The 52,194-nt window shown below is 64.5% G+C and overlaps 1 protein-coding gene across 1 annotated transcript; it reads left to right on the forward strand.

The window, feature by feature from the left end:
- The first annotated feature begins 1,221 nt into the window (after window positions 1–1,221).
- On the forward strand, window positions 1,222–48,477 carry NOTCH1 (notch receptor 1). Its single transcript, XM_064366024.1, is given in 35 exon segments — window positions 1,222–1,357; window positions 1,417–1,495; window positions 19,983–20,245; window positions 20,799–21,137; window positions 24,156–24,278; window positions 24,865–25,098; window positions 25,381–25,536; window positions 25,730–25,915; window positions 26,264–26,377; window positions 27,228–27,341; window positions 27,622–27,855; window positions 27,949–28,059; window positions 28,647–28,839; window positions 29,795–29,940; window positions 30,187–30,300; window positions 32,045–32,164; window positions 32,496–32,648; window positions 33,365–33,593; window positions 34,225–34,426; window positions 35,378–35,531; window positions 35,624–35,808; window positions 36,324–36,456; window positions 36,785–36,819; window positions 36,821–37,043; window positions 37,119–37,231; window positions 37,815–38,386; window positions 38,595–39,029; window positions 40,364–40,512; window positions 41,221–41,437; window positions 41,617–41,704; window positions 41,784–41,949; window positions 42,838–43,133; window positions 44,340–44,487; window positions 44,602–44,699; window positions 46,009–48,477. Coding segments are annotated over 35 exon segments (7,743 nt in total). The 3' UTR covers window positions 47,494–48,477.
- The last annotated feature ends 3,717 nt before the right edge of the window (window positions 48,478–52,194 follow it).

Here is a 52,194-nt window from a genome sequence, read left to right on the forward strand (position 1 = left end):
TCGTCCCCGCGTTGGGGCGGACGCGCGCCGCCCGTGCCTGGAGCCGGGTGGGGAGGCCAGCGTGGGGTGCGGGGCCCCGGAGGCCCGACCCTGGGCCGCCCTGCACCCGCCGCTCGCGGGGCTTGCCGCCGGGCGGCCGGGCGGGCGCGCTGCCTACTACTTTTCGATTTGAATCGAGTCGGCTTTGGTTTCCTGTTGCTTCTCCGGGCCATTTATCTTCTTTCTTCCTCGCCTCTGGCCCACGCCGGGCGGATGTTGGGGCGCGGAATGTGGGCTCTGCGGCGCCGCGTTCGCCTCTGCTGACCCGCGCGGCCCGCTCGTCCCCGGCTCGCGGCCGCTGCCCCCGCCGGGGCCCCCCAGCGCCCCTCAGCCCGGCTCTAGGTTTGGGGGAGGGGTTGCGCCCGGCGCCGCTGCGCCCGGTGGGACTTCACTTTCCTTCTGCTTTGCGGAGTTGAAGTTTGGAAATCTTGGGGGCGGAGAGCGGGACGTGGGTGGGGGGCGCTCACAACTCTCCCCGCCGCACGTCGAGGGGGGTCTCTGGGGAATCGAGTGATTAATCCGCTCTTTCTCGGAGAGTTGGAGGTGAGAATATTCCGTCCTCTTCCAGAAAGTGCGGCTCTGTCACACCCCCTCCCCGTTTCTCAGCCCCCGTGAGAGGGGAGGGAGGGGCTGGAGTTACTGACCCCTTCTCGAGATGGGGTCGGATTCCTTCCGAACGGGGCGTCTTCATCCGCCTCCCGTGGGCACAGGGGGCGGCCCCTGGAGGTGCGGCCCGCGGGAGCAGGTATTGGGTGTCGTCGGCGGCGGCGGGGCCGGGTCCCAGGGGTGCAGTCCCCGTGCCCCTGGAGGCGGCCCCGACTCCACAATGGGCCGCTCTGATTCCGAGGCCGCGGCCGGCGCTTTGTTGGCGGGCGGGGCGGCGGGCGAGCAGCTGTCGCATTTTCCCACGGGCGGGCGGGAGCTGAGTGTAGCCACCCCCCCCCCGCCCCGTCCAGCTCTGCCCCTTGCAGAACGGGTTTAAACAGAGGCAATCCCCGCGGCTGGATAGGGGCCCCTGCCCTGCCGGACCCTCCGGGGTGGGGGGCAACGCTTAGGAGAGGAGCCTGCCCTGTCTCCGCTTCTCCCCCACTGCACCTCAGGCCACCCCACCCCGCTTCAAGCAGGACGTGTTCCCCGCTGCTCCCCTTCCCCCCAGTTCTGACTTACAGAACTCCGGGCAGAATGTTGATGCCCCTTTGGTTTCATGGAGGGTCCTTACTGCGGACCCCGGCCCCAGCAACCCATGACACTGAGCAGAGTGCTTCTGGGGTGGAGGGCGGGCGGCGCCCCTTGGCTGGGTGCAGGTCCCACCCCCAGGGTAACAAGGGCCTTCGGTGGGGGTGCGGGCGAGACTGACCTCTCTTCTGCCCTGCCTAGGCCTGCGATGCTCCCAGCCCGGTGAGACCTGCCTGAATGGCGGGAAGTGTGAAGCGGCCAATGGCACGGAGGCCTGCGTGTGAGTACCACCCCTGCGGGACCTGTTGCTTTGTGGAGGGCAGAGCCCCTGCTTTCTGCAGCGGCGCAGGGGACAGAACACTAGGCCATTGTCTTCTGGAGATGGCCCAGAGTCTGGGCGCGGTCACGTGCTGACTTTTATTGGACAAAGTCTGGCAATTACTTAATCACCAGCAATGATGCTGCGTGTGGAGCTGGTCTGGCTGCTGGGGGCTTGGGCAGTCTTCCGTGGGCCACTTCAGGCTCCTGGGGCACTAAGTGGGAGTCCCAGTACCCCAATTCTTCAAGTCCCCCAGAAACAGTTGATCTGCCAGGGGGAGCTCTGGACCATTTACAGAGAGGCCAGCCCCCACCATGCTGCCAACTTGGGGCACCTTCTCTGGCCGGGTGATGCCTCCTGGGCTGGTGGTGATGCCTGGGTGGGTGATGCCTCCTCTGGGCACAGCTGATGGCTCTTGAGCTGGTGGTAATATCTCCTCTGCATGGGTGATGCCTCCTCTGGGTGGCTGATGCCCCCTCTGGGTGGGTGATGCCCCCTCTGGGTGGGTGATGCCCTCTCTGGGTGGCTGATGCCCTCTCTGGGTGGCTGATGCCCCCTCTGGGTGGGTGATGCCCTCTCTGGGTGGCTGATGCCCCCTCTGGGTGGCTGCTGCCTCCTCTGGGTGGGTGATGCCCTCTCTGGGTGGCTGATGCCCCCTCTGGGTGGCTGCTGCCTCCTCTGAGTGGGTGATGCCCTCTCTGGATGGCTGATGCCCTCTCTGGGTGTCTGATGCCTCCTCTGGGTGTCTGATGCCCCCTCTGGGTGGGTGATGCCCTCTCTGAGTGGGTGATGCCCTCTCTGGGTGGCTCATGCCCCCTCTGGGTGGGTGATGCCCTCTCTGGGTGGCTGATGCCCCCTCTGGGTGGCTGATGCCCTCTCTGAGTGGGTGATGCCTCTTTGAAGGAAATTGACTCTCCAAAATCGGACCGACCTTTGGACTCTCTGTTTGCTCCAGCTGTCTCCTCTCGGCCTCAGGCTGGGGCTGGGGAAGAGGAGGTGGAACTCATGTTTTGGCGCAGGATGTGGGGAAATTCTTGAGTCTGGTTTCTGTCCTGGCATCTGCAAACTCTGTCCTCAAAATCCTGTGGCCCTTCTGGTCTCCCAGCCTCAGATGTAAAATGGGCAGGAGTGGCTGGGATGTCCTGGGGAGGCAGCTGCCTCCAGCCTGCCTGTGAGTGCCAGCGGGCTGCAGGGAGCTGTGCTGCTGTGGCCGACGCCCTTCAACTTGAGTCCATCCCTGATGAGAATAACGAGGAGGTGTTTGCCCGCTGGAAAAAGAGTCCTCCCCGCCCCACCAGGAGCTGCAGATGAAGAAGTGGCTCCCCAGCCAGTCTGCGCGCCCTCATTCCAACTGCAGAAGGGCCCATTCCCTTGACAACCCCAGCCCGGCTCCTGCCTGCGCGAACTGCCCAGTCTGTGGGCAGCGGCCCCCTCCCTCCCGGCCCCCGCCCTCCCCGCACTGAAGCCAATTAAGCAGGCCTGTGAGCAGTTTAATGGACAAAGCCGATTGTGTCTTTGTCAGACGCTAATGAATGCGCACTACTTTTTTTTTGCTTTTTGGGGCCCCTTCTCCCCCTGCAGAAGCCGCACGGACGCTCGCTGCCCTAAATCTTGTTTCCTTTCATTCAGAGCCCGACAGCTGGGATCCAGGGAAGTGCAGCCGCTATTGTTGGGGGAGGCGGATTAATGCCGTGTGATTAATTATGCGTGGCTTCCCAGAATGTATAACCCCCTGCCCCGCCACGGCGCGCCCGGCTCGGACTCTGCCTCCCATCCATGCGGGGCCCTGGGAGAAGCTTCTTGCTCCCACAGGGGACTTTGGGAGGGTGGGAGGAGTGCCATGCTGCGGAAACTGGGGGCCCGTTGCTGCTTCTCAGCGGCCCCAGGGAGGAGGCACGGCCTAGCCCCCTGGGGTCTGGGATTGAGGTCTCCCCCGGCCAGAGGGCTGTGCTTTGAGGTACAGATTGCTGTAGCTCCCTAGGGTCTGGGCTGAGACCCCGCCACAGAGCCACAGACACCACTGTCGTGGGCTCACTCTCCCATTCCGCAAATGTGGGATGCTGGTGAGCTGTTTCCAGCCCAAGCCAGGCCACTGACCAGGGCTTTGGTGCCTGGCCTTGTCACCGCCGTGGGGGCCTGGCGCCCCCTCCTTCTTGGCGGGAAGCCTGCTTCAGTTTGGCCTGACAGGCAGCCGGGCTCAGCCCACAGAGGCCCCATTGTGCACACCCCACTAGTCCAGTGAGAAGACGGGGCGGAAGCGTGTCTTCAGGCTCTTACCTCTGGGCTGCAGCGTTGGAGGCCACGGCCACAGCCAGGGCCAGGCCCAGCATGCGGAGGCTCAGGTCGGGGCCCACGCTGCAGTTTGGGGGCCTTGCAGCCGCTCCGGGGAAGGCCCTGGGCTCCTTCCCTGGGCTTCAGCCCCACCCAGCACACTCCCCTCAGGCGCCCTGGCTTCCTGTTCCTGCCCGTCCTTCTCAGAAGGCCCTAGGCGGTCTGTCCAGGAGTTGGCCTGGGCACCTGCGGGAGGCCTGGCTCTCCCAGCAAGGGGAGAAGCCCACGCTGTTTCTCGAAAGCATCTGGGGTGCAGGCTCCTGGAGCCCCGCCAGCCTGTGTGCGAATCCCGGCCCCGTGGCGTCCAGCTGTGACCCCAGAAACAGCTTTGACTTTTGGTGCCAGCCACTGCCTCCTCTGTGGAAGGGGCCTAGTAGTGGTGGGGTCACGGCGCCGGCCACGTTAGTACTGAGTGAATCATTTCTTTCCGCCCCAAAGAGAAGGAACCTCCATGGGAAGTTGCCAGTCAGGCGGTTACAGGGCTCGGGGTTGGAAAAAGTGGTTTTGTCCGTGCAAAATGCCTTCCCAGAAGGTCGGAGTGCCACTGTGGCATCGTCAGCTGGTGGCCAGGTAGAAAGCGCCCGGCAGCACATGCTGGTGGGTGGAGGATGGCCACTCTCTGGGCAGCTGCTGTGTGTAGTGTGGCCGTGGTGGCTGTGGTCGGAGATGGTGGCCTTTTGAGCAGGCCTCTTGTCAGCTCCGTTGGTGCGAGCAGGCGATACTGAAGAGGGCTCCCCCTGTTTTCCCTCTGTTTTGAGGATTGGGTGGGAAGAGCTGGACCCTGTCCGTCTGGGTGAGCCTGCGTCCGTGGTCTGAAAGGCTCTCCCAGGGCTGCCTGGGTCTGGGCTGGGCGGCGAGGCAGAGGGTGGCCAAGATGTTGCCCGCTGATGGCAGAGTCAGAATTGCACAGGGCGTCTTCCAGGTGGGGAGAAACTGCGGAGGGGGCGTCAGACCCAGCACCTCCTGGAGGACGTCCAGCCCCCTGCTGGGTGGTGGGCTGTAGCGCTGGACAGCTTTGTGTCTGAGGCCTGGCCCGGTCCCCTGCTAGCTCCAGGACCTTGGGTCATCAGGTCATGCAAGCCTCAGTTTCCCCAGGGTGTCAGCCAGGCTGATACACACTGAATCTCTTGGTGGTACATGAGGATGGCATGAGAACCTCGTGGGAGGCCCCTGGTCAGAGTGCCTTCCCTCCCCGCCTTCTGCCGTCGGCTGACGGTGCTGGTCTCCAGAGCCTCTTCCCCAAGTGTTTCAGCGACTGATGAATGAATTCAGAGAGTTCTGAATGTGCTGCCTGGTGGGCCGGGCCTGGCACTGCCTGGAGAGGGGCTGGCAGGCTCGGGGGAAGTCCGTCTCCCAGGATGGCTCCGGTTCGCAGACACGTTTGAGCACCTGCTGTGTGCTGCCTTCTGCTCCAGGCAAGGCCCCTGTGGGGACAGGGCAGACACGGCCCCAGCCCCATGGGGTTCACTTCCCAGCAAGGGGTGAGAGAGGCACCTGGCTCACGTATGGACATGTTGGAGGTGGGCTGGCCCGCAGAGGCCCGGCATAGCTCCCGGCAGCCCCGTAAAGCTGTCCGGACCAGGCACAGGGAAGTAAGAGGAGATCCAGAGCAGTCGCCGTCGGCCCCAGGGTCACGCAGCGGTGACAGAGCTCCTACCAGCCCTGCCCCTCTCCTTCTCCTGAGTGAACGTCCCTAACCGTGGCCCCAGCCTGCCTGGCCCGTCACTTCCCGACCTCTAGCGGGACTGGGGGGCGTGGCTTCCCTTTAAAAGAGGAGGAAGGAGGCTGGGGCGGGAAGTGACTGGGCCTGGGAGGCTGGGGAGGGGCGGGCTGTCTTCTGTCACCCGGTCTGGCTGTTTCCATTGACTCACTTGTCTTGGGCGTGGCCAGGAGAGGAACAGGTTAACCCTCCTCTCGCTCGGGAGGCACCTGCTTATGCAGCACCTGGTCTTCAAGGGCACCAGGGTTAGAAACACATGTTTAAAAACATGCAGTGTCCCAGGCGGGCGGATCACTTGAGGTCAGGAGTTCAAGACCAGCCTGGCCAACATGGCAAAACCCCGTCTCTACTAAAAAGACACGAATTAGCCAGGCACAGTGGCCCATGCCTGTAATCCCAGCCACTTAGGAGGCTGAGGTAGGAGGCTCGTTTGCACCAAGGAGACGGAGGCTGCAGTGAGTCAAGATCACGCCACTGCACTCCAGCCTGGGTGACAGAACGAGACTCTTGTCTCGAAAAAACAAAAATCAGAAAACAAAAGCACACAGTGTCAAATAGAAAGTGTCACCTCCTGAGACTGGGGAGACGTCAGGAGCAGGAAGGCCTGGGGCGGAGACCTGGGTGGGAGCCTGGAGCGAGTGCTCTGGAGGAAGCGGCCTCCCTGGGGCAGCGCCTGCCCCTGAACAGCAGCCAGCACGTTTTCCATTGAAGAAAACAATCGTAGAAAAGAGAGAGAGAGAAAGCAGCGCCCCTGCAGGAAGAGGGCAGGGCAGGGCAGACAGCGCACGCCGGGAGGGCTTCCACGAGGCAGAGCTGGGTGCGGGGACCCCCAGACACGGGCAGACTGGAGACCGCACGGGAGCTGGGACTGGCCTCATTCCCCATTCCCTGCACCTGTGATGGGCAGCGGCGGTCACCAGGGTCCACTGGGCAGTGCCAGGCCGGGCCAAGGGACTGCAGCCTTTGCTGTGGGGAGGGGACCTTTCCTGTTTCATGTTTCATCTATAAATAGTGCAAGGATGTGGGTTTGCAGTCGATGGGGCGTCTAGCTTGCCTTCCTCAGTAATGCAGTGATGACAGCTCCATGCTCAGGACGGCCGCTGTTACCCAGCCTCGTAAACCCCTGGCAGACAGCCGCCCACCCTCAGGTGTGGCCAGCACCGTTTTCATCCCCGGCACGCAGGTGGGAAAGCTGCTGCTGCAAGGGCGTGGGGATCTGAGGCAGGCTGGCGTCAGCTTTCACCTTCATGTGCAGGTGTATCCAGAACTTGCCAGATGTTTCCTGGGGCTGAGGAGGAAATACCAGTAGCTTTAACGAGCTTGGGGCATCAACCTGTGGGCCGGGATGCGTTTGATGGCCGTGAGTTTCCCAGGCAGTGCCGGGGCTTTCTCCCGTGGGGCCCAGAGCTCCGAGGGGAGGCGGAGTGGGGCTGGCTCTGATGTGCTGTGCTCCCCACACTGTCGCCTCCCTGGGCCTCAGTTTCCCTGTCTGTATGTGAGCCCTCTTCCAACTACAGCCGGCAGGAGCCTGGGTCGGGCTGAAGGCGTGGTGGTGGCTGCGGGCCCTGCGGCGTGGGCTCAGTGGTCTTCCTGGCTGGGGAAGGAGCAGTAGCTGCAGGGATAGGAGGGTGGAGAGAAGCCCTTTCCCAAAGTCGCCTGGTTCTGTTCTCCTTGAGGCCCTGCTCCTCCCCACCCTGCTCCCTGGGAGCAAAGGGAGCTAAAGCCTAGATTTGGGGGCTGGATATACATATAGGGGTATCCTGGTTGATGAGTTACTCATACTACAAAAAAACTTTGTTTTTGAGACGGAGTCTCACTCTGTCAGCCAGATTGGAGTGCAGTGGCACGATCTCAGCTCACTGCAGCCTCCGCCTCCTGGGTTCAAGCGATTCTCCTGCCTCAGCCTCCTGAGTAGCTGGGACTACAGGCGCATGCCACCACGCCCAGCTAATTTTTGTGTTTTTAGTAGGGACAGGGTTTCACCATATTGGTCAGGCTGGTCTCGAACTCCTGACCTCAGGTTATCCACCTGCCTCGGTCTCTCAAAGTGCTGGGATTACAAGCATGAGCCACCGTGCCTGGTCACTTTTTTGTTTTTTTGAGCTAGGATCTCATTCTGTCACACAAGGCTAGAGCGAAGTGGTGGGATCACGGCTGACTGCAGCCTCAAACTCCTGGGCTCAAGCGATCCTCCTGCCTCAGCCTCCAGAGTAGCTGGGACCACAGGTGTGCACCACCATGCCTAGCTAATTTTTTTTTTTTTTTTTTTTGAGACAGAGTCTCACTCTGTCACCAGGCTGAAGTGCAATGGCGCGATCTCAGCTCACTGCAACCTCCGCCTCCAGGTTCAAGCGATTCTCCTGCCTCAGCCTCATGAGTAGCTGGGATTACAGGCACGTGCCACCACACCCAGTTAATGTTTGTATTTTTAGTAGAGATGGGGTTTTACCATGTTGGCCAGAATGGTCTCTATCTCCTGACCTCGTGGTCCACCCGCCTCAGCCTCCCAAAGTGCTGGGATTACAGGCGTGAACCACCACACCCAGCCTGCCTAGCTAATTTTTAAATTTTTGCAGAGATGGGGTCTTGCCCAGGCTAAAGATGTGACTTTGGAACTGAAGCGTGCTATTCAGTGGCATCGAGTACATTCACGGGTTCGTTCAACCACCACCCAGTTCCAGGCCTTTTTCGCTGCACAAAACAGAAATGGCACCCAAATACAGTCACTCTTCCCCGCTGCCCCAGCCCCTGGCACCCACCCGTCCGCTTTCTGTCTCTGTGAATTTGCCTGTTTTTGGACATTGCGTATGAATGGTATTGTACAGCAGGGGGTCTTTGGCCTCTGGCTTCTTTCACTGAGCAGAATATGTTTAAGGTTCATCCGTGTCACGGAGTGGACTAGACTTCAGCCGCTGAGAACCATCGGGGACTGGCTGGAGTGAGACACTAGCATCCCAGTTCTCACACAGTCCAGAGGAGACAGGTGTTGGGAGGGCATCCGGGGTGGTTTCCTGGAAGAGGCGGTATTCACTCTGGGCCAGTGTGGCCACCCAACTGCCACAGAGCCCCTAGAGTGGGTCCTGGCACGGTCCCAGGTGAATTTATAGGACAGCCTGGCGTGCCCACAGCTTTTGCCCCACTCAGGACTCCAAGACAGGTTCACAACCTGTCCCTGAGCCTCACTCACGCCAGCCGCCAAGCCCTTCAGCGTCCGTCAGCCCACAGGAGGACCTGCGGGGCCGCGGTCACTAAGCGCCCACACGCCTGGTGTTGTAAGGATGCAGGGAAGAGGGTCTTTCTTGAGCATCTACTAGATGCTGGACCCTGGGGAGTGGGTGGGCATGGCGGATGCAGGTCCCCCTGGCAGGGGAAGAGCACGCTGCTTAAGAACCAGGCTGTAGGGCGGCTGGGCTTGGCCACAAACCAGAGGCGGGGTGGGTGCTGTGGGGCCTTCAAGTAAGGCCCACCATGGAGTACCTTCCACGCTGGCGCAGACGGGGTCAGCAGCTGGGAGCCCAAGACCAAGGGAGCGGCAGGGGCAGGGCAGCGTTGGGCAGTGAGGCTTTGGACACGTCCAGGGGCATGCCAGGCGTCTCAGCCCCACCCACTCGGTCTGCCTGCTCCTTGGCCTTCCCTTTCCTGGACAGAGCTCTGTGTGGTTGGCTCCCTGCTGTCTCCGGGGTCACCTTGGAGTGACTGACACAGGTAAGGGCTAGAAGCCTGGCTTCTCGCTCTGAGACACAGATGGTGTCCTCTCCGAGTTGCCCTCGGGTCAGGGAAGCGCCATATCCCCTGCAGGGCACCAGGCCAGCCTTCACAGCGAGGCCCCGAGGCCCCGTATGCAGGCAGCTGGGTGCCTCCTCCCCGTTGGGCGGACGCGTGAGTGTTAGTGTCGGGGTGCCTGATCTCCCCCAGTGGTGGCGGTGCACGGTGGTTAGGCGGTCCCAGTGTCTCTGAGGCCTGTGGAATTCTCGGAGGAGAACTTCTGCCCGCGGTGTCTTGAGTGCTCCCCTGTACCTACTGATCCTGGGAGGGGAACTTCTGGAAAGGCCTCACCTCCGAACCCCCACTCACAGGCTCAGGGGCCCAGGCTTGGGGGGGGTCCTGCCATCTGCATTCTGAATTGAGCCAGTGCGGGTAGACAGGGCCCTCTCCACATGCCCTCCCTAATACAAAGAGGTGGCTTCGAGTGGGTCCCCAAGGGGCCTTGTGAACCCGCCCAGGTGGGAGACCCCATCCTCCAAGTCCCCAGCCCCTCAGCCTCAGCTGCATTTCAGAGGCCTGGGCTCTCTGGGGTGGGGCTATGACCGTGGTTACCTGAGGTCTGGCCTGTGTGGGCACCCTGCTGTGCTCCCTACAATTTCCTGGAAGGACATCTGAGGTCCTGGGGTCCAGTGGGCCTGTGGGGAAGGGACTGGGGCAGCCCTGATGTGCTGGGGTACACAGGGGAGGCTTTGCCTCCGACACCCACACAGCTGCCAGGCCCCACCGGGATCTTGGCAATCAGTCTGCGAGCGGCCAAAACCGAGGCCGTCTCGGGATCAGGCCAGGCCCAAATGCTGCCCGGACCCTCCCCACAGAGCCCACCGCCGCAGTGGGGACCAGGGGACACTCACAGCAGCCTCGGCCAGCTCGCCTGGCCTCACCTGCGCAGGGCTGTTCCGGCCAGTGGGCGCCAGGTGGGCGCTGTTCTCACCTGGGGGGGAGGCCTGCCAACTCCTAGGTTGCTTGTTGAGATTTTCCCCCAGGAAAGAGTCGTGTTGCTCCTTCTGCTCCGCCTGGCACTGAGGTTGGCGACACGCCCCGGCCTTGCTCTCACGGGCAGGTGGGCGCATTCTCATCAAACTGTCATCCCTGTTTACGCAGTTCCCTGGCCTGGTGTCCGTGGTGCGTCTCTGAAGTGCTTGAATTGGTTGTTTAAAGCTCAGGAAATGCCCCTTGAATTGTGTTGACATCGTTGATTTGTGGAGCGCAGGAGGCCAGCCTCGCCCAGCCTGAGCCGGGCCCGGGAGGCAGGTCCTGTGTGTTGAGTCAGCCTCTCTGTGAGGGCAGCGGCCCTGCTGCATGGGCTGGGCTGGAGAAGTGGACTCCCCCGCTCCCCGCCACATCCCGAGAGCTCAGACACGGACAGGCCTGCGGCCGGAGGGCAGGACGAAGCTGACGGTCGCCCTTGCGCCGAGATACCCGGACACAGAGGCGGTGGCTCCCAGCCGCCTGCCCCGTCCCCATCCTGGGCCACCCAGTCTGACTCATGGCCTGAGCCACCGGCGCCTGCCTGGGGAGCCACGGCGGGAGATCTGGCTTTATTAGAGACGCGTTCGTGCCCCATCAAGTCCAAGGGAGGGAACCGGCACATCCTTCACTTTCCCTGAAACAGGCTCCCCCGCAGCCCACACGGTCAGGTTCAGGTGCGTTTGCAGACAGGCGCCTTTGCAGGAGGCTGGAGCTTTTGGCCTGGAATTTTTCCTGCTGGAGGCCCGTGATCAACGAGCCTGCCCAGGGACCGAGGCCCCGAGGAGGTGCCATTGCCCGATCCACGCCTCAGACGGGTGTCCCGCCCTGGACCCTGCCGAGGCAGCAGCTCGGGCCCCGACGCTGGCCTGCCCTCTCTGAGGCCGCTGTGCCCGTGGCAGGGCAGGGGCCGGGCTTGCCGAGCCGTCGAGTGGGCACAGAGGCTGCCTGGGAAGGAGGTGGGCGGTGAGTGCTGACTGCCCGCACCCGGGGGACAGATGAGCCCCAGGCGCACAGCAGGGCCTCGTGGCGGGGCCCGGGTACCTGCCCCCACCAGTTCCGCCCGGTTTCAGCTGTTGACGAGCGGAAACACACAGTTACTGGAAATGAGAGGTCTCGGGGAGCAGCCGGGGCGAACATGTGTGGTTTCCCTGACGCTTTTCAGTAAGATGCTGAGCTCAGGCCGGGGCTGGCTGGTGGGCGGAGGGGGGGCTGGGCCAGGGCCTGCCCCTTGGGCCTCTGTTCTCCATCCTTACACAGAGGGGCCTGGGTTGGTCCTCGCTTCCGGGCGCGGCCCCCTGCGTCCCCCTCAGTGGTCAGAAGGAGGCCAGGCAGGGCTGAGTGTCCAGGCTCCACGTGGTGGCAGGGCTTAGGCCGTGGCAGGGTCCCGCCCAGCGCAGGGCTCTGCAGCTCCCCAGTGGCTGGGCCTGGCTGGGCTGTGGGCGGCCCTGGGGCCAGGTGGGCACTGGGAGCAGAGGTGGAGGCAGGTGGGTGACTGGGGTGGCTGGAAGACCTGGCCACCCCAGCAGACCTTCCCCTCCCAGGTTTGGGTGGCACTGGGTCAACAGCCCAGTTCATCGGCTTCTTCCCCTATGTGGGCTGTGTGACCCTGGGCCACCGCCGCCTCTCTGAGGTCCCTCCTCCTCAGGAGATGGGAAGTGGCCTCCCCAAGGGCTCCTGACGGCCCCAGGTGCCGTCCTCAAGGCTCGGCTGCTCCACTGAATCGTGTCTTCTTTTGAGATGCTGTAGGGTCGTGGCAGCTGTGGGAAGCGTGGCCGGGTCTCGGGGGCTGCACGCCCGGCTCCCCCGGGGACGTGCCGTCCGTGCCATCCACGCTGGAGCCCCTCGTCGTGCTGCAGGGGCTCCTCCAGGAAGGCCTCTCCCAGAGGCCGGCCCCAGCCACAAGCCCTGGGAGGCTGTGGGATTTGCATGCGGTTGTTCGCTATTTCATCCAGGTCGTGTGGGATTTGGGCGAGGTCCTGCGGGATTGGGTGAGGTCATTCGAGATATTTGGGTGAGGCCACGTGGCCCTGGGCGAAGTCGGGCTTATTCAGTGCCTTGGAGCGGCAGACGTTTTAGGACCTGCCAAGTCCACCCCGAAAACCCCCCACTTTCCCCACAGGGAAAAGCACCCCAGACAGTCCCCAGCCTGTGCCAGCTGTCCCGGGACACCCTGGTATCCCCCAAGTTGTGGCACTGCAGGCCCCTCCTCAAGGCGCCCCTCCTCATGGGCCCCTCCCAGGTCTGCGGGCACCTGCCTGGATCCCGATTCCCAAGTGTGCTGTGCCCCAGTGCCCGGCAGCAGCGCTGGGCCTGGGCAGAGTGAGGTTCCAAGGGCCTGTGTGTGAGCCAGGCTGGGTGTTGGGATCCGGCCGGCAGGTGGTGGGGGGGTCCCAAGAGGAGGATTCCTGGGCTCAGAGGCCCCTCTGTGCCTTAAGCCGCCATAGAGCGGGGAGCTGGTGGGTGTGATGGGGATGGGGTGACCTCCAAGGCCACCACTGAAGCCACCATCGTCTGTGGCCGAGTCGGAGGCAGCACAGAGGTGTCCTGGCCTCTGCCACCTCCAGGGCGGTTTCCCGGGAGAGGGGCGGGAGGATGCCGAGGAGGGCGGCGTCTGCCCCCGGGAGGCCAGGAGCGCTCCTCCAGCAACGTGAGCGTCGGCTTCATCCCCGTCCACCAGCGCCGACACCCTGAGGGTGCTGTGGGTGAAGGGGCATCTGTGCCCTGGGCTGGGCCTCTCTCGCCCAGAGCCCCGCCCCCACCACCCTGGGGTTTTGTGTTTCACTGGCGGAGCTGTAAGAACGCATTGTCTGCCCCAGACTTCCCGATGCTGGGAGATCAGGTGGTCAGGAGAAACATCCAGACCGTCTGTCCAGTGGTGCTGGGGGTGCGGGGGACATGCACCTCCCTCCTCTTTCCCAGGGAGCTTCTGCTGCTCCTGCCCTGCCCTGCCCTGCCCCGCCCCGCCCCGCCCCACTCTGGTCCTCAGCAGCAGGAGTGGCTCAGAGCTGCCTTCAGACCCAGGTGGTGTGCTGGGCATACCTGCTGGTTTTCTCACCTGTGAAGTGGGCCCGGTACACGCCCCCAGGGCGGTTGTGGGGTCCCATGAGACAGAGCTCAGAAAGCTGCGTGTAGGTCAGGCCAGGAGGGGCGTGGGCTGTTTCCTCATTCCCGGACTGGTGTGTGCTGGACAGATGTCCAGAGCTCCTTCCCCTCCCTGTGGCGTTCTGAACAAGTCGGCTGGACTGGAGCCTGCACCCCCGGGTGTCTGCCCGGCTGGCTGTGGGGCTCACTCCAGAGAACCGGAGCCCCTCCGGGCAGCCCCTTCCTGCCATCCCGAGACAGGATTTGCTCAGGAGCAGCGGTGGGAAGTTGCCGGAAGCATGCCTGTGGTGCTGCCTTGGTTCAAGGAGTCTGGGTTGAGCCCTCCAGCAGCGTCGCCATGGGCCCGTCCACTGCCTTCCCGGCCTGTGAGCCACTGTGGGGTGCAGGGCTGGGCTGGGCCTGCTTGGGAGCAGAGACCTGGCGCAGAAGTGACCATCTGAGCCTCTCCAGCCCAAGAGGTTTGTCCACATGGGTTCCCAGGGGAGGGCACACGTGCTTTTGAGGGATCCAGGTGGGAAATTCCCCCAGTGGAGCCAGGGGCCATTGGGGTGGCTAGCATCTAGGAAGCCCAGAGAAGGACACACATGCCTGCTTTTGGGGGATCCGGGTGGGAATTTCCCCCAGTGGAGCAAGGGGTGGGGCTCCAGCAGGCATTTTTCACGCCCCACACAGCCTGTAGGGCACTTTGGTGACAGCTGGCTCCTGGTGCCCCAGAGCCTGCCGGCATTTGGGGGAGGGTCTGGCCACATGCCGCCCGGAGTGGCCGCCCCAGCTCTGTGTCTCCACGGGCCTTCCGTCCGTCAGATGCGGGCAGCCCTTCCCACGTTGGGTGAGGGCGCCTCGGTGGGGCATTGTTTTCCTGGCTGTGGGAAAAGTGGCTTCCTGGGAGGACAGGTTCTGTCCCCATCCCACCTCCCACACAAAGGGCTTCCCCGGAGCCAGAGGAGGAAACCCAGCCTTCCTACACTTCCGCCCTTCAGCACATTCTCAGCCATCCGAGGATGCAACTGGGGGGAAAGATTTGCAGGCAAAAGAGCTGAGGGTGCCGGCAACAGCTGTTTGGGCCGGAAAGCCCTGCCCCGCTCAGACCCGGGCCGGCGCGACCCCCGCCCACCCGACGGCCTCCCGCTCTGCCTGCCACTGCCCTCTGTCTCAGGAGCTGCCGCCCCAGCCTCCCTGAAGCCCCCACTGCTCTCGCCTCTTTCCCTGGGGCCCTAGGAACCGGGGCAGGGCCCCTGCGCGGCTTTGAGCAGCTCTAGGCCAACGGCTGCAGGGGCACGGGGAGGCCACAGCTCAGGTGTGACCACAGGTGGTGGCTGGCGGCAGCCGTCCGCACGGCGGCCTCCAGAGTCGTGGTTTTGCACCCCAACGGTGAGCAGGCCTGGTGGTGCCGGGCTTCACGGGGCCCCTCAGCCCCCTTGGCCCCCTCTGAGCCTACGTCCCTCTCTCCTGTCCCAGGTGGGAAGGAAGCTGGGGGCAGAAAGGGAAGAAGGACCTGGCGGCTGCAGGGCGTCTTTCAAAGCCTCCCAGCCCCACAGAGGTGCCAGCCAGCTGTTCAGACGGGTTTGGACGCACGGTCCTGGCAGGTCAGGGGGAGCTGGGGCCTTGCTCTGGCTCTTTGTTTTAGGGGCTTTGGGGAGACTGGGGAAGGGGCTGTGAGCGGTGAGGCTCCGGCCTCTTCCCGAGGCTCCTTGATCCCCCAGGGCTGCGCTTCTCAGCTGTTCCGGCAGGACAGGACCCCAGGGGAGCCCCAAGCCCCTGCCCAGCTCATGTCTTAGCAGCCAGTGCCACCTGGAAGGTGGGTGGTGCTCACTGGGACGTGGGGGACTTGGACCGGCCTCTGCTCAAGTGAGGGGCTGAGGTCTTAGGACTCCCCCCGCCCAGAAGCCTTGGTCCGGGCTAGAGCTGGGCTCCGTGGCCTCATGGGGGCCTGCCTGGGGAAGCATCCACCCCCCTGGGTCTGGCCTTGTCTCCCCCTCTCCAGTAGGGGGTCACAGTGGCCCCCTGCCAGTCCACACATGGTCCCATTTGCCCAGGCGGGTGGATGGGAGGGCCTGCCTGTGCGCCGGGGTTGCCAGGTGTGAGGCCCAGTGTCTGTGGTTTGGGTAGAAGGCAGCCAGCCTCGCTGGGTCTTAGCAGAGCATGGCCCTAGATCCCTGCTGGGCAGAGCCCCTTGAGTCTGGGCAGGTCCTGCTGGTGAGAGGAGGGGTCCCAGGGAAAGCCGAGAGCGGGGCACCCCCGGCCGGGCTGCTCAGCATGGGCTCCTGCAGGATGTGGCCATGGGCTCCCTGGGACAGCAGCTGTTGGGGGTGTCTGGGGAGGAGATCACCCCCCTTTATTGCCCCGTGAGGGGCCACACTGTTACCAAGGAACCCCTGGGCTTCTGTGGCAGGAAGTTGGGCCGAGATTGATGGTCAGGCGGGAGGCCCCCAGCCGGGCAGGTGGAGCTGGGCCTGTGTTCTCGGCTGCACCCAGCGGCTCTGCTGAGGGCAGGGGGGGTGCGTTCAGACACCGATTTCAGCCAGTGGCTCCTCCCCTTCCCTTCCCAGCCAGCCGGGGTGTGCAGGCTGTCCCTTCTGCTCTGGGAAGTGCCGCTCCCGTGCACCGGAGAGGCCCCCCACTGTCCCTGCCCCTCCCCGCCCTGGCAGGTGCTGTCGCCTGGTGGAGCTGTGGGAAGCCCCCCACCCCAGGGTCTCGGGTTCCTCTTGCTGGGGCAGCGCGGGCCACGTCACCGACTCCCAGCTCACTCAGGTCCAGCTGACCCCACACCCCCACCCTCTGCGCAGCCTCCGCCTGTACCGCCATCCCTGGCCCCGCATGACCATAAACTCCTTGAGGGTAGGAGCTGAGTGAGCCCTGCCCCCGAGGAGTCCCTCTGGCCCCTCCTTCTCATTTTGGGGCGGAGGGAACTGTCATCTGTCCCCTGGGGGTGGCAGATGGCCGCTTAGCTTAGAAAGGAAAACAGCACAATTTAGAATCAGTCCCGGGTGAAAGGTCGAGGCAGCATCTGCCTCCCGCAGCATTTCTATGGAGCGGCCCCAGCGGGCAGGGTGGGAGGGGCACTATGGAAATACTGAGGCGGGAACAAAGCCGGGTGGTGGCGGTGGAGGCGGTGGTGCTGGCACAGCGGGCGCTGGGGCACTTGGCACCTTCCCCTCCCACCTTCGCCCACCCCCACAGCCCTCCTGGAGCCCCGCCCGCCACTTACCTGCAGGGGCCCCAGGACAGGTTGCCCCAGCACTGCCAGGACACTGAGAGTCGGGGAAGGGACAGGCAGCTGCCAGGTGATCCTAAGAGGGACGCACAGAAAGGGGAGCCCATCAGGACATACCTGGCATGGGCTGGGTCCCCGCCGTGGGAGCTGGATGGCTTGGTGGACAGGGCAGCTCTCGTCCACCTGGGGAGTCTGGTGTTCCCTATCTCAAAGAAGCCCCACCTTTTCCACCCGGGAGGGTCTCCCCCTGCGCCCGATGGGAGGAGATGCGGAGACGGTGGCGGGTGGGGTGTGAGTCACTCGGGGAAGCTGTGGGGCTCCCCGTGGGTGAGGGGGCTGTTGGATACCACCTCGCTCAGCCAAGCACCGGCGCCTGCCTCTCGCTCACACCCCACCGCCTGCTGGGACAGTGTTGAAGACAGCATGGCCCCAGTACTGGGGGTGTGGCCAGTGCCAGGGCTGAGAAGGGTTTGGTCACAGGCTGGTGTTCCTGGCCCTGGCCGGGCTGCAAGCCTGAGGTCCTTCCTGCCTTCTCGGGGACGTGTGGCTGCTGTGCAGAAGGCAGGTGTCAGGCGTCTGTAGAATGCTCTGGCTCTGGCCAGGTGGGAGAGAGATGCAGATCCGGGGCTCGGGCTGGAGGCTGCCTGCCGTGGCAGCGGAGGACCTGACCCAAAGCCACTCCCAAACCCAGCTCAGAGCTTCCTCCAGGCTCAGCTCAGCTCCCCGTCCCTCAGCACCTCCAGGCCATGGCTGTGGGGCCCGGGCGGGCGCCTTCCCTTCGGTGTCCGATGCCCAGGCTGAGCGTGGGGACGGACAATGGGCCCTCTCAGCCTGCATTCCCCCACGGGAGCCTCGTCAGGCCTCCTGCCCCGCCCGCTGGGAGCAGCTGCCGCCACGTCCGACACCTGCTCCCAGTGCCCTTTGTCCGAGCGCCGATGCCTGATTTATGGGGCGTGTTTCCCTCTCGCTGCCCCGGCGTGGTCCAGCCTCGTTAACTGGGATGCGTCCGGTTGGGCAGATTCTCCCACAGTCCTCCACTCTGGGTCCGAACTCAGGGTGGGGAGTGGGGCCAGATGTCTGGGCAGAGCATCGTGGGCCATTTGGGGACACCCAGTGTCCTGTGACCTCAGGACACTTGGTGGGAGACTGCTCTAGGGGCTGGGGCCCCCTGGGCAGCTCACGTGGAGTCCCCTATGGCTGTGGGGAGGCCCCTCAGCCCCTCCACCTGTCTTGCCCAGCCGGTCAGCTTTTCCCGCTCCTTGGAGCCCTGAGGGTCCGGGAGGCAGGGACGACCAGGTTGCATGGCCAGGCCGACAGAGGCTCCAGCCTGGCCTTGATGACCGAGCGCCCTCTGCCCTGCACACACCCCTGCCGACTTCGTCAGCGGCTGGGAAAGAAAAAAGGGCCTTTTCTCCAAGTGGGAGCTGTGGCCAAATCGCGCCTGACAATGGGGCATTTATATGGGGAGAGGACGCCTCTCCTGTGGCCACGGCCCAGCCCAGCCCTCGGGCTCCTCGGGTTCCCAGCAGCCTCTCCGCCTCAGGGACCGGCCAGCCTGTAACTAGATCTGCGTGCAGCGGGGGCTGCACCTGCCCTCCCCACAGGTGCGCAGAGAGGCAGTTCTGTCACTGAGCCCCGGAGCGGCCGGCCACACGGGGGGAGCCTCATTCTGGGGCTGTGCCCATTACTCATTGGGCTGGCAGGAGCCCTAGCCAGACCTGAGTGAACTCCCAGAGCCCCCTTGGAGGGGTGAGATGTGTTTCCTTTAAACCAATTGCTCTGGGACTTTTGGCTTGTGGCAACAGATGGCCGGCCAGAGTGGCCATTTTGCTTTCTCCCTACCCAAGCTGTGGCCACAGATAAAGGCCTTTAGGGAAGACAGATGCCTCCTGGCCTTTGGGACAGGGGCGTGGCTGGCTGCTGAGAAACTCACAGACCCCACCCCCAACAGCCTCCACAAGCCCCTGGGGTAAGGCCCCCCCAGGCCACTGTCACTCACATTACAGGCTTGATTCGAGCCACTGTGTGGGAATAGGCGGGAGAGGCAGTGGGGGTCCCGTGTGAAGCAGTCAGCCATAGCTTCAGGGCTGGTGCTGGGGCAGACGACGCGGCAGCCCCCTACCCAGGTGGGCTCTGGGAAGCGCACTGTCCGCCTGTACGTCCCATCCAGAGGAGGCCACGCGCACGTAGGGCCTGAGCCGTGGGTCCGCAGCCTTCCCAGGCTGCTGGGGCTGCTGGGGGCCAGGGGCTCGTTCTGCTTCAGAGGCTTCACCCCTGGGAAGAGCGGCTCCCGGCTGGTCCCAGACCTTCCCTGGGAGTGTAAGGCTAGGAGGTGACGGGGGCTGGTGATGTATGACCGCAGCAGGTGGCCGGGTGGTCATGGGGCTGGGGGGGCAGGCTCTGCGCCCGTCACTGCAGGGAGCAGGTGAGGCCAGGCCTGGTGGGGAAGCAGGACCCCTTCCCTTTCCCCTTGTTCTGTCTGGGCCTGGACTGTGTGTTCAGGGTTAGGGGCGGCCTTTGGCACGCCTTAACAGGTTTGCAGAGACCTGGCAGTGGGCACTCCTCACGGCACCTCGGTTTCCCCGGCTGTAACATGGTGCTTCTGCTCCCAGCTGACATGCCTGGGTGTGTGTTACGAAGACTTGATGCAGAAAGAGAAATGTGTCCAGGGCCGAGTGTGGGCTGAGAACAGGCTGGCTGGTGTGCCCAGTGCCGTCTTGGCTTGAGACGTCCCATCAGAAAGGCTTCCACGTGGGAAGGGGCGCAGGAAGCCAGTCCACGCTTTCCATGGCCGCCATCATGTTGATACCTGAAGGCTGGAAAAACCACCACCTTCACTGCTGCCCAAACAATGCCCGTTTGCTGTGGCAAAGCTGGCAAGGAAAGCAGACCCGGAGGCTTTACGGAGCCAGGTGCACGACTCCTCTCCATGGCTCCCCACGGGTGTAGACCCAGACCCCTGACTGGGCTGTGGACCCAGCTTAGAATATTCTAGTCTGTAACTTATTCCCCCATTTAGAAGGAGTCTCGCTGCGTCTCTCAGGCTGGAATGCAGTGGCGCAATCTCTGCTCACGACAACCTCGGCCTCTCGGGTTCAGGCAGTTCTCCCGCCTCAGCCTCCTTCGGTGGCATTTAGTACATTCCCAAAGTTGTGCAACCGCAACATCTGTCTAGCGCCAGAGAGATTTGCCAGCCCTGAGGGAGCCTGCTAAGCAGACATCGCGCCCGTGGCCCTGCGCTTGCTGCTGGGGTGCGGGGGAGGCAGCCGTGCCTGCAACAGGTGCTGAGTGGCGGGGGTGCTGGGGGAGCAGGTGGGAACTGACCGCCCCGGCACATCTGCCAACAGCTGCAGCGGCGCCTTTGTGGGCCTGCGATGCCAGGACTCCAACCCGTGCCTCAGCGCCCCCTGCAAGAACGCCGGAACGTGCCACGTGGTAGACCGTGGCGGCGTGGCGGACTATGTCTGCAGCTGTGCCCTGGGTTTCTCTGGGCCCCTCTGCCTGACACCCCTGGACAACGCCTGCCTCTCCAACCCCTGCCGCAACGGGGGCACCTGCGACCTGCTCACGCTCGTGGAGTACAAGTGCCGCTGCCCACCCGGCTGGTCAGGTGAGGGAGGACCCGCGGCCCGACAGGTGGGCAGGCCCAGGCCCACTGCCAGCTGCCCATGCAGCTCAAGCTGCTTGGCAGGACCCAGGCCTGAGTCTGTGACCCGGAAGTCATTGGAACCCCTGCCCCGGGGGCCCTGGTCCCCTCCCAGCCCAAGTCGCCTCATTTTCAGCTGCTGGCTCCGGCTCAACCCTCGCTGTCCCCGCTCCTGCAAGACGACGGGAGCCTCTCTGTCTAGGCTCCCCTGCCCCCTTCCTCCTGCCGTGCGCTGGCCCTCGCCGTTAGGGTGCAGGGTGTCTGGGGGTGTCAGCTCTGGGAGGAGACGATGCGGGCTCAGGCCCAAGGCCACCTCTCCCCGCCTCCCCGCTGTGTGGCTTTGCAGGTCACTTGGCCTCCTGGGACCTGTGGTCCTTCATCTGCCAAAGGCGACCGGTCTCATGGCAGGTCCTGAGGATCAAGTGAGATGGAGCCTAAGGTGGAACCCAGGCCAGCACCTCCCAGGGCCTCGGGGAGCAGGGAGGCCAGCATGACCGTCCTGTCCCTTTGTCCCCAGGGAAATCGTGCCAGCAGGCTGACCCGTGCGCCTCCAACCCCTGTGCCAACGGCGGCCAGTGCCTGCCCTTCGACGCCTCCTACATCTGCCACTGCCCACCCAGCTTCCACGGCCCCACCTGCCGGCAGGACGTCAACGAGTGCAGCCAGAACCCCGGGCCCTGCCGCCACGGAGGAACCTGCCACAACGAGGTCGGCTCCTACCACTGCGCCTGCCGAGCCACGCACACCGGCCCCAACTGCGAGCGGCCCTACGTACCCTGCAGCCCCTCGCCCTGCCAGAACGGGGGCACCTGCCGCCCCACGGGCGACACCACCCACGAGTGCGCCTGCCTGCCAGGTAGTGCTGCCCGGCGGCTGGGGTGCACGAGTCCCTCCCCGGCAGCCAGGCCTGAGGGACGGGAACGGGGGTGCCTGGTGCATGGGGAGCCCTGGGAGGGCCCATGGTGCAGAACTGGGAAGGTGGGGCTGGTGGGTTCCCCAGACTGCGTGAGGTGTTAGGGGTGTGTCTGGAGTGGGGTGTGCGCTTGGAGGAGACTTGCATGGGGTCCAGGTGCCAGCCCCTGTCTTTCGAGTTCCCTGGAGCTCACATTTGAGTTGTAGGACGCCCTGCCTCCCCCACTGCGGGCACCCTGACTTGCGCAACCCCTGGGCTTCCCCTGGGGTGGGGCTGGGGCGGGAGGGGAGTGGGGCTGGGGCGGGAGGGGTGTGGGGCTGCGGGCGGGAGGGGAGTGGGGCTGGGGCGGGAGGGGTGTGGGGCTGCAGTCGGGAGGGGTTCGGGGCTGCGGGCTGCACCGTCCCTTCCCCAAGCCGTGGCCCTTCCGGCTGTCCTGCTGGTCTCCTGCAGGTGGGGGTGACAGGCAGGCACAGCTCCTGCCGGTGTCCCCAGTGGCTCCCCACCCCTGTGTTGTATGTAGGAGCCTGCCTACTGTAGTTCTGAATTGACTACATTTTGCAGCAGCTCTAAAAATAAGGAAGAGGTTTCAAAACCTTCTGCCTTATTTGCACAGCATGGCGGATAGGTGGGAATGGGGCAGGGCATTCGGGCAGGGGTGCGGCTGGGGATGCACAGGGCCCTGGCCGACCCACGGGTGACCCGAGGGCTCCCCCACTGGCCTGGCCCCGCAAAGGGGAAGCTCCCAGCTGCCCAGTCAGCTGAGCCCAGCCTCCTCTGCGTGCAGACACCAGGCCTGTGCATTTCCTGCAAGTCACTGGGTGAGCGTGGGGTGGGGACAGGCACTCGCTGGCCGGCTTGGATCTTGGATCTCTGCAGGGCGGGGCGCAGAGCCTTTCTGCTGCTGTGGTTCAGGGGCTTTTGTAGCAGCCATGGGACCCCAGTTCCAGCCACCCAGGCTGCGGGGCTGAACCCTCGAGGGGCTGCAGTTCAGGCCAGGGCAGGTCGGATGCATGTGGCCTTGTCTGAGGCCACTTGCATGCAGAGCTGACACCCACTTATCTGGGGCAGGGTGGGTAAGGACCTCCTGGTGAGGCCCAGTGGTGGAGATGCCAGGGGCACAGGTGCCAGGGGCACTGGGCCCTCTCAGAGCCACTGCATGGGCAGGGGCAGTTCAGGGCTGTGAGGGGGTGGCCAGGAGGGAAGGGGAGGGTTATTGGGGTTTACTCACTTGAGAGTGGGCAGATCTCGGAGGCTGGGGTGCTGAGGCTGGGTCACTGCCCGATGTGGGGTCTGGCCATTTCAGGGTGAGATGACCATCCAGGGGACCTCCCCAAATGACTCGGGCCAACCAGACCCCAGCTTCAGACTCTGCCTGGTGGCCCCTGCACCCAGGCCCCTGAGGGGCCGTCAGCCACCTCTGGGAGGTCAGGGAGCCCTGGAGACACCAGTGTGTGGAGTCCCGGGGAACCGAGGCAGGGACAGCCCTGAGCCCTGCAGGCCCGGGAGCTGACTGGGATGGGGACTCGCACAGCCTGCCGGGCACAGCAGCACCGTCTCCTCGTGAGCTCCACTTCTGACGGGGAGGATGCTGCCCAGGCCTCATCGCAGAGGGGCCGGCTGGGGTCCCCGGGGCTCGCTGGCTCCCCCTCCCTCTTGCGCGCTGTGTTCCTCAGCCAGCACTGTGCAGGGCAGTCCCGGGCCGCAGGCCTCGCCAGGAGCCCACCCACCTAACAGCTAGGCCCCTCCCCGGGGTGCAGGGTCCTACACATGAGTAGGGACCAGGACTCAGGCTCCAGGCTCTGATTTTTTTTTTTTTTTGGTTGGGGGACAGGGTCTCTGTCACCCAGGCTGGAGTACAGTCGCGCTCTCAGCTTGCTGCAGCCTCGACCTCCCAGGCTGAAGCGATCCTCCCGCCCCAGCCCCCCGAGTAGCTGGGACCACAGGTGCGCGCCACCGTGCTTTGCTACTTCTCGTGTTTTTTTGTGGAGACAGGTTTTCGCCACGTTGTCCAGGCTGGTCTTGAACTCCTGGGCTCAAACGATCCACCCGCTTCAGCCTCCCAAAGTGCCGGGATTCCAAGCCTGAGCCACCGCGCCAGGGCTGGGCTCTGATTTTGGGTCCTCCCCCAGCTGACATGCAGTTTGGATTTTGGTTGCCCTGGCCGCCTGTTTTTGCTCCAGTCCAGCGGAAGGGGTGGTGGCGGAGGCGATGTCTCAGAGGGTGGGGCCGGGCGGGTGGGTGCTCCTAGGACGGGAGTTCAAAGGCATCTCGGGAGGCGTCGATTAGTAACCGGCTGCAGGTTTGGCTGTTGCCGAACACGCCTGTCTGGGTTGATCATTGAACCAGTGCGGGTCGAATGGATTAATGGCTAACTGGCTGCCTTGCAGGCCTGGGTGGGGCTGCGCCTCAGGGGAGGGGGCCCAGCAGCCTTCGGAGGAGGAGGGGGAGGAGGAGGTGGGCACCAGAGCTCGGCCCCGGGGTGGCCGGGCCATCTGAGTCTCAGCAGCTTCCCCGGGGCTACAGGGGCCCAGCCTGCCCCAGCCAGCCGCCTCCCGGCCACGTCCCCGCTGCTCAGAGGCCCTCCCAGGCCCCAGTGTCTGCCCCCGAAGATGGGTGCGTGCCCCCCTGCTGGGACATTGTGGGGAGCTCTAAGCATGCAGGCGGCACCCAGGTGCAAGAGCCTCCGGAGACTCTGAGAGCCCCAAGGGTGGTTGTGACGGAGGCTTCTGGAACCCCGTGTTCTTGAGTCCGTCCGTTTAGCCAGCCCTGTACAAAATGATTCTTTAGAGCAGGGCATGTCCCTCTGGGCACTGGGGTGAGGCAGGGGACGGGCACAGACCCTGGAGCCCCAGGGCAGGGCTGTCGGGGGCAGGCTGTTGTGCCCAGAGCAGTGTGGCCGCAGTCCAGGCAGGACGGGCTTGGACCTCAGGGAAGAGGCTGACCCAGCTCCTCCCACCGCAGGCTTCACTGGCCAGAACTGTGAGGAGAACATCGACGACTGTCCGGAAAACAACTGCAGGAACGGGGCCGCCTGCGTGGACGGCGTGAACACCTACAACTGCCGCTGTCCGCCGGAGTGGACAGGCGCGTACACGCGAGGGGCAGCCGGGGCGGGCCGCTACCCGCTTATTCAACCGCACGCACAGGCGTGGTGGGGAGCGGACGAGACCCTGTCCCGGGCCAGGCCGGCTGGGGTTGGCCGAGAAGGACATGATGGGGGCCCGCTTCCCGTGGCCAGGGTCTGAGGCCACTCGACTCGGGGTCAGCACAGACAAGGCCCTGGCTGGTCTATGTGGGCCGACTGCAACCTGGCTGCAGGCAGCCCCTGTGCCCAGCACGCTGTCCTGGCATCGAGGGCCTTCAGAACCCCACTCAGGCCGCGATGCCTGGGCTGGCCACAGAGGCCCCGTGCTTGGGGATTGCCCTCTGGTGGGGGTGATGGGCAAAGCTGCACCCCGACGCAGCTGAGTCCACAGAGCACAAAGAGGAGGCAAGAGCCCCCCATGGTGCCGGGCGTGCAGAGGAAGGAGCAATTTATAGGCCGGCAGGGGGAGAGGAGTCAGCCCAGGAAGGCTTCCTGGAGGGGGTGGCATTGCCGCCCTGTGTCTTAGAAGACGAGGAGCTCAGGGAGTGGCAGCCTCCCGGGGCCGACAGCTTGTGTCCCCTGCAGGTCAGTACTGCACCGAGGATGTGGACGAGTGCCAGCTCATGCCAAACGCCTGCCAGAACGGCGGGACCTGCCACAACACCCACGGTGGCTACAACTGCGTGTGCGTGAACGGCTGGACCGGCGAGGACTGCAGCGAGAACATCGACGACTGCGCCAGCGCCGCCTGCTTCCACGGCGCCACCTGCCACGACCGCGTGGCCTCCTTCTACTGCGAGTGTCCCCACGGCCGCACAGGTGGGTGCCCTGAGGCCCAGGTGGGCCCGGCCTGACCTGCGTGACGTCACCCAGGGACTGCGGCCCTCTGGCGCCCAGGATAACCCAAAAGGGCCTTTCCGGTCCGGGACCGTGGCCGGTGGTCGCCATGAGTCTCCCGAAACATCCCGAGGGGCCCGGGATGCTTGATGGGGTCATGGCGGGCAGCTCCTCCCGGGCGTCACTGAGGATGGACCCCAGCAGTGGGCGGTGCACCGTGCCTGGCCCAGGGTCCGTGCCCGCTGACGGCTGCTGCCCGCCCAGGTCTGCTGTGCCACCTCAACGATGCGTGCATCAGCAACCCCTGCAACGAGGGCTCCAACTGCGACACCAACCCCGTCAACGGCAAGGCCATCTGCACCTGCCCCTCGGGGTACACGGGCCCGGCCTGCAGCCAGGACGTGGACGAGTGCTCGCTGGGTAGGTGCCAACACGGGGGGCGTGGTCAGGAGGGGTGGCAACCTGGACCCAGAACCAGTGTGACGACCCTGGCTTCAGGGGGTGCCCGGTTGGACGGGGGATGGGACCCTGCCAGTCTGATGGGGGTGTGTGCAGTGAGGTATCGTAGGGGCCAGGGGGTCTGTGCAGCCTCTCACCCGTGTGCCCTCGCCAGGTGCCAACCCCTGCGAGCATGCGGGCAAATGCATCAACACGCTGGGCTCCTTCGAGTGCCAGTGTCTGCAGGGCTACACGGGCCCCCGCTGCGAGATTGACGTCAACGAATGCGTCTCGAACCCGTGTCAGAACGACGCCACCTGCCTGGACCAGATCGGGGAGTTCCAGTGCATCTGCATGCCCGGTGTGTCTGCCAGGGCCAGGGCGGGAAACCGAGCCAGGCCTGGCAGCCTTAGAGGGGCAGCCTGGGAGCGTCTGCGGGACGTGTCCCCTTGCATGCCTTCTGGGCCCACAGCCTGCACGGGGCATGGGGAAACTGAGGCCAGGCAACAGGGCTAGCAGAGCACGGGGGCAGAGCTAGGTATATGAGGGTGCCGGGCCAGGGGGCCGCAGGGGAGCAGGTGCGTGGGGGGCCCGTGGTGGCTGGGATACTGGGCTGGAGGCAGGCGTGGTTTCCGCCCCAAGTCCCCAGCTGTGCCCAGTGGGGCGCTGGGGCCACTCGTGCCATGTTCACTGTTTCCCCACCCCACAGGCTACGAGGGCGTGCACTGTGAAGTCAACACGGACGAGTGCGCCAGCAGCCCCTGCCTGCACAACGGCCGCTGCCTGGACAAGATCAATGAGTTCCAGTGCGAGTGTCTCGTGGGTGAGCGCCGCCCTGCCTGACCCTGGCACTGCCCCCGGGCCGGGCCCGCTCTCCTGAGGGGTGCCTGGCCATGGGTTTGTGTTCTGGCTGCCAGGACGGTGAGGGTTTTGCCTCATGAGTGGATGGCGTGTTTTCAGGCTTCCCTGAAGGGCAAGGCCTGGTGGGGGGTGAGTGGGAGCTCGCCCCGGGGTCGTGGTGGAGCCCAGGCCCGGAGACCCCCCTTGATCTGGTGCAGCCCCTCCTGCCTGGAGAGAGGTGCCCAGACAGGGAGGAGGCTCCAGCCTGGTGCTCTGAGGGCTGGGAGGGAGGCCAGCCTGCCATGTCCCCTGCCCAACCGCACGCCAGCTGCAAGGCCAAGGTATGCAGGGAACCGAGTGGGGAAGGCTGGCCTGCGATGGAGACAATGGCCGCCCGGGGCGGACTCGGAGGAGCTTGCCGGAGGCCTGGGTGAAAGGTGTTTCCATCTGTCCCAGGGCTGGGGGCACAGAGCCCAGAGCCCAGGGAAGTGTTGCCGACCCAAGCCCAGGCCTCCCGAGACGTAGATTAGCCGCCCCAGACACCGGAGCGCGGGGAGCCCCATTCTCAGCCCGGCTCCACCGTATCCATAGCAACCCAGCCGGTTTGGGAAAAAGGCCCCTTCTGTGGGAGTGAGGGCGTGCGATGCTGGCGGAGGGGCTTTGATCCGGGGGGCGGGCAGGCGGCGGGAGGCAGGGAGAGCCTGGGGCTGGCTGAGCCCAAGCTGAGTGTGCCCAGGGGAGCCCAGCCAGGCGCTCACTGCTGGGGTCTGGCCAGGGGTCCCTGAAGGGCCACAGTGTTGTAGTGCATGACTCCCTCTTCTCCCTGGCCCCAGGCTTCACTGGGCACCTTTGCCAGTACGATGTGGACGAGTGTGCCAGCACCCCCTGCAAGAATGGCGCCAAGTGCCTGGACGGACCCAACACTTACACCTGCGTGTGCACAGAAGGTGCGGGCCGGCGCCCACCAGCGGGGAGGGACAGGGTACAGGGGAGAGGGCGCTCAGGGCTGGGCAGATGACAAGGTCAAGGACACCTCGGTCTGGGCCACCTGGTTCAGAGGCCGGGAGCACAGCTCAGCCCCAATCCTGGGTGGGTGGGAGCGCCCCTCGACAAAAGACATGCCCGGAGCCCTCCTCCGATGGGCACAGGCCCCCCCGGGTCCGGTCGCAGGTGTCCTGGGAGCAGCCAGCCCTGAGTCCTCCTGTGCCCACCCCTCTCGCTGTGCAGGGTACACAGGGGCGCACTGCGAGGTGGACATTGATGAGTGTGACCCCGACCCCTGTCACTATGGCACCTGCAAGGACGGTGTCGCCACCTTCGCCTGCCTCTGCCGCCCGGGCTACACGGGCCACCACTGCGAGACCAACATCAACGAATGTGCCAGCCAGCCCTGCCGCCACGGGGGCACCTGCCAGGACCGCGACAACGCCTACCTCTGCTTCTGCCTCAAGGGGACCACAGGTGGCTGGCCGGGCGGGGGCTGGGGCGGGGGCAGGCAGATGGCCAGCGGGCAGGGCGGGCCCAGGAACGGACCGTCACGTGCCACCCCTTCAGGACCCAACTGCGAGATCAACCTGGACGACTGTGCCAGCAGTCCCTGCGACTCGGGCACCTGTCTGGACAAGATTGACGGCTACGAGTGTGCCTGTGAACCGGGCTACACGGGTGAGTGGCCCCGTGCCTGGGGTCTGGCCGGGCTGTGCGCCTGGGGCTGCTGAGGGGTTGGGTTGGGGGCTTTGGAGATGGCCAGGGCCCAGTGCAGAGCCGCCCACCCGGGCGGACTGTGGTCTGTGGCAGAGACAGCACCAGGGCCGGGGCTACAGCCGGCACCACACCGGGCCCCCACATACCTCTTGTCCCTGGTCAGGGTGGGCCTGGACCGTGTTGGCACAGGGGCCCCGCAGGCCAAGAGGGAGTGCCAGCCCTGAGGCCAGGCTCGGGGACCTGCCTCTGTGGCTCACCAGTGCCTCTGAGCAGGTCCCTCTGCCTCTTTGGGCCTCAGGCTCTCATCACTTAGGGCCACAGCAGCCCCTGTCCCTGGGGCCCCTGGGAGGATGACTTCAGTGGGTGGACCCTGGTGCTCGAGGAGGCTGGCACAGGGCACGCCGTGACCTGAGACGGTTTCTGACACCTGGAAAGACGAGGCCAGAAGGGTGATCGTTCTGGCTTAGCAGCCCGGGAGACCAAGGCCCACGTGGGTGGGAGTCCTGGGCGCCAGGCCTCAAAGTCTGACACACCCCTGCCTGCCGCAGGGAGCATGTGCAGCGTGGACATCGACGAGTGTGCGGGCAGCCCCTGCCACAACGGCGGCACGTGCGAGGATGGCGTCAACGGCTTCACCTGCCGCTGCCCCGAGGGCTACCACGACCCCACCTGCCTGTCCGAGGTCAACGAGTGCGACAGCAACCCCTGCGTCCACGGGGCCTGCCGTGACAGCCTCAACGGGTACGCCCAGGGGCCTGTGGTGGGGACGCACCAGTCCTGAACCCGGGGAGCTCTGCCACCGGGAGGGTGGCACCTCTTGGGGTCGGGATGGGCCGGAAACAGGCTTTGGATGGGGCCGGGCGGCAGGGAGCACCCCTCGGGGACGCCCACGCCTGTGGGCCCTCAGTCGTCCAGCAGTCCCCACCCGGCAGCTCTGTGCCTGGCGTCCTCGTGGGCTGCATAGTGGGCTCAGGACACAGGCCCAAAGTGACCCCGGAAACACGTTTGCATGGTGACAGCGGCAAGTGATTCTGACGCCATGATGGGCCCGGAACCACTCTGCCTGGATGGGGCCATTTAATTCAGCAGGGATCCCATTGCCCTCATGTGGCACAGAGAAGGCACGTGCTTTGCTCGGGGCCACAGAGTAGGCAAGCGGTGGGGGCCTGTCACAGCGCCCCACTGCCCTGCACTTGGCCTGGTCCCCTCACTAACGAGCCACACTCCTGCTGCAGTCTTGGGTACGGGAAGCGCTGTGGTCCCCACTTTATTTATTTTGAGACAGAGCCTCTGTGAGGGGTGAAGTACAGTGCTGACTGCGACCTCCACCTCCCAGGTTCAGGTGATTCTGCTGCCTCACCTCAGCCTCCCGGGTAGCTGAGACTACAGGCATGTGCCACCACACTGGGTGAATTTTTGTATTTTTAGTAGAGAGATCGGGGTGGGGGGTGTTTCACCACGTTGGCCAGGGTGGTCTCGAACGCCTGGCCTCAAGTGACTCACCCACCTTGGCCTCCTGCAGTGCTGGGATCTCAGGCCTGAGCCATTGCACTCGGCCCGCCCCCACTGGAGGACTCTGTGGGTCTGAGTGGATGAGCACCTCCGCCAGCCCGTGGGCGTTGCGGAGCCAGGAGTGCCCAGACCCCGGCCGTGCTGCCCGGGCCTCCCTCAGCCTGCGGTATGGTCCCCCTTCCAGCTACAAGTGCGACTGTGACCCTGGGTGGAGCGGGACCAACTGTGACATCAACAACAATGAGTGTGAGTCCAACCCTTGCGTCAACGGCGGCACCTGCAGAGACATGACTGGCGGCTACGTGTGCACCTGCCGGGAGGGCTTCAGCGGTGAGTGGGCTGGGCACTCCTCGGTGTGGAGGAATGCCCGCGAGTCAGGGGAGCTTCAGGCCCAGGATCGGGACCCGGGTCCAGCATGGTGTCTCCCTCCACTGCCAAAGCCTTAGCTCCAGGCTGCCGGCTCTCGGGGACTAGGGGCGTGGCGGGGGGACGGGAGCAGGCCCAAGGCTGCTGTTGCGGGGCTCTGCCAAGGTGCCTGGGGTGCTGGACATGCTGAGTGCTGTCCCTCCCCTCCAGGCCCCAACTGCCAGACCAACATCAACGAGTGTGCGTCCAACCCGTGTCTGAACCAGGGCACGTGTATTGATGATGTTGCGGGGTACAAGTGCAACTGCCTGCTGCCCTATACAGGTGAGGGGCGGGGGCCTATGCTGGAGAGGGTGGGGCCTACACAGGTGAGGGGCGGGGCCTGTGCTCGAGAGGGTGGGGCCTACACAGGTGAGGGGCGGGGCCTGTGCTGGAGAGGGTGGGGCCTGTGCTGGAGCTGGTGGGGCCGGGGTGGGGGCGGCCTGGGAAGCTGTGACTGCAGGGTGAAGCGGTGCTTTCTTGGGGCTGGGCCTTCTGGAAGGCTCTGCTCCTTACTGAGTGCCTTAGGCCCCTGCAGCATGTGGGCCTTGCCCTGGGGGTGGTCTTGGCAAGTTAGTGAAAATACAGGATGCCTGGGAGAAATTTTTCGTGTAAGCGTGTGTTTTGCCTGGCAAGCCTGCCACAGGACGCAGGTGAACCCTTAGCAGGGCCGGGCCTGGGCCCTTGGCTTTGGTGCTCCCAGCGCCCACCCTGCTGGGGGCCTCTGGGGGCCAGCTTCCCCACCCCCGCCAGCCGGGCCTGAGGGATTCCTTTGACGGCGGGCCCTCTTTGTGTGCTGGGAACAAGGAGGCCTCTGTTTGGGCTCAGCAAGGAGGGGGAAGTTTCCCCAACTGTCCGGCCCCTGCCATTAACCCAGCCAAGGGGGCCGCAGGAAATGATCTCCTCTAGAAAAGACAAAGAACAGTCCACAAGCACCAGGGTCCTGGGGCTCCCCGGGCGCTGGCAGAGGGCGCTGCCATGGGGCATGGTCAGGGTGAGCCTGCCTGGGCTGGGCGGCCAGGCTGGAGCTCCCACGCCTGCGGTTCCCGTGACATCCAGCAGCCTGTGGTGGCCAGAATGCCGTTTTCTTTGACTGAAGTTAGGGACCTGGATTTTCTCTCCCATGTCGATCAGTGAGGACCCTCCCTCCACGGCCGGGCGCCCCTGTCCCTTTTGGACACATCCATCGGGCCGGCAGGAGGCGCGGCGGTGCTGACCCGCTTCCTATCTGCCCGCTTCCTGCTTCCTTTTGCACAATTGTCGGAAACTCTGGCGCAGTTCCTGCCTGCCCAGGTCACCGTGGAAACCAATAGGAAGAGAGGCCCTGGAAAGTCGCCCCAGCAGGCCAGGGAGATAATGGGGGACGGGGAAGATAACGCGGTCCCCACGGCTGTAAACAGGAAGCTCGGCCATGGGGCTGTGAAGAAAAAGGCACTCAGGGATGCACGTGGTTCCCACACGGTCTTTGCCAGACACCCTGCGTGGTCCCAGAGCTCCCCAGGTTGTGCCTGAGGCCTGCGACATGCAGGATGTGCTGGGGGCCTGTCCCCTCCATCACATCCCTCGTCCGTCAGGCTCCTGTGACAAGTGTTTGCCACCTGTGACACCCAGTCCCAGGACTGGTTTCAGGCCAGGGCCTTTCCTTACCACCGGGAGATGAGGAGGGGGCTGGCGTCAGGGGCGGGCCCAGGTCCCTGGAGTGTGGTGGAGCCCACGAGGGTAAGGCCGCCTCTCCTGGTGCAGTCCTTGTTCCCGGGCGCTCCTGGCGGGGTGAGGCCTGGGCTGTGTCCCGCTGCTCACCGGGAACGAGGGGTGGCTTCTGAGTGCGGCGTTTGTACAGCATCCCCGTCTGTGCTCCGCTCCTCCCCTGGTTGGGGTTCTGGCACAGCAGGGAGTGCATTTGCCTCCCCGTGGGACCAGCCAGTGGCGCTCTGACGGTGGAAAGGCCAGCAGGCAGTGGCCGCATGGCCTTCATTTGGGAGATCCCTCCGGGTGAGGCCCCGAGGTCACACGTGTCTCCTTCCCGCAGGCGCCACGTGTGAGGTGGTGCTGGCCCCATGCGCCCCCAGCCCCTGCAGAAACGGCGGGGAGTGCAGGGAATCTGAGGACTACGAGAGCTTCTCCTGCGTCTGCCCCACGGGCTGGCAAGGTGAGGCTGGCCAGGGCCTGAGAGGGCCTGGGACGGGAGGTCAGGACATCTGTGGGACACGGGCAGCTCCCAGGCAGGCTGGACGAGTCTTTGGAGAGGGGCCCTGGTTGGAGAAGCTCTGGAGTCAGGAATCGACCCCGGAGCCCCCTTCCCAACTCGAGTTCCTGTGACCTTGGGTCAAAATCAGGGGAGAAAGGATGGTCCTGGGGCCACAGAGGCCAACTCCTGGAGGTCAGGAGAGGCCCCAGGACCCAGGCGGGCCTGTCTGCAAAGGGCCTGGAGGGCTGGGGAGCTGCTGGTGACCGACCGACCGGCCCCTTCTGCCCTGCAGGACAGACCTGTGAGGTGGACGTCAACGAGTGTGTGAAGAGCCCGTGCCGGCACGGGGCGTCCTGCCGGAACACCCAGGGCGGTTACCGCTGCCACTGCCAGGCCGGCTACAGCGGGCGCAACTGTGAGACGGACATTGACGACTGCCGGCCCAGTGAGTGCCCGCAGCTCCAGCGCTGCCGGGGAGCTCTCGGGCCTCAGTTTCCCCGGGCAGGGTTGGTGCTCATGGCGCCGGCCGTAAGCGCCCAGGGAGGCCTGAGTGTGGCTGGGAGGGTCAGGGTAGGTGTGGGGGAGGTGCTGAGGGGTGGCCCGGTTGGTTCAGGAGGGCCCCAGAGCCGGCTGCCCAGCTTCTAGTCCCTCGCCCCTCCCCACACTTCCCAGCTGGGTGGTGCAGTAGTCACAGTGACCCCTCTCATGGCTCTTCCCTGAGCGGAGGCTGGCACGGGGCCTGGCCTGCACCCTCACCTGGGCCTTACGAGGCCCTGCTTCAGGGCAGGGCTCTCAGGCCTCCCAGCCCTGCTTCACAGAGGCTGAGGTTCGCAGAAGCCGGGGGTCTTGCTGGCACCCCCTGCAGGCAGGGTCAGGAACTGTCACCCTCCCCTGCTCAGTGTGTGAAGCCTGCGAAGCCATCCCCCGTCCTGGGGTGTGAGGACAGGAGCAGGTGGAGAGAGCAGACCCCAAGCACGGGACATGGGGGTGACTCAGCCTGCGGGCGCCGGGGCTCCCCACCAGACACCTCTGTCCTGGGGCGGCTGGCCACAGCCTCGGCCCCAAAGAGCTGGGCCGTCCCCAGCCTCACAGCCTTCCCAGCCTCTCCCGCGGTGCGGGTTTGTGCCTGCCCCTCACACGCCCCCTTCTATCCCCTCCCAGACCCGTGTCACAACGGCGGCTCCTGTACAGACGGCGTCAACACGGCCTTCTGCGACTGCCTGCCCGGCTTCCAGGGCACTTTCTGTGAGGAGGACATCAACGAGTGTGCCAGTGACCCCTGCCGCAATGGGGCCAACTGCACGGACTGCGTGGACAGCTACACGTGCACCTGCCCCGCGGGCTTCAGCGGCATCCACTGTGAGAACAACACGCCCGACTGCACGGAGAGGTGCGCGGGGCTCGCGGGAGGCCGGGGAGGAGACGGCGCTGCGGGGTGTGCAGCCGCTGGCAGCCTGGCACCCCACGCGGGCGTCCGCCCAGGCCCAGTGGCCACTTAGCACTGTTGCACTGAGTCCAGACACTATGCGTTGTACCGACACATCCCTCCTGAGAGGGCTGTTGTGACCTCCGCCTGTGCCCTGTGCCAGGAGCCCCCGTAGTCTCTCATGAACGACAGCGAGAACTCTGTCACTCTTGTCTTCCTTTTGCTGTGATTGCCAGGAAGCTCAGTGGTAAAATCAGTGTCGCTCCTGGTGTCTGACGTAGTCACCTCCTGTGTTGCTGGGACAGGTTCTGGTTTCTCCCTCATTCTGACTTTAACCACCCTACTGCTGTGCGCTTAGTAAAGCTCCTCTTGACGTGACTTATAAAGAAGGCAGGCCAGGAGGCGGGATGTGGTGTGAGAACCGGGCCCCAGGCTCCCGCAGGCCTCCCCGGGTCAGCCACGCCGCTCTGGGTCTGTCCTGGTTGTTAGGCCTCTCAGGGCTGAGCGGAGGCAAGGTGCTGGCGAGGCAGGGTCTGCTCTGGCGAGGACCCACCAGTGCCTCCCGCTCAGCCCCCACCTGCCCACCCGCCCGCAGCTCCTGCTTCAATGGGGGCACCTGCGTGGACGGCATCAATTCCTTCACTTGCCTGTGCCCACCCGGCTTCACGGGCAGCTACTGCCAGCACGACGTCAACGAGTGCGACTCACAACCCTGCCTGCACGGCGGCACCTGCCAGGACAGCTGCGGTTCCTACAGGTGCACCTGCCCCCAGGGCTACACTGGCCCCAACTGCCAGGTGAGTGTGCGGCCACGGGTGCCTGAGGAGGGCCCGGCGGGGGGTGCCTGCCTGCGGGGGGTGCCTGCCTGCGGGGGGTGGGAACGGTCACCCCCAGGCCCCACTGTGTCGGCTCCCGGCCCCCACACCCCTGGGCAGACGGCTCCTGGGGATCTGAGCGGCCAGTGAGGGAATCCGATGTGGGAGCAGCAGGCGTCTTCGTTTCAATCCCTGGTTTCTGCAGCCAGGGCGGGAGCTCGGGAACTAGGGAACTGAGGAAAGACGCTCTTTTGAGCCAGGCCGAGGGTGGTCTGGACCTGCTGAGGGCCCTGAGGGAGACCCAGCCCAGCTGGTCCTGGTGTGGGGGCAGTGGGGAGTCCAGGGGCCGCAGTTTCCACTTCTGTAGAATGGGCTATGGGACAGGATGGAATGGGGCTCCTTGGCGGATACGCATTCTGAACTGGGAAGGGGGTGGTCTGGGGGCACCCTGGTGGAGTGGCCTGGGGGCGCCCTGGTTGATGGCCTGGGGGTGCCCTGGGGGGTGGCCTGGGGGCGCCCTGGTGGAGTGGCCTGGGGGCGCCCTGAGGGGTGGCCTGGGGGCGCCCTGGTGGAGTGGCCGGGGGCGCCCTGGGGCGTGGCCTGGGGGCGCCCTGGTGGAGTGGCCTGGGGGCGCCCTGGTGGAGTGGCCTGGGGGCGCCCTGGTGGGGTGGCCTGGGGGCGCCCTGGGGGGTGGCCTGGGGGCGCCCTGGTGGAGTGGCCTGGGGGGTGGCCTGGGGGTGCCCTGGTGGAGTGGCCTGGGGGCGCCCTGGGGGGTGGCCTGGGGGTGCCCTGGTGGAGTGGCCTGGGGGCGCCCTGGAGTGGCCTGGGGGCGCCCTGGGGGGTGGCCTGGAAGGCTTGGGGGATAGTCTAGGGGTGGCCTGGAGGGATGGCCGGGGTGGGGTGGGCACCTGGCTGACCCCAGCCTGTCCCCAGAACCTCGTGCATTGGTGTGACTCCTCACCCTGCAAGAACGGGGGCAGATGCTGGCAGACCCACACCCAGTACCGCTGCGAGTGCCCCAGTGGCTGGACCGGCCTGTACTGTGACGTGCCCAGCGTCTCCTGTGAGGTGGCCGCCCAGCGGCAAGGTAACCTGCTGCGCCCAACCGCCCGGGTCCTGGCCCACTGAGGTCCTCCGTGGGCCTGGGCCTCACCTGCCCCCCCACCCCATCCCCCGCAGGTGTTGACATTGCCCACCTGTGCCAGCACGGGGGGCTGTGTGTGGACGCCGGCAACACCCACCACTGCCGCTGCCAGGCGGGCTACACGGGCAGCTACTGTGAGGACCTGGTGGACGAGTGCTCACCCAGCCCTTGCCAGAATGGGGCCACCTGCACCGACTACCTGGGCGGCTACTCCTGCAAGGTGGGGGCCCCCATCGTAGAGTGGGGGTTGTGGCTGGCACCGGTGTTGCCACACACCGGGCCCTGACTGGGAGCTGGCACAGGGGAGAAAACCTGATAGGCCCACGCACTGTCCGGGATCGTTAAGGGAGGGCTGGGGTAATCAGGGTAGACTTCCTGGAAGAGGTGGCCTGTGGAGAACCCGAAGGAGGGTGAATATGCTGAGAAGTGGGAGGGGGTTCTTTCGCTAGATTGTATCTGGGCTTGGCCAGCACTTACCCAGAGGCCCTCGCCTCTATCCTACAGGACAGGGTCCACCCAGCCCCAACAGACAATGACTCTGGTCACCGAGGCCCTGCCAGGCTCTGCTGAGGGTGGGGGGACGAGGGGGTTCTCCCTCCAGGTCTGACAGGAGCGAGGGACTCATGCTTCACGGGACCTGAGGGCAGCTCACGCAGCCCTGCCAGCCCTCACAGTGGGGTGGGGGAGTGCCGCATCCTGGCCCCGGCTGAGCCCCCGATTCTCTCACCTACACAGTGCGTGGCCGGCTACCACGGGGTGAACTGCTCCGAGGAGGTCAATGAGTGCCTGTCCCACCCCTGCCAGAACGGGGGCACCTGCCTCGACCTCCCCAACACCTACAAGTGCTCCTGCCCACGGGGCACGCAGGGTAAGGGCCACTGCACGGAGGGCTGGCGTCCGGGTGGCCAGGGCCAGGGTGGGGGCAGAGCAGGCACCCCGAGATCAGCCGGAGGTATCCAGGGACCTCCCAGAAACTCCATCTTCCTGTGAGGCCAAGGCCAGTGCAGAGCTGCCCGGGGAAGGGGCCCAGAGCAGGGGTCCCAGCGGGAAAGATGTCTCCCCTGCACCCTCTCCACCTGCCTCTCCCGAGCGTCCGTGCAGCCCCAGACCAGAGCACTTGTCGTCTGGGAGGAACACGGGGCTCGGCAGGGCAGGGGTGTGGTGAGCGCGGGCCCCTGATGGCACCCGGCCCGCAGGTGTGCACTGCGAGATCAACGTGGACGACTGCAACCCCCCCCGTCGACCCCGTGTCCCGGAGCCCTAAGTGCTTTAACAACGGCACCTGCGTGGACCAGGTGGGCGGCTACAGCTGCACCTGCCCGCCCGGCTTCGTGGGTGAGCGCTGTGAGGGGGACGTCAACGAGTGCCTCTCCAATCCCTGCGACGCCCGTGGCACCCAGAACTGCGTGCAGCGCGTCAACGACTTCCACTGCGAGTGCCGTGCCGGTCACACCGGTGGGTGCCGCGCCCGGGCGGGTGGGGCCCACGGGCGGCAGGGTGAGCCTCTCACTGCCCCGCTGTCCCCCACAGGGCGCCGCTGCGAGTCGGTCATCAACGGCTGCAAGGGCAAACCCTGCAAGAACGGAGGAACCTGTGCCGTGGCCTCCAACACCGCCCGCGGGTTCATCTGCAGGTGCCCTTCGGTAGGTGCCAGGGTGTGGGGGGATCGGGGCCCTCCCGGGAGGCTCCCTGGAGAGGTCCAGACGTGGGCCTCGGGGCGCAGGCGGGGCAGCCGTGTCACCCTGGTGTCATTTTTTTCGTTTCAATAGATGAGTTTTAGAGACATTTTAGGTTTGTAGAAAAACAGAGGGGAAGGTAGAGTCCCTGGGGTGGCTCCCCTGTTTAGCAGCTTGCATCAGTTTCACGTCAGTTTCACCTGGGAGCCACAGCACTTACATGTTGCTACCAGCCCCAGTCCTTCCTTTACCTGGGGCTTGCCCTTGGCTTTGTGGTTGTGGGTTTGGGTTGAGGTATGACACACGTTCCCACCCTCACAGGATCGGGGCAGAGTCCCCGCCCTACAGTCCCCAGCGTTCCACCAATTTACCCCTTCCTCCATCTCCCGACCCCCTAATCTTTCTCCATCCACAGAATGTTTTGTAAGGGGTGAGGCTGCAGGCTGCCTCCCAGGTCAGGGGAGAGCGGTGGCACCGCTGGCCGGGGGCTGGGCTCAAGGTGGCCAGGGGCGGCCCACCCTGACACTGTCCCATCTTCCCTCTTGGGCAGGGCTTCGAGGGCGCCACGTGTGAGAACGACGCACGCGCCTGTGGCAGCCTGCGATGCCTCAATGGCGGCACCTGCATCTCTGGCCCGCGCAGCCCCACCTGCCTATGCCTGGGCCCCTTCACGGGCCCCGAGTGCCAGTTTCCCACCAGCAGCCCCTGCCTGGGCGGCAACCCCTGCTACAACCAGGGCACCTGTGAGCCCACGTCCGAGAGCCCCTTCTACCGCTGCCTGTGCCCCGCCAAATTCAACGGGCTCCTGTGCCACATCCTGGACTACAGCTTCGGCGGCGGGGCCGGGCGCGACATCCCCCCGCCGCAGATCGAGGAGGCGTGCGAGCTGCCCGAGTGCCAGGAGGACGCGGGTAACAAGGCCTGCAGCCTGCAGTGCAACAACCACGCGTGCGGCTGGGACGGCGGCGACTGCTCTCTCAACTTCAACGACCCCTGGAAGAACTGCACGCAGTCTCTGCAGTGCTGGAAGTACTTCAGCGACGGCCGCTGCGACAGCCAGTGCAACTCGGCCGGCTGCCTCTTCGACGGCTTCGACTGCCAGCACGCGGAAGGCCAGTGCAAGTATGTCCCCGCGGGGGCGGGGGACGACCCGAACCTGGACGTGGCCCGGCTTGCGCCCGGAGGCCAGCATGCGGTTCCCAGAGCTCCGTCCGGCGGGTGCAGGGACGTTCCCCAGGGCCAGCCCGCGGGCTGGAGACGCCGGGACGGTCCGGGGTCGGGTGCGAGGCCCCCCGAGGAAGGCGGCCTGAGCGTGTCCCACCCCCGACAGCCCCCTGTACGACCAGTACTGCAAGGACCACTTCAGCGACGGGCACTGCGACCAGGGCTGCAACAGCGCGGAGTGCGAGTGGGACGGGCTGGACTGCGCGGAGCACGTGCCCGAGAGGCTGGCGGCCGGCACGCTGGTGGTGGTGGTCCTGATGCCGCCGGAGCAGCTGCGCAACAGCTCCTTCCACTTCCTGCGCGAGCTCAGCCGTGTGCTGCACACCAACGTGGTCTTCAAGCGCGACGCAGACGGCCAGCAGATGATCTTCCCCTACTACGGCCGCGAGGAGGAGCTGCGCAAGCACCCCATCAAGCGCGCCGCCGAGGGCTGGGCCGCACCCGGCTCCCTGCTGGGCCAGGTGAAGGCCTCGCTGCTCCCCGGCGGCGGCGGCGGGGGCGGGCGGCGGCGGAGGGAGCTGGACCCCATGGACATCCGCGGGTGAGTGAGGCCCGGCACCCGACATCAGTCCCCTCACCTCGCCTGGGCTCTCCCCCGCGGCCCCCCTGCCCCTCGTGGCTGGTGCCAGGGCAAGCAGTGCTCTCTCCACTTTACGGTAAAAGAGACGGAGGTTCCGAGAGGACCTGAGACTTCAGGGCCCGCATGGGCAAGGAGCAGAGGCAGCATTCCAGCTCAGGGCCCTGACCCCGCGGCCACACCCCTCCCTGGGCCACTGCCTTCCCCAGGCTGGGCAGGTGGCACTTCTGTGCCCAGTAGGTGATTTCAAGATTGAGCTGTGCCCCAGATACTGGGTACTACACTGATAAAACACAGTCTTCTGCCAGGCGAGGAGGGTCATGCCTGTAATCCCAGCACTTTTGGAGGCTGAGGCAGGAGGAGCCCTTGCCTTGAGCCCAGGAATTCAAGACCAGCCTGGGCAACATAGGGAGACCCTCTCTCTGCTTTGTTTAAAAAGTGTTAAAAGAAATAAAAAACAAAAACCTCGGCCCTCTGGGGGCTCCCACAGGGCTGAACAGACCCACCCCAGACAAGAATGCCACTCGGCCATGGTGTCTGCCTGGTTTAGGCTGGAGAGGAGGCAGGTGGAGGTCCTGGAGGGGCCTTACAGACAGAGGAGGAGCTGGTGGGGAAGGGGGCCCACGGTAGAACACAGGCGGGGCAGCTTGAGTGCACGGGGCACCCACAAGGCTCTCGCCCCCACCTACTCGTCATCTGGGGCAGCTGGACCCAGGGGCCAGGTCAGTTGTGCCTCTGGTGTGCCTGACCCTGGCGGGTTTGCCCGTCAGTTCTGCTGCCTCGGGGCAGCCCTGGAGGTCAGAAGCATCATCTCACAGGCTGGATGGGATCCCGCTCACGGGAACCCAGCCTTGGGCAGCAGGAGCCCCTCGGGGAGCAGGGATCACCCCCAGCCCGCTTCACCGCACAGCCCATCACAGCTGCGCCCGCCCCCACCGCACATCTGCGCTTCCTGCAGGGCCTGGGGATGGCTCCTGGCACATTCTCTGTCCCGAGATGAGGAATGTGTTTGTGGCACCAAAGGGAGCCAGAGAGGGTGGAAGGGTGGGGCAGGGAGAGCGTGTTGGCAGTTATTGGGGACGAGCTGCGATCGGCACTGGCCGGACTCCGGGGGCTGCAGGGCACTGGTCCCCTCTGGGGTAGCTGCTGTCAGACCTGGCTTCCCGCCGCCCCAGGCTGCCCTGCCGTGTCCTGACTGTTGCATCATGGGCCGCCGTGTCCCGGGGGCATCATCCTGGGCCGGCGGGCGGGGGAGGAGGAAGCCTCGGGTCCCAGCCCCTGCCCGGTTGTCCCCCCAGCTCCATCGTCTACCTGGAGATTGACAACCGGCAGTGCGTGCAGGCCTCCTCGCAGTGCTTCCAGAGCGCCACCGACGTGGCCGCGTTCCTGGGGGCGCTCGCCTCGCTGGGCAGTCTCAACATCCCCTACAAGATCGAGGCCGTGCAGAGTGAGTGTGGCCCCCTCCCTTGCCCCCAGCCCGGCACCGCATGGAACGGGCTCCGCCTGCAGGGGATGTGACCCCCCCGTGCCCCAGACGTGCTGGCTGTTTGTGCCAGTTGCCACCCATGGGTGTGCGCGTCACCGTCGGAGATGGGGTAGCGCTCTTCTGGAATTTTCTGAGTGGCACTCCGCCCCGACCTGTGGCGGTGACAGCTGCCGGTGAAGCCACTCGGGAAGGCACCCATCCACGGGAAAGCGGGTGCCTGCTTCACTCCCCACCCCTTCCCCCTGATTATTCTTTGTCGGGTATTATTTCAAAATCATTACGGCTTTTTTTAAAGAAAAAAAAGAGAGAAGAATTGATCGGTGTCATGTGAAGTGTTGAAGTTTGTATCTTGAAAATCCCCCTAAATCCTTTGTCTTAACAGCTCAATGCGAGCGCTGCGATTTGAAGTTGACTAATCCTCCTCCCTTAAAGGAGAAAAAAGTAGAAGCCGTCTCCAGATAGAGTCGGCTGCTGCAGGAGAGAATTTAGCGATAGTTTGCAATTCTGATTAATCGCGTAGAAAATGACCTTATTTTGGGGGGCGGGATGGAGGAGAGCGGGTGAGGAGGCGCCTGGCCGTGGAGCCAGTCCGCTGCCCCCCGGCCGCCAGCCTGCCGCGTAGCCGCCACCTGATGTCCGGGCGCCTGCCCCCGTCCCCTGTGTCCGCAGGTGAGACCGTGGAGCCGCCCCCGCCGGCACAGCTGCACTTCATGTACGTGGCGGCGGCCGCCTTTGTGCTCCTGTTCTTCGTGGGCTGCGGGGTGCTGCTGTCCCGCAAGCGCCGGCGGCAGCATGGCCAGCTCTGGTTCCCCGAGGGCTTCAAGGTGTCCGAGGCCAGCAAGAAGAAGCGGCGGGAGCCCCTCGGCGAGGACTCCGTGGGCCTCAAGTGAGCGGACGCTGCCCCGGCTTCGGGGGTCGGGGGAGGCGGGACCTGGCCGGGCATCCTCACTGGAGGTCTGCCCCTCCCGACCCAGGGCCCACCTCCCATGCCAGGCCTGGGCCAGGGGCCTCTGGGGGCTTCCTAGGGAGCTGGCTCAGCCTCACTTCCTGACCCCTCACCCCCAGGCCCCTGAAGAATGCCTCAGACGGTGCCCTCATGGATGACAACCAGAATGAGTGGGGGGACGAGGACCTGGAGGCCAAGAAGTTCCGGGTGAGTCGCTGGGCTCCTGGGCCCCCGGGCTCCTGCCACCGGCTGCCCTGACACGGCTCTGCTCACTCCCCCAACTTAGTTCGAGGAACCCGTGGCTCTGCCTGACCTGGACGACCAGACAGACCACCGGCAGTGGACCCAGCAGCACCTGGATGCCGCCGACCTGCGCGTGTCGGCCATGGCCCCCACGCCGCCCCAGGGCGAGGTCGACGTCGACTGCATGGATGTCAACGTCCGCGGGCCTGGTAGGGGTGCCGGCGGCCAGGACTTCCCCAGCCCCACGGCCTACCTCCCTCTCCCCTAAGCCCCAAGGCTGTGGCACAGCTGATACTCTGCAGACTTAGAGTTGGGGGAGAGCTTTCATCCTTGGGGTGTTTCCCGTTCAGAGTGGATGGGGGGGTCCTGGAGTCGTCCTGTTCTTCCAGCAGTGCCCTCCTGGGTGATGCCGCAGGCTCATCTGCCCCTGTAAATTAATCACTTCTAAAACCTTCTTCCTGAGACATGGAAAACATTGATTTTCTTTCTTTCTGTGTTTTTTGTTTGTTTGTTTTGAGACAGAATCTTGCTCTGTCGCCCAGGCTGGAGTGCAGTGGCGCAATCTCGGCTCACTGCAACCTCCACCTCCCGGGTTCAAGCGATTCTCCTGCCTCAGCCTCCCGAGTAGCTGGGACTACAGGCGCCTGCCACCACGCCCGGCTAATTTTTGTATTTTTAGTGGAGACGGGGTTTCACCATATTGGTCAGGCTGATCTCGAACTCCCGCCTGCCTTGGCCTCCCACAGTGCTAGGATTACAGCGTGAGCCACTGCACCCGGCCAAAGTGTTGATTTTCTAACCGCATGTTTCTGGCGTTGTTTTTTCCTGGGTGGGTTTTGGGTGTCAGGTCTTGGGCAGGTCAGGAAGCGAAGCTGCTGGGGTCTCGTTGCCTGCCTGGAGCTGACTGCTGGATTCGGCTCTGTCCACCGAGCAGCCCAGGCGGACTTCAGCTGCCCCGCAGCGGCTGTGCGCGCAGGGTCACTGAGCGCTGGGGCCACGCGGTGGCCCCTCTAGCTCGGGGCTGCTGCCCCCCTCCCCCCAGGCTGCAGCTGGGCACCGGCCCTCCAGACTGAACAACCACTCCTCTGCCCCTGCAGACGGCTTCACCCCGCTCATGATCGCCTCCTGTAGCGGAGGCGGCCTGGAGACGGGCAACAGCGAGGAGGAGGAGGACGCCCCCGCCGTCATCTCGGACTTCATCTACCAGGGCGCCAGCCTGCACAACCAGACAGACCGCACAGGCGAGACTGCCTTGCACCTGGCCGCCCGCTACTCACGCTCGGACGCCGCCAAGCGCCTGCTGGAGGCCAGCGCGGACGCCAACATCCAGGACAACATGGGCCGCACCCCGCTGCACGCGGCCGTGTCCGCCGACGCCCAAGGCGTCTTCCAGGTAAGCGGAGGCTGTCTGGGTGCCCACCTGCCCTCCTCGGGCCAGCGGGTGGTCCGGGGCAGTGGCCAGGCTTACGTGGCCCCGGGAGCCTGACCTCGCGCACAGCTGAGGCCGGAACAGCTGGTGCCTCCACCCGGGACCTTCGCAGTCAGTGACGTTCAAGGGGGAGGGCGTCAGGCCCATCTGCATCCTCCAGGGAAGCCAGGTAGAGGTGGGTCCCGAAGGAGGCCCGGGGACCTGCTGAATGAGGCAGGGCCTCCCCACCCCCAGCAAGACAGGCTCCGGCAGGGATGTGGGCTTTGCTCAAGGCGCCCCCGCCTCAGCCCTGGCTGCCGGGGTAGCCTGTGGCAGTGAGAGGCTGCCTCTCGGTGCCTGCAGACCTGGGGCTCAGCTTGCCGGCGAGCTCGTGGCAAGAACAGATTTAGGGATTTGGATGCCTGGGTCTCCAGGGAACGTCCCTGGCAGGGTCTGCTTTTGCGGTCACCCCTGCTGCAGGCCCCGCTCCAGGCGGCCCCAGAGCAGGTTCAGATGGGCACAGCCCAGGGCGGTCACCACACAGCTTCTGGTTTCATGATTTCTTAGCTCGGGACACGTTGTCATCCCGCAGAAATAAACATAGGTGAGCAGAAGGAGTGTCGAGGGGAGCCCCGTGCAGGTGTGGTGTGTGCCTCTCCCGGCGCCTTTGCACAGATGTAGATGTTCCCAGGTGCTTTGCAGGAATCAGGCCCGTGCTGCATGGCGAGTGGCCCCTGCCTTTTCCACCCGCCGGTGAGCAGGGTCCGTCCGTCCCGCTGGAGGCCCAGGCCAGGCTGCACTGAAGGGCTGCCCGCCCCTCTGTGGGTGGCTCTGAGTCGGCTGTAGGGCCGTGTGCAGGGCTTCATGAGTGCTCCCTCTTGGAGGCAGGGACTTGACCTCTCTGTTTTGGAGGTGGTCATGGCAGCTAGGACCACGGTGAGGATCAGATGAGGCCACACGAGGTCACGATGGCCCCACTGTCACCAGGGGGAGCAGCACAGCCCCCACCCCCGCCTGGCCCCTCTTCAGGGGCAGCCCATGGCATCCCGTCTTGCCCGGCCATGCAGATCTCAGGAGGGTCTTGTCTGTGTCCGGAGGGCAGCGGGGCCTCCTGTCTAGGCGCACGTTCTGGGCAGGAGGCATCGGCGCGTGTCTGCCCGGCACCCGCCCAAGCCTCTCCCTATGGCCCAGATCCTGATCCGGAACCGAGCCACAGACCTGGATGCCCGCATGCACGACGGCACGACACCGCTGATCCTGGCTGCCCGCCTGGCTGTGGAGGGCATGCTGGAGGACCTCATCAACTCGCACGCCGACGTCAACGCTGTGGATGACCTGGGTAAGCCCTCGGGGGCAGGCCCGCGCTGCCATGGGGCAGGGCCGCCACAGGGAGGGTTGGACCAGGCTGTCGCCCGCTGGTCTCCAGCCCACCCCATCTGCTTCCTCCACGCAGGCAAGTCCGCCCTGCACTGGGCCGCCGCCGTGAACAATGTGGACGCCGCAGTGGTGCTCCTGAAGCACGGGGCCAACAAAGACATGCAGAACAGCAAGGTGAGCGTGACACCAGGACACGAGGGGACGAGAGGGGACTCGGGGACGAGAGGTCTGAACCCACAGAGCTCAGGGAAGCGAGAGGCAAACCCAGGAGGCACAGGGAGGCGAGGACTCCTGGGCCCGAGAACAGGCCCCGCCCGCGTGGTGCCAGCACCTCCTTAGCGCTCCTCCTCTCCTTCAGCCCTTGTTCACGGAGCCCTCCCAAGTGCAGGTCCACTGTCAGGACACGGCAGTCACCCGGTAGACCCAGCCCTGTCCTCCTGGGCTGCAGTCACGGTGGGGCGCACAGCCTGGCGTGGGGAACAGTGGGCAGGGTGCACAGCCTGGCGTAGGGAATGGAGCCCCTGTCACTGTGCTGTCACTGTCACCTGGACCTCACCTTCTGTGCCCAGCTGTCACCAGGCAGGGGTGAGGATGGGCATGTGGTGACCCAGGTAGTGTAGATTCAGCCAGAACACGCGTGGCAGCTCCCTGCGGGGCAGGGCCTCTTGGGGTGAATGTGAGCAGCTCTTCCTCTGAGTGGAGCCGCCCCCAGCCCTCATCCTGGCCCTGCAGTTTTGGGCGAGTATCTGACCTGAGCAGCTGCTGTCGGGCTCCCAGGGTGCTCAGGGCACAGGGGCAGACGCCCCCACCTCCCTGCCGCCCGAAGCCCCACCTCCACCCCCAACTCCAGCTGCCCCCTCGACATGTCAGGCTAAGCTGTCTGTCCCTCCCGGGTGAGGGCACACGGTGGGCCTGGGCACCCAGGCATGTTGGCCCAAGCACTCCCCGGTGCCACCACGGAGACTGGGCCCCACAGGGCACCGAGGGCTGGGAAGCCCCTTCCCACTCCCTCAAAGCAGCCTCACCCAGGCCTGTGGCGTGTCTACCACACAGAGGGGACCCTAGGAAGGGGCTTGGTGGCCGTCCAGATGACAAGCTCCCTCCCTGGTGCCCTCACTGGTGCAGGAATTTCCTTCTGTGCCTTACTGGGGGCAGGGAAGAGGGGCTGCAGTTGGTTAGATTTTCAGTGGGGTCTGTGACCCCCACATAAAGGTGGGGCCCTGCTGATCTAGGGTGGAGGACTGCACAGACCCCCTCTGGGTGGGTTTTAGAAGTTGTATTGAAGCCTTCACATTTAACAAGAGTCAGGCCAGGTGGTCGCTGGATGCGGGGCCGGGGTCCCGAGGAACGTCCTGCACCACCCCTCCTCCCCGGCTCGTCCCCGAGGAGGAGGTTGTACTGCTGCTCCCTCTGGCGATGGAGCCTTGGGGAGGGTCCCCATGCCAGGCCTGGCTCCCCTCACCGGCCCCACCCTCGCCCCCAGGAGGAGACGCCCCTGTTTCTGGCCGCCCGGGAGGGCAGCTACGAGACCTCCAAGGTGCTGCTGGACCACTTTGCCAACCGGGACATCACGGACCACATGGACCGCCTGCCACGGGACATCGCGCAGGAGCGCATGCACCACGACATCGTGAGACTGCTGGACGAGTACAACGTGGTGCGCAGCCCGCAGCTGCACGGAGCCCCGCTGGGGGGCACGCCCACCCTGTCGCCCCCGATCTGCTCGCCCAACGGCTACCTGGGCAGCCTCAAGCCTGGCGTGCAGGGCAAGAAGGTCCGAAAGCCCAGCAGCAAAGGCCTGGCCTGCGGCGGCAAGGGCAAGGACCTGAAGGCGCGGAGGAAGAAGTCCCAGGACGGCAAGGGCTGCCTGCTGGACAGCTCCGGCATGCTCTCGCCCGTGGACTCCCTGGAGTCACCCCACGGCTACCTGTCGGACGTGGCCTCGCCGCCACTGCTGCCCTCTCCGTTCCAGCAGTCTCCATCCATGCCCCTCACCCACCTCCCCGGCATGCCTGACACCCACCTGGGCATCGGGCACCTCAACGTGGCAGCCAAGCCCGAGATAGCGGCACTGGGTGGGGGTGGCCGGCTGGCCTTTGAGGCCGGCCCCCCACGTCTCTCCCACCTGCCCGTGGCCTCCGGCACCAGCACCGTCCTGGGCTCCAGCAGCGGAGGGGCCGTGAATTTCACCGTGGGCGGGTCCACCGGTTTGAATGGTCAGTGTGAGTGGCTGTCCCGGCTGCAGAGCGGCTTGGTGCCCAATCAGTACAACCCCCTGCGGGGGGGCGTGGCCCCGGGCCCCCTGAGCTCGCAGGCCCCCTCCCTGCAGCACGGCATGGTGGGCCCTCTGCACGGCGGCCTTGCTGCCAGCGCCCTGCCCCAGATGATGAGCTACCCGGGCCTGCCCAGCACCCGGCTGGCCACCCAGCCTCACCTGGTGCAGACCCAGCAGGTGCAGCCCCAGAACTTACAGATGCAGCCGCAGAACCTGCAGCCACCAAACATCCAGCAGCAGCAAAGCCTGCAGCCGCCGCCTCCGCCACAGCCGCACCTCAGCATGAGCTCCTCGGCCAGCGGCCACCTGGGGCGGAGCTTCCCGAGCGGAGAGCCGAGCCAGGCGGACGTGCAGCCACTGGGCCCCAGCAGCCTGGCGGCGCACACCATCCTGCCCCAGGAGAGCCCCGCCCTGCCCACGTCGCTGCCGTCCTCGCTGGTCCCACCCGTGACCGCGGCCCAGTTCCTGACGCCCCCCTCGCAGCACAGCTACTCCTCCTCCCCCGTGGACAACACCCCCAGCCACCAGCTGCAGGTGCCCGAGCACCCCTTCCTCACCCCGTCTCCCGAGTCCCCCGACCCGTGGTCCAGCTCGTCCCCGCATTCCAACGTCTCCGACTGGTCCGAGGGCGTCTCCAGCCCGCCCACCAGCATGCAGTCCCAGATGGCCCGCATTCCGGAGGCCTTCAAGTAAACCGCGTGCCCCTCGGGACCCGGCTTCCGTTCCCAAGCCCTGCCGGCGTCGGTGTGCGCTCTGTGGACGCCGGGGCCGACCAGAGGAGCGTTTTTTAAAACACATGTTTTTATACAAAATAAGAAAAAGGATTTTAATTTTTTTTGGTATTTATTTATGTACTTTTATTTTACACAGAAACACTGCCTTTTTATTTATATGTACTGTTTTCTCTGGCTCCAGGTAGAAACTTTTATCTGTTCTAAGAAAACAAGCAAGTCCTGACAGCCAGGATTTTCCTACGCAGGATAAAAAGATTCTTCTGTGTTTATAAAATTTAAGCAAAGATTCATGATTTATAAATGCCATTTATTTATTGATTCCTGTTTTCAAAATCCAAAAAGAAGTGATGTTGGAGAAGGGAAGTTGCACGAGTGTGGTCCAGAAAGCTCCTGGGGCGTCCGGGCTGTGCCCTCTCCCCGGCGCCCACCAGCCCCGCGCCCAGGCCGCTGCGACAGCATCTTCTGTGTTTGTGAGAAGCTGCTCCCAGAGCTGAACTGAGGCAGAAGCTCCACCTTCGGCACGTGGATCAGCTTGCATCTGAAATAGGAAACTTGAGTGAAAGGATATGGCTTAGCTGTTGCGGTGTTTTTTTTAAATGAGTTTTTGCAAGCATGATTTCGAAAATGTGTTCTTGGAGTATGTACGGCGAGACGGTGCTGGTCATGAATCTTCGTTTCGGGTTCAGTATTACGTAGTTGTTTGTTGGTCTGGCAGGTTCTTGCTTTCTCCAGAACCACTCTGGCCCCCTGGGCCATTCTTGAAATTTGGGCATCGTCCATGTGAGACATGAGATGTGTGGACCGTGGCACTCGCCTGGGTCACACATGGAGGAATCCTGCCCCTTTCTGGGGAAAGACACTGCCTGGGCTGACCCCGGCGGCGGCCCCAGCATCTCAGCCCGAACAGCGTCCCGCAGGCCCCGAGGCCGACATGCCGGCTCAGCCTGGGTCCCAGCTCGTGGGACCCGACTCCGCGTGGGCTCTCGTGTTTCGTAGGAGACCTGCCAGAGCCAGCCGCATCGAGCTGTGGAATGCCGTGGGCTGCGTCCCTCGGTCCTGTCTCCACGGCCCTGGCAGCTGTGGGGGCGCGCGGTCGGGCGGGGGCTGGAGGGAGGCGGGGGGCTGCTCTCAGGCCACCCCTCCTAGTTTGGGAGGAGCAGATTCTTGCGATACCAAGTATAGCCTATGGCAGAAGAAACGTCTGTAAATATGTTTTTAAAGGTGGATTTTGTTTAAAAAATCTCAATGAATGAGTCTGTCATGTGTCATGCTGATGAGAGACATCAGGTCCGGCTTGCTGGGGGAGCCTCAGCCGCCTCTGCACCAGGGACACTCCGCCGCCTGCACTCCTCAGGGCAGCTTCACCGGCTCTGGGGGTGCCAAGCCATGCCACCCCGGGGGAGCATGACCAGACACGTCCCAAGATGTTGATTCTCACTGTGTTTTATAAAATAGAGTGTAGTTTACAGAAAAAGACAACTTTTTAAAAAGTGATCTACACGCAAAACTGTAGATGACGTATTTTTTTCATCTTTTTTGTTAACTGATTTGCAATAAAAATGATACTGATGGTGGTCTGCTTCCACTCCCCTCTGCGTGGCCCTGGGAGGGAGGGAGGGAGGGAGGGTGGGCGAAAGGGCGGGCTGCCATGCTCCAGGGAGCCAGGAGTCGTGGGCCGCCTCTGCTGGGAGAGTGACGACGAGGCCGCCCAGTCCCGGCCCACAGGCGTGCGGGGGCCAGGCTGTCTCTGGGGCTCCATGGTGCCTGCAGTCTGCCTGGGCCAGACTCTTGTAAGGAGATGGAGACACAGCGGTGAGGGGGTTGCAGCCCTGTGGGAAGGGGACTCCTGTCTGGGGCGATCGGGCTCCCAGGACACCCACGCGTGGTTCTGGCCCTCTCAGCAGCTTGGGGCTCTTCTGCTCCTGTTGGCCTCAGAGGGGCGAAGGCCCCACCCAGCCATCCTGGGGACAGCCTCTCAGGGAGCCCTGCAGCGGTAGGGCGTGAGGAAGGGCCTTGAGGCAGTGGAAGCCCCTCTGCAGGCTGCAGACCATGGGGAGGACTCAGCCCGCTGAGCAGGGCAGCATGGGGCATGGCGGAGTCCGGAGAGTTCTGCGATCCCAGGGGCCTGGCTGAGTGATGCAGAGGCAGCGTGGTCCTGGAGCCCTACCCTGAGTTGAGCTGTTAGTCCCGCACAGTGTGGGCCCCTTCTCTCTCTGCTGCCTGGGCCTCCGCCCGGCCCCACACCTTCAGGGCAGGCCAGTGGCTTCAGACCAGAACCGTGGGGAGTCTGAGATCCTCTCTGGATTGCAAAGCGCTGCCTGCCCTGGGCCCAGCCTCTTCAAGGAGGCACGTGAGCCCAAGGTCTCCGCTATGGCTGGGGCTGCGTCTGCAAGGCAGTGCTGGGCACCAGGACCGGGGGGGCCACTGTGGATCTGCAGTGAGCAGCCTGACCCTCGTCTTCCAAGGGGGTGGACCCGGCCTGAGTACTCCCGGAAAACTCCCCGCACTCTGAAATTCCACTCCTGGAGGGCTGGCTGCCCAAAAGAAGTGAAAACGGGGACTCAAACGCGCGTGGCCACCCGGTCTCCCAGCGCCACTCAGGACAGCCATGGATGTCCCGAGCGTCCCCTGCCAACGACAGGTCCGCAAAACATGGCGTCCGCTGTGATGGTGACCTCAGGTCAGCTTGGCCGGGTCATCTCGCCAAACAGAGTGTGGCTCCCAGGTGTTCTGGATGAGGTTCGCATTTGCATCCACGGCCTGGGGAAGGCAGATCGCCCTCCCCAGTGTAGGTGGGCGCCGTGTGGTCCGCTGAGGCCTGGGCAGAACAACAGGCCAAGTGCGAGGGGTCCCCCCACCCGGCCACTCGCGCTGGACGTGGGCCTCCTCCTGCCTTCGGACTTGGACTGAAACGTGGGCTCTCCTTGGGCCTGGAGCCCGGCAGCCTTCGGGCTCCGATGCCGTCGGACCTCCTGCCTGCCGCTGCAGATGCCGGGACCTGTGGGCCTCACCGTCACGGGGTGAGTCCCTGCGGTAACACCTTCTCGCCAGCGGCACGTCCTACGGGCTCCGCTTCCCCGGGGAGCCCTGTGAGCGCTCAGTGGATACTACTCTGCCGCGGAGAAGGAGGAGGCGCCGACGCCCACCACACAGAAAAGCCGTGGAAGCCCTGCGCTCAGGGAAAGACGCCAGCGGCAGATGGCATGACTCCATTTCTGCAACGTGCCCTTGGTAATTGAGCCCATGGAGACGCAAAGCAGACTGGTGGCTCCCAGAGCCAGGAGAGGGAGGGAAGAGGAGAGGCTGCCAAAGGCCTGGAGTTTTCCTGTGGGGTTTACCTTGGAGTGACGAAGACGTTCTGGACCCAGGGAGAGGCGGTGAGTGCGCACTGCTTCGAACACACTAAATGCCAATAACGTGGACACTTTTTTCTTTGAGACAGTCTCGCTCTGTCATTCAGGCTGGAGTGCGGTGGTGTGATCTCAGCTCACCGCAACCTCCGCCTCCATGTTCAAGTAATTCTTCTGCCTCAGCCTCCCGAGTAACTGGGATTACAGGCGCCCGCCACCACGCCTGGCTAATTTTTTTGTAATTTTAGTAGAGACGGGGTTTCACCATGTTGGCCAGGCTGTTTTCAAATTCCTGACCTCAAGTGATCGACCTGCCTCGGCCTCCCAAAGTATGGAGAGGAACAGGAGTGAGCCACTGCGCCCAGGCCTAACGTGTGCTTTAAAGTGGTTAACTTTAGGTTCTGTGATTCTCACCTCAATATGTTATTCTTTGTAAATTAAAAAAATTTATTTTGAGACAGGGTCTCGCTCTGTCGCCCAGGCTGGAGTGCAGTGGCACAATCAGAGCTCACTGCAGCCTCCACTTCCCAGGCTCAGGCAATCCTCCCACCTTAGACTCCCCACCAGCTGGGACTACAGGTGCACACCACCTCACCTGGCTAATTTTTTTGTTATATTTTGCAGAGACACGGTCCCACTTTGCTGCCCACGTTGGTCTCGAACTCCTGGGCTCATCCAGTCCTCTCACCTTGGCCTCCCAAGTGCTGGGATTACAGGTGTGAGCCACTACGCCCGGCTGCATATGCAACTTTAACTGTTTCAGTAGCCACGTTAAAAAGTTGAAACAGGCAAAGCTTGTGTTAATGCTACAGCTTAGTTAATCCAATATATCCAAATGTTACTATTTCAGCACATGAAAAGTGAGGGAGGTGTTTACGTTCCTTGTTTGCTTTTGGTGCCACATCTTTGAAATCCAGGGTGTACGGTACACTCAGCACCTGGGTTGGGCCTGGCCACGTTTTCGGTGTTCAGTAGTTCCACGTGGCTCATGGCTACCTTGTGGCCAAGTGCAGATTCAGACTTCAGCCGGATGCCACAGGGCTCCAGACAGCTCCATCCAGTGCAGGAAATCAGGCAGCGTATCTTCAGCCTGGAGACTCGCTCCACGCCGCTGCCAGCGTGAACCTTGAGTGTGGTGATGCATCCCTCTGGCCAGAGCAAAGGAGGGTCCCAAGGGCCAGGAGACGCGGTGTCAGGGCTCACAGATCAGGCCCCCTGGCAGGCAGAGGTCCCCCCAGTTCAAGAGGGAAGCGCAGTGCCGTAGCCCCAGGCTGCTCTGGGGACTGACAAGCCCTGTGTCGCCTTCATCC

The sequence above is a fragment of the Aotus nancymaae genome, unplaced genomic scaffold, assembly GCF_030222135.1.
Source record: "Aotus nancymaae isolate 86718 unplaced genomic scaffold, 86718_ANA_hifiasm-v0.15.2.pri h1tg000063l, whole genome shotgun sequence".
Lineage (NCBI taxonomy): Eukaryota > Metazoa > Chordata > Mammalia > Primates > Aotidae > Aotus > Aotus nancymaae.